Source organism: Arachis ipaensis, chromosome B1 (assembly GCF_059453495.1).
Source record: "Arachis ipaensis isolate K30076 ecotype BB chromosome B1, ASM5945349v1, whole genome shotgun sequence".
NCBI lineage: Eukaryota > Viridiplantae > Streptophyta > Magnoliopsida > Fabales > Fabaceae > Arachis > Arachis ipaensis.
This window is the reverse complement of record NC_142436.1, coordinates 67,465,871-67,537,959: the sequence shown is the minus strand read 5'-3', so window position 1 is coordinate 67,537,959 and position 72,089 is coordinate 67,465,871.

Below are 72,089 nucleotides of genomic sequence, written 5' to 3'. Positions count from 1 at the left end.
ATGGAATGAGCGGGAAAACCTGGGATTTTTAAAGAGCTCCGGTGAGCGCTGATGCGCATAAACTTGTTATGCTACGATTTAGGAAATTGCACGATCGGCAAAATTCCTTCCGGCAAGTGCACCGGTTATCGTCAAGTAAAAACTCACAATAGAGTGAGGTCGAATCCCACAAGGATTGGTTGAGTGAGCAATTCAGATTAGAAGTGTGTTCTAGTTGAGCGGAATCAAGATTTAGATGAGAATTGCGGAATGTAAAATTGGCGGGAAAAGTAAATGACAAGAAATCAAAATGGCAGAATCTTAAATGGCATGAATTAAAGAGCAGAAACTAAATTGCTGAAATTAAAAGGGGAATGGGGATGATTGCATGAATTGAGTGACAGAATGTAAAGAGAAAGTGGAAATCAGAAATGGGGAATTCATTGGGTTATAGGAGATATTGAGATCTCCGAATCAAAACATGTTTATCTCTTCCTCAACCAATGCGTTCATTGAATTTTGCTTGGCAATCTTATATGATTGGATCCCAATCCCTTGGCTCACCAATTCTCTCTAAAAACAAACAAATTCCCAATCCCTTGGTTTAAATGTTCATAAGAAGAGATGATGCTTGATAACTGATTATACCACACAGTTTCATGAACCACAATTTGGTAGGATTACATGTCACAATATCCATCCAAACCCCAATCCAATTCACTGTGAGAAAGCTTCTCTAGCATGAATCCTCCATTCCTTTCCCAAGGTTCCGAAGGATTCCAAGTATGGGTAGTTTCTTTCCCAAGACAACTACTCAATGGAATTAGATCGAGAAGCTTTCTAACAAAATTCAAGAGAAAAGATTGAAGAAGAAGATAAACTATTATTGATTCATTGAATTACAATAGAGCTCCCTAACCCAATGAAAGGGGGTTTAGTGAATCATAGCTCTGAATTCAATTACAAAGAAAAGGAAAACTAGCTAAAAGTGAAAGTAAAGTAAAAGGTCCCCATCAGGGGCTGGATTCCCCTTCAATCCCCCCGTGTGTCTCAAATGTAGAAACTAAGGCCTTTAAATAGGCTCCCTAAATTACAAAATGAAAATGAAATTCAAAGCAAATTACAATCAAATGAAAATAAACTATTCTAGATGATTCTTGTGGCCTTGATTTGGTGTTGTTGATGGGCCTTGCTTGCTTGAAGGGCAGAGTGACATAATTGATCCAAAAAGGATAATGATCCATTAAACTACACTCAAACGTTGCACCCCCCTTTCTTGAGTCGTCACTTTGTTCTCTTGTCAACCTTGCCAATTTGATGCCAAATATAGACTATTATACCTCGTTGGAAAGCTATGGATGTCAGCTTTCTAACGCAACTGGAAGCACCTCAATTGGAGTTCTACAACTCGAGTTATACTCCATGGAAGGTGAAGAGGTCAGCTGGCCTGATTGCATGTTGGTACTATGCTCTTCTATGCACATTACGGGGCTGTTTTCTCCCTCAATTTTTAGTATCCACCATGTATGCCATATATTCTTGGAAAGCTCTAGATGTCTTCTTTCCAATGCATTTTGAATCACCTCATTTGGAGTTTTGTAGCTCAAGTTATTTATGTTTGAAGAAGGCATGGTCAAGCTGTTCCATATAACACGTTTAAGCTTCAGTTTAAGGTTAAACTGAAGCTTAAACGTGGAAATGGAAAAGGTAGCCCTGGAGGTCGAACACGTTTAAGCTCCAGTTTGAGGTCAAACTGGAGCTTAAACGTGGAAATGGAGAGAGCAACCCTGGAGGAGAGTTCTTGGTCGAACACGTTTAAGCTCCAGTTTGAGGTCAAACTGGAGCTTAAACGTGGAAATGGCTCCCTGGTGCTTTTCCCATTCTGGCGTTTAACCTCCAGTTTGAGGTCAAACTGGAGGTTAAACGTGGAACTCCTTCCTGAGTGGCATTATCATTCTGGCGTTTAACCTCCAGTTTAAGGTCAAACTGGAGGTTAAACGTGGAATGCTTCTTTAGTGAGGCTTTTCATTCTGGCGTTTAACCTCCAGTTTAAGGTCAAACTGGAGGTTAAACTTCAATTCCAGCATTTCTTATCCTTCATGATTTTGGCGTTTAAGCTCCAGTTTAGGCTTAAACTGGAACTTAAACTCCACATGTGATATTCAAGCTTCCTTTATTGATTTTGTTGCTTCCTTGCTTAGCCTCTTCTTCCCTGAAATCATCCAAACAATTGCATCAAAGTCTTGCAAAAATTCATGAGAATTCTTCCATTCATAGCTTTCAAGGAATATAACTAAAAACTCATGGAATTTGCATCAAAATCTTCATGTTGAATGATTTAAGACAAGCATGACTATTTGGCCCAAAATGATTACTTAAGGCTCAAGAAAATGCATAAAACAACTAAAAATAAAAGAAAAAAGGCTAGTGAAACTAGCCTAAGATGCCTTGGCATCACAACACCAAACTTAATCCTTGCTTGTCCCCAAGCAAGTTCTGAATTATTGAGAAGAAAGAATGAAACAGAAAGTAAATTCATTAGCCATATCAGTAAGTAATTGACATTGATTAATGGCGTGTTCATGTAGAAAGTTGTTGCAGCATCACTTTATTGTTTCTTAGGTAAGAATGTCACTTTTTATGTTTCCACTAAAACACTGCTATGGCCTCTTGTTATTCACATATCCTTGGCAAGTTTCTTTTCTTTGTGTTTTCTTTTTCTTTGAGCTTATTTGCTCCTTGTTGCTCAGTGTCATGTGTTGCACAAGCCTTTGGCATTTTCTTTTTCTTATCAGTGCACTACACATATCCACTACAGGCATTTTAGTTCACATTTCTTCTTGAGACATTGGTACCCAGCACCTCTTTGTGTACTAAATGTTTTGTATTTAGGTTGCTCTTGATAATGGACTTTTGGTTGATAATCCCGGGTTAGTTAACCCAAGTTACCAAGTGTTGAAACACTCCTCAGAACCTATTCATCCAAGCATATCCTTAATACATAAACACCACAGGCATTTGTCTCAGAAGTTCAAACCATTGGTGCCTAGCTTATTTTCTCAATTTTTTTGCTTTTTGGTTGCCCTTTTTCAGTGGCTTTTTCTTCTTCTTTTTCTTTCTTTTTCATGGCCAATGATATTTATTCATCAAGATCCATAGACAGCATCCTAATTTCCACTAAAAGTGACAATTCTAACTTTATTTCTTAGTGAGCTGACTATTCAATCAAACATGCATACCACCACTTAATCTTATTTGATTTCTTACCAAATGGAATTGAGTTACTTTTGTTCAAACATTTCTTTTATTTTATGGAAACAGAACAAGCATGGCAAGCATTTGTTTAAGAAGATGAAGTTATCCAGACACTTAGACTATCACTTATTTGAAAATTAAACAAACAGACAAACAAAAACTGCAATGACTCAAACTTAAAGCAGGGGTGCATGCAAACTTCAAATATCAGCAATTCAAAGTACAAGCAATTAAGTGACAATACAACCTTTTAGCATCTTCTTTGTTGTTCATCATCCTTCCTAGCCTTGGTGTTCTCTTTGATGATGATGTATATTCCTTCCATGAGATTGATTGTCTTCCTGCAAAGCTATTAGAAGTTGCTTGTTCCCCAAGCACTTTGAGAATTGGTTAGCATGCATGGATGTTTGTAGGCCTCTGAACTTAGATTGGTGTGTGAACACGAAACTTAGTTCCTTGCCATATGCAGCAATTGGGATCATATGCAGAAAACCTCATGTGCTTTTATTAAGAAAATAACTATGAACTAGAAAAAGAAACTATGAACTAGAAATTAAACTATTGTTTAAGTAGTTTCCCTGATTGGTTGGAGCTAGTGACTAGTCATGCTGAGGTAGAAATGTGCTTTTAATGAAGTTTTTGGTGGAACACCAAACTTAGAATCTCACATTCACCCTTGAATTGTTTTGGTGTGCAACACCAAACTTAGCTCCTTGCAATACAGATAAATCTACTTAACTCTTTTATTGAAATAACTAGAAAAGAAAAGCTACCTTTGGTTGGGTTGCCTCCCAACAAGCGCTTCTTTAATGTCATTAGCTTGACATGCTGTTCCTGACTTTCTTCCTCTTCCTCCAGTTTGTTAAGAGGAATGACTTCAAGTGGATAAAGGAGCTAGTTAGTGCCCCTTGTTGTGAATGCTTCTTTCCAGCAAGCTTTCCCTTATGATAGGCTTGAGTGAACTTGCTTGTTGGCTCAGGAGTTGGATTGTTCTTCGACCTTCTCTTCTTCATGGATATGGTCCTTTGTTTCTCGGTCACAATCCTCATTTTGGTGCTTGTTTCTACTGCCTTCACATCCTTGATCTCAGAACTTGGTTGTTGTTGGACAGTTGGAGTATCCTGTTCATCAAAAGCTTCCTGAATTTGTGGTTCAATGAACCCTTCCTCTTTGCAACTCTCTGTGTCATTGGAGTGTGATCTCCCTTGATTGACTTTCTCTCTTTCTTGTTCTTCTGATTCCTCCCTTGGGTTTGCCATGGTATCACTAGAAGAATTATGGGTAGGGATTTGCTTTGATAGATATCCAATTTGTGCTTCTAGCTTTTGAATGGCAGCACCATGATTTTGTAAGTTGGATATCACTTCTTCCTTAAAGCTTTTCAAATCGGCCACATCTCTGCCCATAGTTGCAATCATTCCTTCTATCCTGTTTAATTGATGTTGAAATTGTTGGTTCGGATTGGGTTGATGAGGTTGATTATCTTGGCTGTGATATGGTGGCTGGGAGTATGTGTTTTGTGTGGTATGATAGAGTCTTTGGTTGGAGTGTTGGTAGTGGTATGACTCTTGTGTGTAGTGGAATGAGTCTTGTGGATAGTGAAATGAATTGTATGAATTTGAGAAGGAATTTTGTGCTGAGAAATGCTCAAGTGATGAAGAATTTGGATATGTAAAACTAGGAGGTGAGGTTGGATAATTCAGAGGTGATGGCTCTTGATGAATGGGGTGTGAATAAGTGAAATCTCTTTGGTTTTGATCTTCCCAGCCACAACTTGAGTAGTGATCAAATTCACCAAAACATGGACCATTTTGTGGCTCTGGGAAGTACCCCGTTTCCTGTTCCTGATACTCCCACCCACCATGAGCATAATAACATGAATCATTCTGTGGTGGTGGAGAGTTTCTCATGAATTTTGATTGACCAAAAGATGATGGATACTCCTTTCTTTTTTGCAATGTGCTCAGTCTCAAACAATACTCATCCAAAGATAGTGGAAATCCCATAGTGAGGCAATATCACAAACAGCTAGTGGTTAGTATGCTAACAAGTGATTAAGCAAAGAACACAAATTAAAATTTGCAGAAATTAGCAGTAATAAACTGAAACAAAAACTATTAACAAAAGAAAAGAAAAATTGCTCAATCTAGTTAACTTCCAATTGGAGAATTGTCAATCGAAAACCAATCCCCAGCAACGGCGCCATAAACTTGATGCGCATAAACTTGTTATGCTACGATTTAGGAAATTGCACGATCGGCAAAATTCCTTCCGGCAAGTGCACCGGTTATCGTCAAGTAAAAACTCACAATAGAGTGAGGTCGAATCCCACAAGGATTGGTTGAGTGAGCAATTCAGATTAGAAGTGTGTTCTAGTTGAGCGGAATCAAGATTTAGATGAGAATTGCGGAATGTAAAATTGGCGGGAAAAGTAAATGACAAGAAATCAAAATGGCAGAATCTTAAATGGCATGAATTAAAGAGCAGAAACTAAATTGCTGAAATTAAAAGGGGAATGGGGATGATTGCATGAATTGAGTGACAGAATGTAAAGAGAAAGTGGAAATCAGAAATGGGGAATTCATTGGGTTATAGGAGATATTGAGATCTCCGAATCAAAACATGTTTATCTCTTCCTCAACCAATGCGTTCATTGAATTTTGCTTGGCAATCTTATATGATTGGATCCCAATCCCTTGGCTCACCAATTCTCTCTAAAAACAAACAAATTCCCAATCCCTTGGTTTAAATGTTCATAAGAAGAGATGATGCTTGATAACTGATTATACCACACAGTTTCATGAACCACAATTTGGTAGGATTACATGTCACAATATCCATCCAAACCCCAATCCAATTCACTGTGAGAAAGCTTCTCTAGCATGAATCCTCCATTCCTTTCCCAAGGTTCCGAAGGATTCCAAGTATGGGTAGTTTCTTTCCCAAGACAACTACTCAATGGAATTAGATCGAGAAGCTTTCTAACAAAATTCAAGAGAAAAGATTGAAGAAGAAGATAAACTATTATTGATTCATTGAATTACAATAGAGCTCCCTAACCCAATGAAAGGGGGTTTAGTGAATCATAGCTCTGAATTCAATTACAAAGAAAAGGAAAACTAGCTAAAAGTGAAAGTAAAGTAAAAGGTCCCCATCAGGGGCTGGATTCCCCTTCAATCCCCCCATGTGTCTCAAATGTAGAAACTAAGGCCTTTAAATAGGCTCCCTAAATTACAAAATGAAAATGAAATTCAAAGCAAATTACAATCAAATGAAAATAAACTATTCTAGATGATTCTTGTGGCCTTGATTTGGTGTTGTTGATGGGCCTTGCTTGCTTGAAGGGCAGAGTGACATAATTGATCCAAAAAGGATAATGATCCATTAAACTACACTCAAACGTTGCACCCCCCTTTCTTGAGTCGTCACTTTGTTCTCTTGTCAACCTTGCCAATTTGATGCCAAATATAGACTATTATACCTCGTTGGAAAGCTATGGATGTCCGCTTTCTAACGCAACTGGAAGCACCTCAATTGGAGTTCTACAACTCGAGTTATACTCCATGGAAGGTGAAGAGGTCAGCTGGCCTGATTGCATGTTGGTACTATGCTCTTCTATGCACATTACGGGGCTGTTTTCTCCCTCAATTTTTAGTATCCACCATGCATGCCATATATGCTTGGAAAGCTCTAGATGTCTTCTTTCCAATGCATTTTGAATCACCTCATTTGGAGTTTTGTAGCTCAAGTTATTTATGTTTGAAGAAGGCATGGTCAAGCTGTTCCATATAACACGTTTAAGCTTCAGTTTAAGGTTAAACTGAAGCTTAAACGTGGAAATGGAAAAGGTAGCCCTGGAGGTCGAACACGTTTAAGCTCCAGTTTGAGGTAAAATTGGAGCTTAAACGTGGAAATGGAGAGAGCAACCCTGGAGGAGAGTTCTTGGTCGAACACGTTTAAGCTCCAGTTTGAGGTCAAACTGGAGCTTAAACGTGGAAATGGCTCCCTGGTGCTTTTCCCATTCTGGCGTTTAACCTCCAGTTTGAGGTCAAACTGGAGGTTAAACGTGGAACTCCTTCCTGAGTGGCATTATCATTCTGGCGTTTAACCTCCAGTTTAAGGTCAAACTGGAGGTTAAACGTGGAATGCTTCTTTAGTGAGGCTTTTCATTCTGGCGTTTAACCTCCAGTTTAAGGTCAAACTGGAGGTTAAACTTCAATTCCAGCATTTCTTATCCTTCATGATTTTGGCGTTTAAGCTCCAGTTTAGGCTTAAACTGGAACTTAAACTCCACATGTGATATTCAAGCTTCCTTTATTGATTTTGTTGCTTCCTTGCTTAGCCTCTTCTTCCCTGAAATCATCCAAACAATTGCATCAAAGTCTTGCAAAAATTCATGAGAATTCTTCCATTCATAGCTTTCAAGGAATATAACTAAAAACTCATGGAATTTGCATCAAAATCTTCATGTTGAATGATTTAAGACAAGCATGACTATTTGGCCCAAAATGATTACTTAAGGCTCAAGAAAATGCATAAAACAACTAAAAATAAAAGAAAAAAGGCTAGTGAAACTAGCCTAAGATGCCTTGGCATCAAGCGCCAAAGTGGAATGTCCCAAATCCATTCCTTTAGTAACCGCAAGTCCTTTCACATGGGCGGGAAGATATGCTACTTGCATCTAGAATTCAATTTTTCTAGGACCTCTGACCAATGAAGACGTCATCTCTGCACTTCTTTTGGAGGGAACATTGTAGCTACCTCGTCTACTGGGACGTTACCTTCACGACTAGCCCTTATAAAAATACAGCAATTATTTTTTTGGGTTGACAACTCTGGTGGTGGACAATTTTTTGGAGGATCTTTATGCATAAGCCAACGGGTAGGATATAGGGATTGTATTTTCATCCTAATGGAGGGAACACTATTCATTGTGGAGTACGTGTCTTTACCTCCGAAACTTCAGAATTGGGTGTTTTTGGTGGGAACATTGTGTAAGCTTTGGGTACTAGATTGCTTAATTATTATATTATAAATAAATGTAGTAGCTAGTACATTCACAACAACTGCAGCATAACTATATATATTTACATCAGTTAATTATGTAGTGAATTAATTTATCTCCTCTATTGTCCACATCTCGTGTAAGCTAAGAGCATGGAAATTCAACATTCCTAGCTTGGAGTGAAGGTACTAAAAGGTCAACTGCCAATTAATTTGTTGAAGAAATGAAAAGGAATATGCAAGGCCAGTTTGTTGTCATAAAACACACAAATCGACTTGGTCAATGGAATTCAGAAGTCAACGAGCACATAAAAGAGCTAGAGACCTTCACATGTGACCAAGGCCAAGACACGATACTCAACCTCAGCTGAGGATCTTGCAACAGTGGTTTGTTTTTTGCTTTTTTATGAGATTAGGGACTTTCCAAAGAAGAAACAAAAGCTAGAATCTAAATGCCTTGAGTTCGGGAAGCTGCCCCAATCTGAATCTATAAATGTTGAGAGAGAGAGATAAGAAGAAGGAGGAAAGAGAATAGCAATGGTTGATACTTGCTTGAGATAATGAAGGATGTACAAGGCTGTCTTAAAATGAGAATCAGTGGCACAGTCAAGATATTGACTGAGTTTACTTATAACAAAGGTAATATCTAGCCTAGTGTTGGTAAGGTAAATGAGTCTTCCAATGATTCTTCTATAGGCAAAATCTTTTAGCTTTGTACTACTGGTCCTCAAAAGCTTTACTGTATAATCAATTGGAGTTGATGCAAGTTTGACATTCTCGAGACCAAACTCCTTTAGGAGCTCCAAATTATACTTGCGTTGGTAAAGGGAAAAACCTTGGGTGCTTCAACTATCTCCATACCCAAGAAGAATCTGAGATTACCTAAGTAGTCTTTAATTTTGAACTGGTCATCAAAGATTTTCTTACATGTTGAATATCTGCCAAGTATTCCTCATTCACCACCAAAGCATCAACATATATGAGAATACAAGTGAAGCCTTGAGGAAACATCTTAGTGAATACACATGGAACAGCCTTAAACTACAAGTAACCTGAATGTGACAAAATAGAATAGAGCTTAGTGTTCCATTAATAAATTACCTATTTCAACCCATAGAGATTTATGAAGCTTGCACACCATCCTGGAGGTGTGGCCAGACTCGGTAGAGGGTTCATGAAAACCTCTTCTGGCAAATTACCATGAAGGAATGTCGTGTTTACATCCAATTGGTGTACATATCAATCTTTGGAGGCAGCAATAACAAGTAACAAATGAAACATAGTAATCTTTATCACTGGACTAAAGGTGTCAAAATAATCAAAACCAAGAGTTTGGGTGAAATCCTTAGCCACCAAGCGAGCCTTACGCCTTTCAATGAAACCATCTTGCTTTAACTTCACTTTGAATACCCATTTGTACTCAATGGTCTTCTTTTTCTTAGGCAATTTAGTCAGAATCCAAGTTTTATTTTCATTTAAAGCATCAAGTTCGGCATTAATGGCTTGTTTCCAACAATCATCAAGAATATCTTGCTCATAGCTTGTTGGTTTTATGGTGTTAGTAAATGCTACAGAAAATATTTTGTGCTTAAGTGATAATGATGCATACTACAGGTAATTAGAAATGGGGTATTTGGGTGAGTGTGTTGGAGTAGAGCTAGAATAGGAGGTTTGGAAATAATGATAATTATATAGATAAGATGGTTTGTGTCTATCCCTAATGGATCTTCTCAATGCATGCAGTACTGGTGTATTGATTATACTAGGTGCAGGTATTTGGGAGGTATTTGGGACAAAAGAATTATGAGTGGTGGTGGTGTAGTGTTGTTAGTACTGCCTAATAACGAATGAGTAGAATTTGAATGCAAATGTGAATGAATATGAGAGGTTTTGAATGAGGTGTGGTGTTGAAATCAGTATTGGAATGTGATGAAGTAGGCATTATGGCATCAGAAGTAAGGTTAGTGGGATTATCAACATCATCTGTGTAAGAACCAACTTAACCGCTTTAGTAAAATAATAATTTTTAAGTGTCCGGAGTAGATTCAAAATTTAGAAGTTTTAATTTGATAATATAAAGGTGAAATTTGATTTCAATGAATTTTTCTGAGTTGAAAAATGTATCTTTTTCGAAAAGTTTTCGTAAAAATACGTACTGGTGCTTAAGCCGGTAGTACCAGCTCTAGTCTGTCCAGTATCGTGTATTTTGAAAAACAAGATTTTGAAAATTGATTTATTGTTTTGGAAGGACAAAAAAATAATTTATAATTGAAAACCGGGCACTAATCTTAAAGGTTTTGGCCTAAAGTGGAACAAACAGATAAAAAACACTAACGGGTTGGACCGATACCAAACCGGGCCCAATGCCCATATATATATGCTCATTTAATGAGCATTTCAGCTCATTCCACTTCAATTTGAAGAAGGGGGTGCAGCTTGAGAAGAGAGGAGAGGTGAGGGTGTGCTCACTATTCACATCCACCTTTCGGGAGCCATAACTTGAGGTACGGAACTCTGATTGACAACCCGTTTACGGCCACGTGAAGCTCTCATCGAGCTTTTCACTTTTATCTAAGAAACTCTGGTAAGAACTCGAAGCTAATGCTCTAATTTCCTACCCTAATCTTGTTGGGTAAAGTTAAGGTTTCACTAAACCCTTGTGTTTAGTTATTTTTGTGAACCCTAAGCTTGATGTTGCTATGTTATATGTGTATGGCTTGATAGTTGGTGATTCTTGGAGGTGGTGTTGGTGCTTGAGGTTTGTTGATCTTGTTGGAATCAAGCTTTTGGTGTTTGCACATATTGGGAATCGGCCAAGGTATGGTTTCGGTCTTCTCTATGTAATATGTAATATCTCTGGACACTTAGGCTAGTGGACCATAGGATAGGATTAAAATTGGATGTTGATGAATATGATGTATGATGACTTTGAGTATATGTAGCATGATGGATTTTTGATGTTGTGTTGAGATAGGTGTTGGGTGATTTTTATGATAATGATGGTTCGTAAGTGATGGATCTATGTATGAGAAATTATTGATATGCAATGTTGTTGTGAAATATTTTGGGGCCTAATGATTTGATAATGAATGTTGAGAATTATTATATTTGTTTGAGAGTTGTTGGTATTATTGATGATTGATGATGAGTTGTGAAAATGTTATTGGTGAATGAGGAGAATTATGAGTCTTTATGATGATTTTAGATGTTGTTGAATAATGATTATGATGTGTGATGATATATGCTGATGATGATTTTGGGGTTTTGAACCTTGTGGATGGGGATGATATTGAATGGTGGTTGAAAAAGTTGGATGGATATTAGGTTAAATTTAGAGTCAGAATGAGGTGAGTATTTAAATGGTTTAATGACTGAGAAGGTTGTATGATTGATAAAATGGTTGAAGGAGTGTTGGTATGAATTTTGAGTTGTTTTGGTATAGTTAAGAATGGGTTTGAGTTGGTCTTGATTTGAGAGTTGTGGTAAAATTGAGCTTTTAGTATTTTTGGTAAAAACGGATTTTTGGTAAACTTTGACGGATCATAAATTGAGCCTTAGTTTTTAAAATTTGTTGAAATTTGTTTTAAATTAAAGTTCATTGAAAACTCTTTAAATGGATATAAATTTTGTAAGAAATAGATTTTTGTAGAGGAAGTTATGATCATTCAAAGTTTGGTGTCAAAATTTGAATTATGTGCATGCTGCAAAATTTGTGATTTTTGGTTTGTGTGTGCATGCACAGACCTGTGCGCACGCACACCTGATAAACCCTGATTTCGTGGTTTATCTTGTCCTTATTTTAGGGGATTTTATCACCTTTTCCCACATTTATTCAATAAAATAGCATGGTTTTGTCATTCTCCCTTGAATTGTGACTAAGTGTAAAAACATGCTTTTTAGGCCCTTAAATTGGAGATTTTGATTCACTTTAATTCCATTCGATGCCTTGATGTGTTTGTTGAGTGATTTCAGGTTCATAAGGCAAGTATTGGATGGAAGAAGTGCGGAGAAAAACATACAAAGTGGAGAATGCATGAAGAAACAAGAGTTGGGAATTCATCGATGGGCGCGCACGCGTACAAGGCGCGCACGCGCAGAAGTGATTTTTCATAGAGACGCGCATGCGTACATGTCACGTCCACGCGGATGAAGAAACAGCCAATCGACACGCACGCGCAAATGGCGCGTACGCGCCGATACTAGCACGTGACCCACTTAAAGGCAAAACGCTGGGGGTGATTTTTGAGCTGTCCAGGCCCAATTCCAACTTGTTTCTGAGTGTATTTCATGCAGAATTGAAGTCCAAGCAAAGGGGGAGCAATTAGTTAGCCAACATGAGCCTTTAGTTAGTTTTCTAGAGAGAGAAGCTCCTTCTGCTCTCTAGAATTAGGTTAAATTGTCATAGATCCATGTTTAATTCCTTGCTTTCATCTTGTTTCTTTTATAATCTCTCAGGTCTACATCTTGATTTTCTTAGTTGTAATGTTAATTTCTCATTTTACTTTCTTTTGTGATGATGAACTCATGTTGGATTTGGTTTACATTTAATGCAATTTGATGTTGATGTTTCTTTCATGTTGATCTTGCTATTATTGATTTCTCGTTTATGAAGTTATGGGTTTCTTTAATTTTAACATTTTGTAATGTTTACTTTTATTGCACATTAAGTCTTTGATATAATGCTTCCTATAGTTTTTGAGTAGTTCTCTTGACCCTTGGCCTAGGCTAAGGGGATTGAGTGATCTTGAGTCTTTGGGCTTCATTGAATTGGTAATTCTAGAACCCTTGGGGATCAATATGATAACCATTGACTCTAGCCTACTACTGAGTTAATTAGTAGCTAGGTTGGGACTTATGGATTGATGTTGATCAAGCCATTTGACGAACTCAAAGCCTAGGAGTAGACATTACGTACTTAAGGCTTTAGTGAGTAGACCTAATGAGCTCGGTTTCACATAATTATCAATATTTGAATTGTTGACCAGGATAGTGATCTCAATTACCTGAGTCTCAGCCAAGAGTCCGTTATCTTGCCCCTCTTTAATTGCCTATTTGATTTACTTTTCTTGCCATTTATTTTATTGCCCCTTTTATCAACCAAAACCCCTTTTACCCCTTGCCTTTTCATAGCCAATAATTGATCACTTCATTTCTATCCTCGTGAGATGACCCAGAGTCTAAATACTTCGGTTAATTCTTATTTGGGGTTTGTACTTGTGACAAAACCATATTCTTAATTTGATGCGAGAGTTGTTTGTTAGTTTGGAGCTATGCTTACAACGAAGTAAATCCCTTCTTTAAGAAGAAAATCTAGACTGACAACAAATTCTCAGCTAACACCACCCCTATGAGCTTTTAAATCTGTGCGCACGCACACACAGGGGAAGGCCTGCTGATGAGAGCGCTAGCAAGACCTGTTCGCACACACAACCAACAAAGTTTGGCAACCTGTGCGCACGCACACGTTGGAAGGTGCACTCTGTTGAGGGCGTTCGCATGCCTTGTACGGATGAACAGAGTTGAAATTTTTACTACCTGTGTGTACGCACACCTCTATGCGTACGCACACATTTGAAAACTTTCCTGGGTGTGTGCACACACACCCTTGTGTGTGTGCACATGCCCTGTTTTTTAACCAAAATTCTGTTTTTAACTGTTTCACCTTCCCAACAAGCTCGTAACCTTCTGTGACACCTATTTAAGACTCTTTGGCCTATTTTTCGGGTATTAAAACATGGGAAAAGGTCCTAAGAGATTTAATTTGGTTATACTTTGAAAAGCTAGAGAACGGAGGCTTAGGTTTCTGGTGTATTGAGAATGAGTTTGGTTGAGAGAGAAGGAAGAGTAGTGAACTTGGTGATGACTGGTGATGATTTGAGGTCGATGGACTTGTTGGATGTGGAAAGTGTGTCAGGCACTATATCCTTAGAATGTTGAGAATTGATAATTGAAAGTGATCTCTGAGGGTGAGATTGTGATTATGATATGGATTGTTCTCCGTCGTAGGGGCTGTGGCAGTCTTCCGCCTACGTTCGGATATGAGGCTTGAAGCTGGGCTTCTCACTCATAGTTATTGCTCAAGAGGACGGTGGTAGGGCACTCTCCCTTGGAATGTTTTCCTCTGAAAGGAGAAGGTCGTAGGGCACTCATCCCTCAGAATTGGTCCTCTTGGGTATGGGTTTCTCTCTGGTTGCAAGGTGGTAGGGCACTTACCCACGGAATCATGCGGCATCCAGAGGAAGGTGGTAGGACACTCTCCCTTGGAATGTTTCCCTCTGAAAGGAGAAGGTGGTAGGGAACTTATCCCTCGGAATTATGCCTCCTGAGTATGCGCAACAGAGAGACTAATCCGGGAGTTGCCGACCGGATTTTGAGTCAGACTTGGCACTATAACCGACATGTGATATCACAGCCAATAGGACAGACATTCATCATATGCATTATGTAACGACCCAACTCCCAGTATGCCATGGTCATACAAGAAGCTAAGTGTTACTAACTTATCCTTCCTAATTATTATTTATTATTTAATATAGGAGCCTGTTCCTTGTTAGAGTGATGCCAATTTTACGAGTAACTTTTTTTTTGTTGCGGATGTTCAGGTAGAATAAACAAGCATACATTGAGAGTAATAGAAAAGCGGCATAAAGAAACATAGAAATACAGTTGATAATATACATCATCTACACTATAACAAAACATGTAGCGTTTACACAAGATCAAGTCAGTTTACATCCTCGTCATCCTACGTAGCTAATATTTACATGACACTCCCATAGCCTGGCCCATACAAAAAGCTACTAAGCTGGCGCCCAGGCTAGCCTAACCACTATATAGCTCCTAGCTCTCGGGTGTACTAACACAAGTGAGAGACTAACTATCAGATAATGTCAGACTAGAGTGTCATCAAAAGAATTCCCCTACTGCTGTCAGACTATATCTACACGTGGTCAATCGGAAGATCGTCATGAGGCTCATCCATCTCCTCATCCTTCTCTATCTCTATCTCAGGATCCTCCTCCTCCTCATCGTCCGCAGCTGCAGCTATACCCTCAGATCTACCAGAAATACTGCTGTCACTATGTATAAACCATTCACGAGCACAGGTCCGTTCGCGTATATAGGGGCTACCCCACCGTCCGGTAGGGCCGGCTCATCGGCTGTGGAAAGTCGGGGATCGGCTCAGGGGGAAAATCCCACTCTGGTGGTATCACAGGTACGTAGTCATCAGCTAACTCAGGCTCATCAGGAATGATAGGCTCAGGTACCGCCTCATTCAAAGGTTGAGCTGGTATAGGGTGCTCAGGATCATCAGGAAAAGGATGTCCAGGTGCGTCAGGATGTAACCAGGATAAGGGAAAGTCGTAAGGAGCATCAGGGTCAAAATGCGGGCTAGACAGAGGATGTTGAAAAGCTCAATTAGGTAATGCATATCGTCTAATGCGAGGCTCCAATCCCATGATGAAGTAACTGTGATGTACCGGATCCTCGTAGACGTAAGGGTCCTCAAACTCATAGAAGATCACGCCCGTCTCCATCTGAGGGGGAGGAAGGGAGAGAAGGGGTAAGAACTGGGGAGTTCTTAGTAGGATCGGGGTTGTTAGTTACGTTCATTTATTCGTTTTCGATTAGCAGATGGATAATAGAATATAGTAATGTAGTAAACAGAAGTTAAAAATGGATAGAAAAAAAAAACAAAGAACATAACACAAGCAGAAGAATACAAGAAGATAAAGCATAGACATAGCACTCAAACAAACAAACATAAAGAAATATATCACACACAAGAAAGAATGCAACAGAGAATGATGCGCAGACAAGAATGATGCATGTCTAGCCCTAGCGCAGGCCATGAGCTCATGTGTCGGTTAGCACCTGCATTCCCGACATTTATCCAGTCACGAGTTCACGATTTCCCGGATACGATTTTCTGTTCAAATAAATGCACATACAATTATTAGCAGCTCTATTGAGACAGCCTCTGCTTTCTACTCGCAGGAAATATATACTCTTGGGAACGGAAAATTACTCTTGGGTTGCCTCAGGGAAACAGATAAATAAACAAACATCTCTTGGGTTGCATTAAGCAACAAATATATATATACATATATATATATATATATATATATATATATATATATATATATATATATAATATCTCTTGGATTGCATTAGGCAACAAATATATATATATAATATATACTATCTCTTGGGTTGCCTCAAGCAACAAATAACTTTTCAATAAGCCTTCTGCTCTTAGTCTCTTTACCCTGTTCTTATTCCTCTGTCTAACTTGTGTATTTAAAGCTTATGTAAATTTCGGTATGATTAGTTAGCCTGCCCCAGGTATAGGTTCATTAAGTCTATACTGAAACAGTTTAACTTTTCATATAATGCCTAACCCTACTCGCAATTCAAGGACTAACTAAGTTGCCCTAGTTCGTTCACTAGTCTCTGTCTATTTTTCTGTCGTTAAAACTTTACAGACTTTTTCTTCGATTTTTATCTTTTCTTCAACTTTTTATCTTTTATTTATCTTTGCCTAACTAATATGTTTTTACCACTCCCTAAGTGTTTTATGAAGGTAATTATGAGATTCTACGCTTAAAGTTGTCTTTCTAAAGCTTTTACACAAAACTTCCTTTTTCGCATTATTTTATTATTTTTATTAAAATATTATTTTTAATTAAATATTATTATTTAATATTTTATTATTTTTTATTATTTTATCATTAAATTTTCGAAAATTAACTTACTTTTACTTTTAACCTTTAAAATTTACTTTTTACCACCCGTAACTTTTAATATTTCTACTTTTACCACCCTAACTTTCAGAAATTACCAAACAACCCCTTAAACACCAAAAATTTTACTTCCTTGCCCTTTTTAAGATCTAAGGCCTATTCTTCATTGTTCTTCATCACACTCAAAGTGTTCTTCATGTTCTTCATAAATTCTTCAGATTCTTTCTCTGTTTTTACCCGTTTTTCAGTCTTTTCAACAACCGATTTTTACCATAATTCAAAATAAAATTGCAGCCACTAAAACCCCATCTTTTCTATATGATTTTAACATAAATTGAACCTCAATTTAAGCTTAGGGTTTTGTTTTTCCAGCTGCCCAAGAACATGAACTTTAAAGCTTGAATTTCATCAAAATTTCACCAAATTTTCACCAAGAATCAATCATATATGCAACAAATTTTTAGCACAGCCAAATAATACAACATTCACACAACTCAAACACAAATAATCAAGATTAATTTCGTGACACCCTACTTGGTCTTGCTGCTCCTAATTCAATCAAACTTTCAGGTGGTCCTTAAGCACTTTTTCCTCCTAAATCACATCAAGAAAACACATATTTAAACATGTTTCCTTGAAACCGAATCAAAAGAGAGATGGTGCAGCCAACTCACCTTGATCCCAGCCTTGATAAGTCATATGATCATGTAGAGAAAGAAGAGAGAATCAATTTGGTCGGATTGGAATTTTGATTTGAGTTTTAGTTTAGCAGAAATCAAGCTTTGAAGATTTGGAACTAAGAACTTTTCTCTCTTTTTCTCTCTACCTATTTTCGGCCACAAAGTGAAAATGAGACAGCCTTGGGGGTTTTGGGGGTGTAGGGTGAGTTGTGATTGGTTGGCTTGGACGTGGATTAAAATAATATTAAAATATCTCAGGTGTATAACTACTAAAACTAGATGTATCGAAACACTTGCAAAAACATCTCTAAAAATTATTTTCTGAGCTACTAGTATAAATGACACTAGTAACATATTTATTATGAGAATTAAATATGAATAATGAGGCCTTAGCATTGTTAAAGTCATCAAAGAGTGCTGGTGCTAAGCTGCACCAGTAAATTGTGAACCCGGTTAAACTGGTTTTCTGTTTTTAACTAAAACTGATCAGGTAACCTTATAATATCATTCAAGAGGCTTCTAATACTCATATAATGATAATATCATCCTATTATCTCTCTTTTCTCAGAAATCAGGTCCGGTTTGTCAAACTGAGACTATTTACGAAAAACCGAATCAAAACTCCTAACCGATACGGTTCAAAAACTAGGTTCTTCGCGACCGCATTATCGAGCGTGTCTCGGAAAAGGTTCTAACTTAAAAATGACATAATGACAATGAGGATTGAGATTCTTGATGATATATCAAAGGTTTTCCCCTTACTGATCTTCCGGAGAAATTCGTATTTTCAGAAAAGATCTTGCGTACTCGAAAATCGGGGTTGTTACATTCTACCCTCCTAACAGAAAATTTTGCCCTCAAAATTTCAGTTACCTGAGAATAAATGCCGGTAATCAGCTTTCATCTTATCTTCCAATTCCCAAGTGTGCTCTTCTTCTCCTCTTTGTCCCCAAGCTACTTTGACTAAGTGAACAGTCTTGCCTCTCAGCTGCTTATCACTTCTTTCTACGATCTGAGCTGGTGATGCTTGATATGTCAAATCATTTTGTAACTGTACTGTCTTTGGTTGTAAAATATGACTCTCGTCGGGAATATATTTCTTAAGTTGCGAGACATGAAAAACATCATGAAGGTTTGACAGATATGGAGGAAGGGCTACTTGATAAGCTACTAGACCGACTCTTTTAAGTATTTGGAAAGGTCCTATGTATCGAGGGTTAAGCTTTTTAGTCTTAAGGGCTCTACCTATTCCAGTAGTCGGGGTTACTTTAAGAAAGACATGGTCTCCCTCACTAAACTCTAAGGGTCTACGTCTATTATCGGCATAGCTCTTTTGACGGCTCTGTGCTGTCTGGATCTTCTGGTGAATCCCCTTTATCTTCTCAGTAGTTTCTTGCACTAAGTCTGGACCTAAGACAATGGTGTCTGACATCTTCTTCCATTGAGAGCTTCATATGGTGCCATCCCGATACTTTGTTGGTAACTGTTATTGTAGACGAACTCGACCAATGGCAAATACCTATCCCAACTGCCCTGGTTATCCATCACACAAGATCTTAACATGTCTTCCAATGTCTGGATTGTCCGCTCTGATTGTCCGTCTGTCTGAGGATGGTATGCTGTACTCATATGCAATTCTGTTCCCAATGCTTTCTGGAAAGCTCCCCAGAATCTGGAAGTAAACCTCGGATCTCGATCTAAAACAATTGACGAAGGTATTCCGTGCAATCGTACAATTTCTTGAATATATATCCGTGCCAGCCTTTCTAATGTATAGTCAACTCGAATCGGAAGGAAGTGCACTGATTTTGTCAACCTGTCCACAATTACCCAAATGGCATTGTGTCCAGTTAAGGTCCTTGGCAATCCCGAAATAAAATCCATAGTGATCTGCTCCCATTTCCATTATGGTATTTCTAAGGGTTGCAGGGTTCTGATAGTTTCTGTTGTTCCACCTTCACCTTCTGGCAGGTTAAACATTTTGAGACATAATCAGCTACCTCTTTCTTCAAGCCCGGCCACCAAAACATTTGTTTCAAATCCTGATACATCTTTGTTACTCCAGGATGCATAGAAAATCTACTTTGATGAGCTTCTGCAAGAATCCTTTGCCGTAAATCTCCAGAGCTAGGCACACAAATTCTGTTCTTGTATCTCTAGAGGCTGCTACGATCTAGTCTTACAGCTTCCGGTTCCTCTACTTTCATCCGTCTCAGCATCGTCATCATTTCTGAATCCTGTGCTTGTGCTTGCTGAATCCTAATCTTAAAATCTGGTGTTATATACAATTGGGCCAAACGGACTCCACTTGATGTCTCAGTCATAGCCAACTTAAGGTCCTCAAATTCCACGAGTAACTTTTCTTCCTTTATCATCATCCAAGAGATATTCAAATTCTTCCTACTCGAAGCGTTTGCCACCATGTTCGCTTTTCCTGGGTGATAACTTAACTTAAAATCATAGTCCTTTAGGAACTCCATCCACCTTTGCTGTCGCATATTAAGATCTTTCTGGTCAAAGATATACTTTAAACTTTTGTGGTCAGAGAAAACTTCTAGCTGAGCGCCATACAAATAGTGTCTCCAGATCTTCAGAGCAAACACTACTGCAGCCAACTCCAAGTCATGCGTCGGATAATTTCGTTCATGAGGTCTCAGCTGCTGGGAAGCATAAGCCACCACATTTTTGTCTTGCATCAGTACACATCCGAGTCCTTTATGAGAGGCGTCACAGTATACTTCAAAAGGTTTCTGCGGGTCGGGTAGTACTAATACAGGTGCAGTTGTTAACTTTTCCTTAAGCATCTTGAAACTTCTATCACACTCAGCCGTCCAAACGAACGGAACTTCCTTTCGTGTAAGGTAAGTCAGGGGTAAGGCTATCTGTGAAAACCCTTTAATAAACCTCCGGTAATATCCAGCAAGTCCGAGAAAACTCCGAACTTCTGTAACGGTCGTAGATGGTTCCCATTGCACTACTGCTTCAATTTTTGAAGGATCCACTGCAATTCCTCCCTGTGATATAACATGTCCCAAAAATGCCACCTTCTTTGTCCAGAACTCGCACTTTGATAGTTTAGCATATAACTTTCGAGTCCTTAGTATCTGCAATACAGTCCTTAGATGCTCTTCATGCTCTCTTTCTGTCTTCGAATAGATGAGAATATCGTCTATGAAGACTACTACGAACTGATCAAAGTATGGACGGAAAATACGATTCATGTAATCCATGAAAATCGCAGGAGCATTAGTTAGTCCAAACGACATAACCGTATACTCATAGTGACCATATCGAGTTCTAAATGCAGTCTTCGGTATATCTGATTCTTTCACTCGAATCTGGTGATAGCCCGATCGCAAATCAATCTTCGAAAACACAGTTGCACCTTTTAACTGATCCATCAAATCATCTATTCATGGAAGTGGATACTTGTTCTTGATAGTGACTTTATTTAACTGTCGGTAATCTACGCAAAGTCTCATTCCACCATCCTTCTTCTTTACTAGCAATACCGGAGCTCCCCAAGGTGATGCGCTGGGACGAATAAATTTCTTTCCAAGTAGCTCATCCAACTGCTTCTTCAACTCTGCAAGTTCCAATGGTGACATCCGATACGGTGCTATGGAAATCGGTCCGGTTCCAGGTACAAGTTCAATGCTGAATTCTATCTCTCGTTGAGGAGGAAACTCAGGTATGTCGTCCGGGAAAACATCAGGAAATTTCTTCACCACTTGGATTCGTTCTAAGCTTAGTTCACTATCATTCGAGCTAGCCGCTAACAGAACGTACCCCTCACAATCACTCCCGTCTAATGCAACTCTTACAGAATTCAAATATAAAATATGAGACAGAAATGGTTTAATATCTAAACTATCAGACGGAATAACAGCAGTTTTTTCATAGCAATCAAGGAAAACATGATACTTAGATAACCAATCTAACCCTAGAATAACTTCTAAACCACATAGAGGCAAACAGATTAGATCATGTATAAAAGTTCTGTTCCTAATAGTGAATGGTACTTGCAGGCACACTAAACTAGTCAAAGCATTTTGGGATGTAGGTGTATGGACAATCAGATCAAAGTTCAACTCAGAGAAATCTAGTCCCAACTCACGAGCAACAGTTAAAGAAATAAAGGAATGCGATGCACCCGAATCATACAGTACAGTTAGAAATCGATTCTTGACGTAACACTGACCTTGGATCAGGGCGTCTGATTGCATAGCATCATTAGCAGTCATAGCAAACACTCGACCTTGTTGCTGGGTTCACACTGGATTCCGAACAAACTTTCTTGGGTAGATCCTAGCTGTGTGTCTATATTCCTCACAAGTAAAACAAGCGTTCATTCCTTACAGCATCCAAATCTAACATAGCCATAGCCATGGAGATTATAACAGCTATGAGGATAGCTGTACCGCGCATCGATTCGTCATTTGGAGCTCGATTAAACTATACCTATTCGCAGTCATTAAGGTCCTATCCGTACCAAACAATCAACATTAAGGTGATCAGTCTTAATATTTCAAGTAAGGCACGAACATTCCCAAAATGAGTACTGATGGTGTTTTTGCGGAAAACGAATTCCAAACACACAAAACTAACCGGCAAGTGCACCGGGTCACATCAAGTAATAAAACTCACGGGAGTGAGGTCGATCCCACAGGGATTGATGGATCAAGCAACTTTAGTGGGTGATTAGTTTAGTCAAGCTATCATTGAGTGAATTGTGTGAATTTGTAACCAACAGGAAGTAAAGGACAATGAATTTAAAGTTGCAGAATGTAAATTGGCAAGTAACTTTAAGAGCAAGAAATGTAAATTGCAAGAATCTTAAATTGCAAAAAAAGTAAAATTACATTAAATGTAAAGGGGAGTGGATGCTAGAAATTAAAGAGAGCAATAGATCAAAACTTAGAGAAAATTAAACTTGCAGGAAAAGTAAATCAGATCATGAACAGAAATGTAAAATGCAGAGCACTTGCAGAAGAATTAAATTGCTTGAATGTAAATTGAATTCAGTGAGAACAGAAAGCAATGAGAACCAAAGATCAAAATCAAGCTCAATGTAAATTAAATTGTAAACTTGCAGCAAAGGAACTTGTAGTAGAGGAGAAATTAAAATTGCAGAAGAAGAAAACAGAGAGAATTCTCAAGGTGAGATTGAAACAGAATTTCTTCAATTCTCAACCCAAGATTTAAAACAAAAAGAAAAACTAAAGAGAAAGAGTTCTGTATTCCTAATGCTCCCTAGTGGAGCTCGCCCCCCTAATAAAATGAAACAGATACCTATTTATAGGCATTTTTACAAAATGAAAATGAAATTCAAAATAAATTACAATTAAAATGAAATTTCTATTCTAACTATCTCTTGTGCCTTTGAGTGGTGTCAATTGGGCCCTTGCTCTTGATGGAATTGGGTTGATAGAGGCCTTGGTTGATTACTCTTGGAGTTGGAGAGAGAACCAATGTGAACCGGGTTGTGAATCTTAAAAGCTTGAGTAAAAGTTTGAGTAAAAGATTGAGGCAAACTTTTACTCAAACTTTTTACACCAGCTGCCCCATTTGCTGCTACCAACGTTTGGGCTAAAGTTTGAGGTCAAACTTTTAGCCAAACGTTGGGCCTTCTTGCATGCATGTTGGGGTACTACTTTGTCTGCTTGTCAACGTTGCAGATTTCATGCCCACTATAGACTATTATATATGGTTAGAAAGCTCTGAATGTCAGCTTTCTAACCCAATTAGAATCACCTCAATTGGACATCTACAACTCAAGTTATGCTCATTTGAAGAGGACAAGGTCGCTGGCCTTGGTGTGCAGCGTTTGAGGTAAAGTTTGCCTCAAACGTGGTCGAAAACGCCAGTTCTGGAGGCTCAAACATATTGTCCACCCCATACTATTATATATTGTTGGAAAGCCCTGAATGTCTAATTTCCAATGCTGTTGGAAGCGCATCATTTGGAGCTCTACAGCTCGAGTTAAACTCCGTCGAAGATGCAGAGGTCAGTTGGCCTCACTGCAGGTTGCCACCATGTTCATTTATGCTCATTGCGAGGCAGTTTTCTCCCTCAATTTTAGTGTCCACCATGCAGTGCCATATATGCTTGGAAAGCTCTCGATTCCTACTTTCCATTGCTTTTTGAATCACCTCATTTGGAGCTCTGCAGCTCAAGTTATTCTTGTTGGAAGTATACCCCTTGTATGCCTTGTGGTGTGGCGCCAACGTTTGCCAAAAAGCTTGAGGCAAACGTTGGCGCAAGCTTTTTCCTCCAGGGTGTTTGTTTTGTGATGCCAACGTTTGCCAAAAAGTTTGAGGCAAACGTTGGCTCAAGCTTTTCTCCCAAAAGCTTGAGCTAAAGTTTGAGGCAAACTTTGGCTCAAGCTTTTTGTCCTCTCTTGCTCTTTGTTTTGAGCCACGCTTTTCTTCCTTTGGGCCACGCTTCTCTTCCTTGATTTGGTCATGGGCCACGCTTTTAGAAGCATGGCCTAAGCCTCCAAAGTGTGCTCCAACTTCAAAGTGTGCCCAAAATTCCTCTTTTCTTCTTTTTAGCTTATTTTGTGCTCTTTTTGCTTCTTTTTCTTCTTATTTCCTACAAAGTTTATCAAATCAAAAGATCAAAGAAATATACCATTTAAGCACCAAAGAATGCAATATTTAAGCACTAATCATAAATTTCTTGTATGAAAAAGCATAGAAAAACATGACATGATGACATGTCATCACAACACCAAACTTAAACCTTGCTTGTCCCCAACCAAGAAAAGAATCATGCAATAGAGATTGACAATCCGAGGTAAGAAGAATAGCAACTCAATGTTCATGGTAAGCTAGTTTTCTAAGCATGCTACAATCACAAAAGAAATGTAAATGATTGATGCTTCCATCTAGCTCAATTTATGAAATCTTTCTCTTATATTTCTTCCTTGAAACAAGCTTTTGATTTTTTTTATTAGCTTCTCTTTTTGGGTGCTTTGCCCCATGAGTTGATAACAAAGCTACGACTTCTAAATGCTTTGTTTTCAAGTATTACCACTTGATACATAAGCACCACAAGCATTTGATTAGAGGACTTCATTAAGCTCATTTTTTTCTTTTCTTTTCTTGACTCTCTAATCATTGATGCTCAGAGCCTTGAGCTTTGAGGGAGTGCTTTTGCACTTTGAGCCTAACCTTGACTTCTAAGTATTTTGTTTTCAAGCATTTGGCTTGATACATAAACACCACAAGTACTTAACAAATAAATTGCCATTGGTACTCAGAGCCTTCAGCTTTCTCATTCTTTCCCTTTTTCTTTTCTTGCTTTAATTGTATTTGCCTCTTCAAGGTTTTCATGATTTTCAAAAGATTTCACCAAACGTGCTAGATGAAAACTTCAATTAAATAAAATCTAATGCAATTAAGCAACAATCAAACATACTAGCTTTCCAATACTTTTATGCACATGCTAAATTCTTCTTTAATGCCTTGTTTGTTTATAATCATGATACTTTGTTGCTTTTGAATTCACAAAACTCAAGTTGGTAATCATAATGACACAGCACCATGTTGCAAATCAAGATTCAAGTCATGCTTTATTCATACACACATGTAAACAGAAAGGATGAAGACAATCATGCAATTTAAGTGCTGGAAACAAATGAGGAGAAAAGGAACTCTACAACCTTGTAGTTTATCTTCATTATTGTTGTCCTTTTTCCTCTATTCTTCCTCCTTCCCTTGCCAAATTCAGAATGCTTGCTCATCCTCAAGCAACAATTAGAACCATGGCTATGGGGCTAAGATAGATCATGAGTGTCTTACACAATGAAAAGTTAGTAGTACATGTGTTCTAAGCAAGCAAAATTAAAGATAGTAATCAAGGCACAAGAGACAGAGACATTGTGATTGCAAACTTAAGAAGGTGAGCATAATACTTTGCATAAAGAATAAGTGGCACACCAAACTTAGTGTGACACTTTCACTTAGAATTGATGCAAGTATCTTGTAAGGATTAGAACCAAATTTTGTTGCATAGCAACACCAAACTTAGAATGCAACCACATGTCAATTTATTTGAAATAAAACTAAACAAAAGAAACTGTTATATGTTAAATACAATCACCAAATGAAGAGTCTGTTATGAATAAGGATGTCTTGGTGATGTATTAACAAAAACAGTTAATGAAGGAAAGCATTAAAAACAAGTAAATAAATGAAACAAAGAGAAAACAAAAATTATCCAACTAAGAAGAAAAATAACACTGTAAAAGGTAATATGATTATGCAGACAAGTGATGTTGCTGGATTCATTGCATAGAAAATTAAGTGGCACACCAAACTTAGAATCTTAGCGTGACACTTCATGTAGAATTGATGCAATCATCCAAACGGGATTGAAAACAATTTGTTGCAAGGCAACACCAAACTTAGAATGTGATCATATGCCAATTTATTGAAATTTAAACAAAGCAAGGAGAAGAAATGTACCTACTGTCTACCTGTTCTTTACTTTCTTCCTCTTCTTCCAGTTTGTTAAGAGTAATGACCTCAAGGGAGGAGAAGATTCAGCTATTACCCCCTGTCTTGGTCTCTCCTCAGCAAGCTTTCTTTTGTTAATGGCTTGATTGAGCTTGCTTGCTGGATCAGGGGGAGGATTGCTTGGAGTTGACCTTCTTTTCTTCATGAATATTGTCTTTTGTAGCTTGGTCACAATCCTCTTCTTGGTGCTTTTGTTAATTGCCTTCACTTCCTTGAATTTACGACTTGGTTGCTGTGTGATTATTGGAGTTTTGTCTTCATCAAGAGTCTCTTGCAATGGTGGTTCTGTGGATTCTTCCTTCATGTACTTCTCTGCTTCACTTGAGTTTGGAATCCTTTGGTTGTCTTTCTCACTTTCTTGCTCTTCCACTTCCTCCCTTGCACCCAACATTTGACTTAATAGCTTTTTCATTGAGGAGGTTTGTTGATCTTCCCAACATTTCTTCATCTCCTCTTCATACCTTTCAATCATGGATTCAAGTGTTGAGGCGTTTTGGTCCAGGGAGGTTTGTGAGAGTTGTGAGTTGCCATGTGCTCTTGTCATCTCAAGTGCAGTTTCAGGTTCAACCACCTCATTCTTCATTGAAAGTTCACTTGATGCAGTGGCCTCCTTATCTTGCTCTTCCACTTTCTCCTTCATATCCATCAATTAGCCTTCATTTTTCTTGCTCAGTGGTTCTAAGCTCCTCCTTATTTTCTCTAAATCTCCATTCATATTTTTGGAGAGAGCTTCTTGCCTTTTCCAGGATATTTGTGCTTCTCTCTCATATTTTTCAAACATGATCTCAAGCTTTGAGAGGCCTTGGTTCATTGAAATTTGTATGGGTGGTGAGCTTTGGCAAGAATTTTGTGTGGAGCCAAAGTCCAGTGATGAAAAATTTTCAGATGAAAAACTGGAAGGTGAGGTTGGACAATTTTGCATAAGTGAATTGGAGGTACGTTCAAGTGAAGATGGCTCTTGATAAGTGAAATATGGGTTCTCAAATGTTTTCTAGTTTTGCTCCCCCCAGCCACCATTAGAATCATGACTTGCATCATTTTGTGATGGAGGAAAATATCCCATATAATTTTCTTTCTCATCTTGTGGTTCTGAAGCATAGCTCCATGAATTGGAGTGCCCAGAATTTGAAGTTTCTTGGTGATATTCCCAACCACCATTAGAGATTGGTGATGGTGGGTGATATCCCATAAAATTTTGTTTGACCATAAGATGAGTTGAACTCCATTTGTATTTTGTAAACATCAATGAAATTTGAAATTCATGTCATAGAGAAAGAATTTCTTAGAGAGGCAATAACTCAAACACCTTGGTTTCAACTTAGAACAGAGAACAAAAATAAAGAAAATGCTTGATCTAGACTTCTCACCCACTTAATCATTGTTGATCTAAATCAATCCCCGGCAACGGCGCCAAAAACTTGATGGTGTTTTTGCGGAAAACGAATTCCAAACACACAAAACTAACCGGCAAGTGCACCGGGTCGCATCAAGTAATAAAACTCACGAGAGTGAGGTCGATCCCACAGGGATTGATGGATCAAGCAACTTTAGTGGGTGATTAGTTTAGTCAAGCTATCATTGAGTGAATTGTGTGAATTTGTAACCAACAGGAAGTAAAGGACAATGAATTTAAAGTTGCAGAATGTAAATTGGCAAGTAACTTTAAGAGCAAGAAATGTAAATTGCAAGAATCTTAAATTGCAAGAAAAGTAAAATTGCATTAAATGTAAAGGGGAGTGGATGCTGGAAATTAAAGAGAGCAATAGATCAAAACTTAGAGAAAATTAAACTTGCAGGAAAAGTAAATCAGATCATGAACAGAAATGTAAAATGCAGAGCACTTGCAGAAGAATTAAATTGCTTGAATGTAAATTGAATTCAGTGAGAACAGAAAGCAATGAGAACCAAAGATCAAAATCAAGCTCAATGTAAATTAAATTGTAAACTTGCAGCAAAGGAACTTGTAGTAGAGGAGAAATTAAAATTGCAGAAGAAGAAAACAGAGAGAATTCTCAAGGTGAGATTGAAACAGAATTTCTTCAATTCTCAACCCAAGATTTAAAACAAAAAGAAAAACTAAAGGGAGAGAGTTCTGTATTCCTAATGCTCCCTAGTGGAGCTCGCCCCCCTAATAAAATGAAACAGATACCTATTTATAGGCATTTTTACAAAATGAAAATGAAATTCGAAACAAATTACAATTAAAATGAAATTTCTATTCTAACTATCTATTGTGCCTTTGAGTGGTGTCAATTGGGCCCTTGCTCTTGATGGAATTGGGTTGATAGAGGCCTTGGTTGATTGCTCTTGGAGTTGGAGAGTGAACCAATGTGAACCGGGTTGTGAATCTTAAAAGCTTGAGTAAAAGTTTGAGTAAAAGTTTGAGGCAAACTTTTACTCAAACTTTTTACACCAGCTGCCCCATTTGCTGCTACCAACGTTTGGGCTAAAGTTTGAGGTCAAACTTTTAGCCAAACGTTGGGCCTTCTTGCATGCATGTTGGGGTACTACTTTGTCTGCTTGTCAACGTTGCAGATTTCATGTCCAATATAGACTATTATATATGGTTAGAAAGCTCTGAATGTCAGCTTTCTAACCTAATTAGAATCACCTCAATTGGACATCTACAACTCAAGTTATGCTCATTTGAAGAGGACAAGGTCGCTGGCCTTAGTGTGCAGCGTTTGAGGTAAAGTTTGCCTCAAACGTGGTCGAAAACGCCAGTTCTGGAGGCTCAAACATATTGTCCACCCCATACTATTATACATTGTTGGAAAGCTCTGAATGTCTACTTTCCAATGCCGTTGGAAGCGCATCATTTGGAGCTCTACAGCTCGAGTTATACTCCGTCTAAAGTGCAGAGGTCAGTTGGCCTAACTGCAGGTTGCCACCATGTTCATTTATGCTCATTGCGAGGCAGTTTTCTCCCTCAATTTTAGTGTCCACCAGGCAGTGCCATATATGCTTGGAAAGCTCCCGATTCCTACTTTCCATTGCTTTTTGAATCACCTCATTTGGAGCTCTGTAGCTCAAGTTATTCTTGTTGGAAGTATACCCCTTGTATGCCTTGTGGTGTGGCGCCAACGTTTGCCAAAAAGCTTGAGGCAAACGTTGGCGCAAGCTTTTTCCTCCAGGGTGTTTGTTTTGTGATGCCAACGTTTGCCAAAAAGTTTGAGGCAAACGTTGGCTCAAGCTTTTCTCCCAAAAGTTTGAGCTAAAGTTTGAGGCAAACTTTGGCTCAAGCTTTTTGTCCTCTCTTGCTCTTTGTTTTGAGCCACGCTTTTCTTCCTTTGGGCCACGCTTCTCTTCATTGATTTGGTCATGGGCCACGCTTTTAGAAGCGTGGCCTAAGCCTCCAAAGTGTGCTCCAACTTCAAAGTGTGCCCAAAATTCCTCTTTTCTTCTTTTTAGCTTATTTTGTACTCTTTTTGCTTCTTTTTCTTCTTATTTCCTACAAAGTTTATCAAATCAAAAGATCAAAGAAATATACCATTTAAGCACCAAAGAATGCAATATTTAAGCACTAATCATAAATTTCTTGTATGAAAAAGCATAGAAAAACATGACATGATGACATGTCATCATGTACTCATAGACATTCATGCCAAATGTATCTTGAAGATACCCTAACAGCATGAGACACACAATAGAGTATGCAGTGAAGCATAGTCAGTCCATTTCCTAGGCTCTATTGGGAACGAACTGCTCTGATACCAACTTATAACGACCCAACTCTCAGTATGCCATGGTCATACAAGAAGCTAAGTGTTACTAACTTATCCTTCCTAATTATTATTTATTATTTAATATAGGAGCCTGTTCCTTGTTAGCGCGATGCCAATTTTACGAGTAACTTTTTTTTTGTTGCGGATGTTCAGGTAGAATAAACAAGCATACATTGAGAGTAATAGAAAAGCGGCATAAAGAAACATAGAAATACAGCTGATAATATACATCATGTACACTATAACAAAACATGTAGCGTTTACACAAGATCAAGTCAGTTTACATCCTCGTCATCCTACGTAGCTAATATTTACACGACACTCCCAGGGCCTGGCCCACACAAAAAGCCACTAAGCTGGCGCCTAGGCTAGCCTAAACACTATATAGCTCCTAGCTCTCGGGTGTACTAACACAAGTGAGAGACTAACTATCAGATAATGTCAGACTAGCGTGTCATCAAAAGAATTCCCCTACTGCTGTCAGACTATATCTACACGTGGTCGATCGGAAGATCGTCATGAGGCTCATCCATCTCCTCATCCTTCTCTATCTCTATCTCAGGATCCTCCTCCTCCTCATCGTCCGCAGCTGCAGCTATACCCTCAGATCTACCAGAAATACTGCTGTCACTATGTATAAACCATTCACGAGCACAGGTCCATTCGCGTATATAGGGGCTACCCCACCGTCCGGTAGGGCCGGCTCATCGGCTGTGGAAAGTCGGGGATTGGCTCAGGGGGAAAATCCCACTCTGGTGGTATCACAGGTACGTAGTCATCAGCTAACTCAGGCTCATCAGGAATGATAGGCTCAGGTACCGCCTCATTCAAAGGTTGAGCTGGTATAGGGTGCTCAGGATCATCAGGAAAAGGATGTCCAGGTGCGTCAGGATGTAACCAGGATAAGGGAAAGTCGTAAGGAGCATCAGGGTCAAAATGCGGGCTAGACAGAGGATGTTGAAAAGCTCGATTAGGTAACGCATATCGTCTAATGCGAGGCTCCAATCCCATGATGAAGTAACTGTGATGTACCGGATCCTCGTAGACGTAAGGGTCCTCGAACTCATAGAAGATCACGCCCGTCTCCATCTGAGGGGGAGGAAGGGAGAGAAGGGGTAAGAACTGGGGAGTTCTTACTAGGGTCGGGGTTGTTAGTTACATTCATTTATTCGTTCTTGATTAGCAGATGGATAATAGAATACAGTAATGTAGTAAACAGAAGTTAAAAATGGATAGAAAAAAAAAACAAAGAACAGAACACATGCAGAAGAATACAAGAAGATAAAGCATAGACATAGCACTCAAACAAACAAACATAAAGAAATAGATCACACACAAGAAAGAATGCAACAGAGAATGATGCGCAGACAAGAATGATGCATGTCTAGCCCTAGCGCAGGCCATGAGCTCATGTGTCGGTTAGCACCTGCATTCCCGACATTTATCCAGTCACGAGTTCACGATTTCCCGGATACGATTTTTCGTTCAAATAAATGCGCATACAATTATTAGCAGCTCTATTGAGACAGCCTCTGCTTTCTACTCGCAGGAAATATATACTCTTGGGAACAGAAAATTACTCTTGGGTTGCCTCAGGGCAACAGATAAATAAACAAACATCTCTTGGGTTGCATTAGGCAATATATATATATAATATATACTATCTCTTGGGTTGCCTCAAGCAACAGATAACTTTTCAATAAGCCTTCTGCTCTTAGTCTCTTTACCCTGTTCTGATTTCTCTGTCTAACTTGTGTATTTAAAGCTTATGTAAATTTCGGTATGATTAGTTAGCCTGCCCCAAGTATAGGTTCATTAAGTCTATACTGAAACAGTTTAACTTTTCATATAATGCCTAACCCTATTCGCAATTCAAGGACTAACTAAGTTGCCCTAGTTCGTTCACTAGTCTCTGTCTGTTTTTCTGTCGTTAAAACTTTACAGACTTTTTCTTCGATTTTTATCTTTTCTTCAACTTTTTATCTTTTATTTATCTTTGCCTCACTAATATGTTTTTACCACTCCCTAAGTGTTTTATGAAGGTAATTATGAGATTCTGCGCTTAAAGTTGTCTTTCTAAAGCTTTTACAGAAAACTTCCTTTTTCGCATTATTTTATTATTTTTATTAAAATATTATTTTTAATTAAATATTATTATTTAATATTTTATTATTTTTATTATTTTATCATTAAATTTTCGAAAATTAACTTACTTTTACTTTTAACCTTTAAAATTTACTTTTTACCACCCGTAACTTTTAATATTTCCACTTTTACCACCCTAACTTTCAGAAATTACCAAACAACCCCTTAAACACCAAAAATTTTACTTCCTTGCCCTTTTTAAGATCTAAGGCCTGTTCTTCATTGTTCTTCATCACACTCAAAGTGTTCTTCATGTTCTTCATAAATTCTTCAGATTCTTTCTCTGTTTTTACCCGTTTTTCAGTCCTTTCAGCAACCGATTTTTACCATAATTCAAAATAAAATTGCAGCCACTAAAACCCCATCTTTTCTACATGATTTTAACATAAATTGAACCTCAATTTAAGCTTAGGGTTTCGTTTTTCCAGCTGCCCAAGAACATGAACTTTAAAGCTTGAATTTCATCAAATTTCATCAAAATTTCACCAAATTTTCACCAATAATCAATCATATATGCAACCAATTTTTAGCACAGCCAAATAATACAACATTCACACAACTCAAAGACAAATAATCAAGATTAATTTCATGACACCCTACCTGGTCTTGCTGCTCCTAATTCAATCAAACTTTCAGGTGGTCCTTAAGCACTTTTTCCTCCTAAATCACATCAAGAAAACACATATTTAAACATGTTTCCTTGAAACCAAATCAAAAGAGAGATGGTGCAGCCAACTCACCTTGATCCCAGCCTTGATAAGTCATATGATCATGTAGAGAAAGAAGAGAGAATCATTTTGGTCGGATTAGAATTTTGATTTGAGTTTTAGTTTAGCAGAAATCAAGCTTTAAAGATTTGGAACTAAGAACTTTTCTCTCTTTTTCTCTCTACCTATTTTTGGCCACAAAGTGAAAATGAGCCAGCCTTGGGGGTTTTGGGGGTGTAGGGTGAGTTGTGATTGGTTGGCTTGGACGTGGATTAAAATAATATTAAAATATCTCAGGTGTATAACTACTAAAACTAGATGTATCGAAACACTTGCAAAAACATCTCTAAAAATTATTTTCTGAGCTACTAGCATAAATGAAACTAGTAACATATTTATTATGAGAATAAAACATGAATAATGAGGCCTTAGCATTGCTAAAGTCATCAAAGAGTGCTGGTGCTAAGCTACACCAGTAAATTGTGAACCCGGTTAAACCGGTTTTCTGTTTTTAACTAAAACTGATCAGGTAACCTTATAATATCATTCAAGAGGCTTCTAATACCCATATAATGATAATATCATCCTATTATCTCTCTTTTCTCAGAAATCGGGTCCGGTTTGTCAAACTGAGACTATTTACGAAAAACCGAATCAAAACTCCTAACCGATACGGTTCAAAAACTAGGTTCTTCGCGACCGCGTTATCGAGCTTGTCTCGGAAAAGGTTCTAACTTAAATATGACATAATTACAATGATGATTGAGATTCTTGATGATATATCAAAGGTTTTCCCCTTACTGATCTTCCGGAGAAATTCGTATTTTCATAAAAGATCTCGCATACTCGAAAATTGGGGTTGTTACACATTATCTTTATGCTTGCTTGCTTTGATTACTTGAGTTTGCCTAATTGTATAACATTCCTACTTGCTTCTTGAATTACTTGATATATATCTAAATACTACCTGTGTTTTCCTTGCTTGCATTATTTGTGTTTGTCTGGTGCTGAGGAGGTTGGGTAGGTGGTGGTGATGGGATCGCATGGTGGTTAGGTGGGCGGAGGCTGCGGGATACAGTGGTGTGACTAGTACTAGTTAGAAATCCTTTAAGTTTAGAAAACCCTATTTATTATTTACGGTTTAAGTTATTTATTTCGTTTAAGCTTGAATATCTGTTTGGTATGAATCTCTAAGATTGCCTCTGGCATCCCAGGGTCTTACATCTTACATTACTGGGTACTGTTACCATACTGAGAACCTCCGGTTCTCACTCCATACTGTGTTGTTATTTTTCAGATGCAGGTCGCAACCCACCTCGGTGAGTTGCCTGATGGTGATAGAGCGGAGGACCTTTATCATGTTTTGGAGTCTTTTGATTCATTCTTATTAGTATTCTCACTTTTGTATTTTATTTTGCCTTAGAGGTTTACTTTATGAGAGATATTCTATATAAGCTATTTTATTATCAAAACTCTGTATGTCAGTATCTAACTAGTCGACCTAAACTCCGCGAGCTGTGGCTAGTATCTTATGATTATTATACTTGTATATAACTACATATATCTTGTTATCTTATATAGTGGATCTTGCATTTTTTGCTTATGGCTTCGTGTGAACGTTCGCGCTTTGTAATTCCGTATTTGAGCTTATTTTCTTCATCGGGCTTATAAAATTATTATTCCTTCTATATATATTTATGTATAAGCCTTAGAATTGTCGTAACCTTTGATTAACATTTGCTTTACGGCTTGAAGTAAGGCTTAGGGTAATTAGGGTGTTACAATCTATGAAGTACGATGAAGGGGTATTGTTAATTGTAAAATCAACCCTTTTATTAGATGGTGTTGATAGTTTAGTGCAATGAAAAGGAAAGCAATGCTCGTAGAATTGGACATGTCTTGAGATTAAAACTTTTTTGGTTTAAATGTCCATGAGTACATAACCTTTGTTACCAGTTTTAAAACCCATAAAAATGCATTTCCGAGCCCTCTTGTCTAGTTTCTTTCGATCTGCAACCAAAGTAGAGGCATAGGCTAAGCACTCAAGAATTTTAAAATGATTAATTTCAGGCAATTTATTAAAGAATTTTTCATATGAAATACAATAATTAAGAACAGATCTAGGTACCCGATTCATAATGTGTACATCATATATAGCTGCATAATGCCAAAAATTTTTAGGTAAATTTGCATAAAAAAATAATGCTCTTGTCTTATTCAGAATTTCTTGGTGCTTACGTTCCACCACACCATTTTCTTGAGGTGTCTTAACACAAGAGGTATGGTGAATAATTCCTTCTTGAAAGAAATTAGTTAAGATAAATTCCTTGCCATTGTCTGATCTTATGCATTATATATTGCAAATTTTCAATCGAATTATGTTTTTATGAATTGAATAAATTGCTTCAAACAAGAGGATGTTTCTGATTTATTTTGCATGAAGTATAGCCAAGTAAATCTTGTTTTGTGTTCTACTATGGTGAAAAAATACTTGTGACCAATAATAGAAAGAATGATAATTGGACCCCAGATATCTACATGAATGAGTGAAAATTTTCTTTCTGATTGGGTGGTGCTAATGCTAAAGGGAATTTTTTTTGTTTGGCAAAGTGACAAGAGTCACAAGACACATTAGTATCAGGACAACTCAGAAAAGGGATATTTCTTTTTCATAGACTAAGTCTATCTAATGCTAGGTGTCCTAATCTTTGATGTCAAATGCTATTGTCTGCAGTGGAATATGTGATGTTGTTTATGTTATGTTGAGATTCATGTGTAGTGTGAATATTGTGGGTGATGACATTTGTAAAAATAGTCTCTTTATTCATGGTATATAAACCCCCTAACTGTCTAGTAGCTCCAATCATCCTCGAGGTAAGGAGTTCCTAGATCTTTCATGCATTTTTATCAAATGAGAAAACACAAAGCAAGAATTTAGTAGCATGTGAAACTAAAATAAGATTGAAAGAAAAGGAAGGAACATAAAGCACATTTATCAAATACAAATTGGTTGAAAAGAAGACTGTACCATAAATAGTTGCAACAGTCCTTGAACCATTTGGCATCTTAATTGCCACTGGATTAATATGGTGATATGATTGAAAAAGCTTTAGTGAGGAAGATACATGTGCAATAGCACCTGAGTCTAGGATCCAATCACGGTCTTTCAATTTGTGATTCGTAGTTGAGATTATTTGGAATATACCTGTAGATGGAGTAAGCATAAGTGATGCCAAGTTTCCACTATGAGTAGGTTGTTGGTCATGTTTTTGAAATAAAAAACAATTAAGGCCTCCTTTTGTTTATCTGAAAATAAACCATCAAAATTCTATTCTCACCCTTAGGAGTGGTAGTATAGTTGAGTTCTACATTTTCTTCTGTAACTGAGCTATTCACACTGACAGCATTAACTATTCTACGTTTATATTTGGGGAATATCCATGTTTGGCATAGCAGGTGTCCACCGTGTGTCCATGCTTGCCATAATGAGAACATAGTTTTAAGGCTCCTTTGCCTCTGCCATGGCCCTGAGCGACCTTTCCCTCTATATTTGAACTTGATCTCATTCCTTCATCTCTTTTCGTGTAGTCATTTGTTACTGCATTGATCAACATTCTTGGTTCAGAGTCACCATAATGCATCTGTCTTTCTTGTTGAAGAAGCAAAAAATAAATTATACTGGTATCAGAGAGAGGCTTCATCAACACTATATGAGAGTGCACAGTGGCATATTGGTCAATGAGTCCTCAGAGGAGCTTAACACCATAAGATTCAAGCATGTACTTCCTCATCACAGCAAGACCACAAGAACAATTCTCTCCACAAGGACATACTGAAATAGGTCGAAACTTGTAATGGCTCAACTCTCAGTATGTCATGATCATACTAGAAGCCGAACGTTACCAGCTTGTGTCCCTAATTTAAGTAATATTTAATAAATATAAGTATGTTTGTTGTTAACACCTTGTGAGTTTACGAGTAATTGTTTTTTAAAACATTAGTAATTTGGAGTCGCATACATATAGTATATAAGAAAACATAAGCATACACAATCATAGAATAGTAGAAGGCAATATATAAAACATCACACTATAATATATATCATGAAACAAAAGTAGTTCAGTCATTCAAGTACAGAACTGTGCTACAGTATCCCTTAGTTAGTGACTCATATAATATATACATAAGATGTCCCAGGGCTTGGCCTGTCCAAAAAGTCCCTAAGCTGGCACCCAAGCTAGCCTAACTCTATGACATGCCTATTCTCTCTGAGCATACTAGCAAAAGTGAGGAAAATACTCTAACGTACTGGAGTTAGACAAGACGTCCCAAAAAGCCTCCTCGTCTCAGGTTCAAAGTCCCTCACAGAAAACCATTAGGAAGGTAGTGATGCCCGCCCCCTAGTTCCTCATGTGGATCATCAATATCAGAAGAGATATCTGTGATCTCAGGGTCCTCCTTAGGAAGCAGCCAAGATTGTAGAATCGCCTCCAGCGAGATGGTGGGAGGTTAGGATCCCCTCTTTTGTTCCTCCTGGACATACGAGAACGTATATCCTGGGTAGATGCAAGGGTTGTAGTTTCGCCCCACTTGCTTTATGTTGGTTAGTATTGAGGCTCACCGGGTAGATGCAAGGGTGTGGTTCACCCCACTTGCTCCAGGTTATATTGATTTGAGCTTCCTGGGTAGTAGCAAGGGTTGCGGTTTGCCCTACTTGGTCTAGAATGGAAATTATAAATTAATTGCATCTCATTCCATTGACTCTGCATCGTAAGTGTGGCCGAACACTTATACCTTTCAAGATGAGCTCTCCCCCATGGATATATATAGTTGAATGATTATGATTTTTGAGCTTGGGGATGCGCGCACGCAAGGACTGACCAAGGTTAGCTACCAGACATTTTGGACTTGGCTGGATAACCGATAGATGAGACTCATCGGCCATAGGCAGACATGCATCATGTGCATTCGTAAGATTTATTTGAGTATGCATACTTGGGTTTGCCTAATTGATTAGCCACGTTTATCTACTACTTGTCCTTCTTATTGTAATTACTTCCTATCTGTGTTTTATTTACCTATCTTGTGTGTCTTTGTAACTGAGAGATCCCTCATGCTGGCAGAGGTGACGTTGAGGGTAGTTCCACTAGTGATGTGGAGGTTTAAGTTGACAGGAGGTGAAAGGTTAGATTAGAAATATAACCCCTTAGATAGAGTACCAGATTTCTGGTTTAGTATAATCTTTAAGTTTAAATCTGAGTGTCGAGGTTCTAGGAATGCCTCTGGCTTTCCTGGGATATTATATATTATCTATGTGGGCACCTTTACCATGCTGAGAATATTTTTGGTTCTCATTCCATACGTATTTGTTGTTTTTCAAATGCAGGACGTGACACAACTCGCTGAGCGTGCTAGATTTTCTTTCTTGGAAGCGAAGACTTATCTTTTGGGATTTTTATATTATGTACTTAGTTATATATGTACTTTCTCCGATTTTGTATAATAACATATTTTGTCACTCTTAGAGGTTAACTATAGAGAACTAGGATTTGTATTTGTCTTTTGGATTACTGTTGGGTTGTATATATATATAGCCAGCCTTTGCTTCGCAGGTCGAGTCTAAAGCTTGATTATGTAACTATCTTTTGGAACTCATATATATATATATATATATATATATATATATATATGTCTCTTAGTTTTCTTTTCTGTATAAGTCTTCGATCTTAACGCTTTTCGAGTGTGATGTAATTATCTGGTCTTAGTTTTTGCTTAACTTTTTCCTTCAAGGCTCGTAGTTAAACTATTCTTCACATACACACACACACACACACACACACACACACACACACACATATATATGTGTGTATGTGTGTGTGTGTGTACGTCTTTTGTTTTTAGAGGTTGAAGCACCTTACCACCTTTGACTTACGACCTAGGCGTAAAACTCTGTGTGGTAGGGTGTTACACACACGATAGTGTGCATGATCACACAAAGCAGAATTTCTGGTTTTTTGCAACATTACAGAGTTCAGTTTTTTATACCTAACTTTCGACGTTCATAACTTTCTGTACAGAACTCCAATTTCCCTCATCTTTATACCGTTTTGAAGCTCTCACAACCATCTTCAATTTGAAATAAAGTTCACTCAATTTCAAACTTCAAGAACCAAGTTATACCCTCGCAAAAGTTAGTTAAAATTTTATTTTTACCAAATTATGTCAACTCCTCTAATTTTCAAAACTCAAAAGCCAAAACACACATTTTACCATACCAAAACACCCAAAATCAATACCACACCCCTCTCAATTATTTCTCAAGCTTTCCGACCGCTAAATCATTCATTCCTCACCTTAGCAATTCATTCAACAATTCTGAATCCAACCTAATATCACATAAAAAATCCTTAATTTCCATCATTTCTCATTAACACTAATATTTATCATTCAATACTCATCATATAAATCATAAATTACCATTCATTCTATATCATCACCACAACCTCCATCATATAAACTCATTCCACATTCAATCTTCATTCAATATTCACACATCATTCATATTTGTAATTCTCAACAACAATTCAATCATTCATGCAAATTCAACCTATCTTAAGGCAACTAGCCTAAGTCTCACGCAACATTACATATTAACTAAAGAAAACCGAAACGACACCTTGGCCAATTTTTTCCAAGCTTGAAACACCAAAACTCAGCCACCAAGCTTAATCCAAATACTCCAATCCACCATATCAACTCCAATCAACAAGAATTCAAGCTAGTTTCATAGAAATTACCAAAAATTAACACTAGGGTTCACATATATGACAAACCACAAGGGTATAGAGTTTTCTTACCTTACCACTGTTGATTGGGACAAAATCCAACAATTACCAATGCTAGATAACACCTAAACAACCAAAATCACAAAATCTACTCAATCACCATAGCCTAAAATACAAAATTATATGGGAGAGAAAACTGGGCAAGAAATTGAAAGTTTCTTACCATTTTGTTCGAATGAAATTGAAGAGCTCAACGAGACAAACGCGTGATCGTAAACAGCATGCCAAACGGAACTCCGGATCAAAAGTTATGATCCAAAGAAGAAGATGATGAATAGTAGTAAGGGTCTGTGTTTCCTCTTCCACTTCTCAGCTGCTCCCTTTCCTTGTGTGTGTGAAATGGAGCTGAAACATAATCCGCAAGGCTTATATACACTTGGGTTTGGGCCCAACTTTAGGGCAAAACCTTTAGAATAAGAGCCCGATTTTTTATTTTAAATATTTATCTAAGTATTTCTGTAGTTTTTATTTTCTCACACGCAGTATCAGACAGACTTAAGCCGATACTACCTGCTAAATTATCGATACGCGTTTTTACGCAATTTTCGTAAAAAATTACATTTTTCCACTCGGAAAAAATCGTTGAATCTAAATCTCAACTTTAATTTTTTTAAATTAATATTTCTAAATTTTTTAACTTATTTTAGATAATTAAATTATTATTTTATTCTAATTAAATGGCTAATAAATTTTTTATTCTTACAAGGGCAAGGACAATGCCTGTTTTACATTCCTATGGACAATGACAATTTTAGATTACCAATATTTGATGGGAGATGAGTATATTTTATCATTAAAAAACAAAAAAGCAAAAGAAAATCATATATGAAGAGAAAAAAAAGAAAATAGAGCTGAAATAATAGTAAGGGAAATAAAAAGATAATTTTTATAATTTTGTCTGTCACCTATATATAGAAGTTCAGGAGAAAATAATTTTTTAACTAAATTCATTTGTACTTATTGTATTCAATTTTTTATTAAGAATCATCTTTTAAATAGATTAATTGATAAAAATAATTAGCATAATTGATTTGGTTTAATCAGTTAAAAGAAATAATTAGCACCCAATCAGGAAGGTAGATGAGATGGAAGATGGATAAGGGGTGAAAGATAGAGGAAGACCTAAGAAGACCATCCACAAGGTGATCAAACGAGATCTACATGTAAACGGTCTCTCTGTAGACATGATATATGATAGAGCTCAATAGTGTCGTTTGATTCATGTAATCGACCCCACCTAGTGGGACAAGGCTTTGTTATTGTTGTTATTGTTGTTACACCTCTAATATAATAATTAAACAATATCTATGTTGTAAGTTTTATTTATAACTTTATTATACACCTAATAAATTAATTAATCAATTAACTGATATAATAAATTATAATTAATTGATTGATATAAATTATAATAAATTGTATGATAGTTAAATATTTAATTAAATTAATTAGTTGATATAATTAATTCATCATAATGAATTGAATTTAATAAGTTAAAAAAAATAAATAAAAAAATACTCTAAACTTACAAACATATTATGTAATAGAGATATAAGAGTATCTCTATATATACATCATAAACCAAAATAAAATCCCAAAGCACAAAAGTCCTTCGCTTTCAGAAGCTCTAGTATGCCTCAGCGACGTGTCTCACGTCCTGCATCTAAAAACCACAAAATATGTATGGGGTATGAACCAGAGGTTCTCAGCATGGTAACGGTGACTGCATAACTAACATATAATGTCCTAGGAAAGCCAGAGGTGATCCTAGAACTTCTAATAATAGATTCAAATTTAAAACTATTCTTTACAACCATAAATAAGCCATAAACAATGTGGGGTAGCTAAGGGTTCACAATTCTAACTCAAACCTAACTTAATCTTTTAGCTTCTCACCTTTCTTTGTTCCTCCAAAACTCCATAGCACAGACAAATAAGATACAGACAAAACAAATACAAGTAGGATACAATTACAGCAAGTAGCAAATTTAGCAAGTAGGTATAATAATCACATAGGCAAGCCCAATTAATGCACAATCAAACAAAATACACATATGCATATGATGTATGCCTGCCCTAAGGCTGATGATATCATCTGTCGGTTATATAGCCAACCCGACATGTCCTAGTAGATAACCATGGACTGAAACACCCCTTGCTACTACCCGCTTAACCAAAATCCAGTAGAGTAACCCAGGAAGGTGTTTTAAGCTCAATCTGGAGCAAGTGGAATAATCCACTACTGCTACTACTATCCAAGCGTCACAAATATTGACCTGGAGCAAGCGGGACGAACCATAATTCTTGCTACTGCCCAGGTATCTCAAACATCCATTCATTCTAATCAATTATCATTATCATCACATCTCAGACATTCACCCAGAGCAAGTAGGACGAACCATATTTCTTGCTACTATCCAGGTATCTCAATCAAGAATTTATTCAATCTCAATTCAATCATCAATCATCATATCCTTATACATCATGCATTTAGCCACCACTCACAGCATATATAACATCACATTATTTCCTTATTCATCATCATCTACTTTACCTCCTTCTTCACTAACAAATTATCTTCCTTTCATAATCATATTCATACTCCACTACCCAAAAACCACCTATCAGGTTTTAAACAGAGTTTTCCATGAGTTTGAAAAAAATCAGAATAATGGTTAACAGTATAAAAATAGTGAATTTTATTCAGAATAGTAGTTTCGGAGGCTAACAGGCTTGTCGGGAAGTCACATAGTGGAAAACAGAGTTTTTGAAAAAACAGGGTAGTGTGCATATGCACCGTAGTGTGCATGCGCACACTTGCCAAAATCCCAGGATGTGCGTGTGCACATCCCTCGTGTTCACATCCCAGCATTTTCCAAAATCCTGCAACTTAACAATAATCAGTTTTCTACACCTTTTTTTTAACGTCCATAACTTTTTCTACAAAATTCTATTTTTCTCAAATTTTATACCGTTTTAAAACTACTGAAAATATCTTTAATTTGAAATAGATTTCATTCAAATAAAAAAAGCGAGAGTCAAGTTATGGACCGCCAAAATTTGTTAAAATCACGTTTTTACCAAAAGCTAAATTCTTAATTTTTCCCAAACTTTTCCAATCCAAAACCTTTTTAAGTTATCCAACCTTACTACATCAACACCAAACCAGCCAATCTATGTTTCCAACATACTAAAACACTCCACAACACTCCAAATTCACAATTATACTCAATTCACACAATAATTCATACCCAAACAACATTATACATAATTATCAACATATATCATTAATCACTCAAAAAACATTATTTTAATAACAACAACTTCATCCATATTACTTATCAACCTCATAAATACCAACAATTATCAATCTCAACAACACCAACATTTTAACCCTATATTATAATTATCTAACCTAAATTTTCACGACACATTATATTTTAGTTACGAGAAACCGAAACCATACTTTAGCTGATTCCTCGTTAATTCCGAAACAGCTCAATCATTCATCGTATTACAAGCTCCTCAACTTTGGCTCCTTACCAAGGAAACCCAGCCTCCAAAACTTGATGTCAAGCTTCCAAATTCTCAAATTAACTCCATTAAATAATTAATTTTAATATATTATCATAATTACCACTATAATCAAAATAGAGTTCACTAATTCAACATTACACAAAGGGTTTGATGGTGCTTACTTGACCCATAGCTCCAATGAGCTAAACCCGACAATACTCGCAAGCTAATTCGACCCTAAACACCGAAATTACACAAAAATTCAACATAATACCCATTGAATTTCGAAATTAGGGGAAGAGAAAATTGAAATTGTAAAATGGGTTTCTGACCAAATTATTGGGCGAGTTTTGTAGATGATTCTGAGATGAATGCGTGGCCGCTGATGGCTCGTCAATCGGAACTCTGAATCAAAAGTTATTAAGATTGAAATTTGAAAGGTGAGGGTTTGGTGTGTTCGTCACCTCTTCAGCCCCTTCAGCGTGATTCTCATCATTTTGGGAAGAAAAGGCTGAAGTGTGGCTTATATACTTGGGCTTTGGGCCGATTCGGCTCGTTTGGTCTAATCTTGGGCAAAATTCCTTAAAATTAGTATCTAAATTCACGTTTTAAATAATCACACCTCATTAAACTATAAAATTCTATTTTCTAAATTCTTGGATTTATAATTAATTTATTGTCTAATTATTTACTAATTTTGCGGGTTTTACAATTTCTAATACATGAAATTGTATTTTAAGTTAGATATGCGCATTTACTTGATATTATTTATTCAATTAATATTTTTCAAAATTGATATTTCTATTCTAGATCTAATCAAAGATACATAAACCATGAAAATGCATGGGTATTTTGTTAGTTTATCTCGAAATTTGTAAGAGTTTGAGATGACAAGATGTTACCTTGGTTGCACCGTGGCAAACATCAGCTTAGGAAATTAGATAAAAAAATAAATATCATGTTCTTATCACACTCTTGTTTCTCTATTTTTTTTTATTTTACACAATGCACACTCACTCACACACACTAGTACTGCTACTACTACTATCGATTTTATATTCTTCATTAAGGATTCAATTTTATATGTAGCTCCCAGTAAGACATGTAATGTTGTCGTTCATCCAAGATTTCAGCTGCGGTCTCTTTTCTCTACTTAAAAAAGGGAATTCCTATCAAGAGAACAAATTTTGGATTCTTATGCAAAAAAATCATATTTGCAAACAGCCCTCAACTTTGCCTAATTCTTTTATGTATATAGATCTTTTAAGGTCTTTAATATACGTTCACCATACTAGAATCATTCTTAATAACATATTAATTAAGAGAATGATTCTTACGGTATTTTTTTAGGGCTGTGTAGGTTATGTGAAATCGAATTTGTCTTCATCCAGATTCAATCCTAAATATTGAATGGGCCTAATTTTAAGATCCTTACCTAATTCTAGACCTGAAAAAATGTCATTATTTTCAGGCACAATCAAACCAAATTTAAATCAGTGAAAACCAATTCTATATGAATACTAAACTGAAAAAAATACAACTTATTACCAATAAAAATTAATATGTTGAATTGAAGATTGACACAAATTTGTCTTATACAAGTTCTAACTCATCAATATCCAAGATCAAATCTATATACCAAAAATAAGATATTTTACAAAAATTTGACTCAATAAATCAATAATAAGTTCACTCAATTAAAAACAAAGATTTTTATTTTGCTAAGTATAAAATTTACTAAGTAAACCGAATTAATAAGATTAGAAGATTATAAAAAACACAATACAAAAAGTTACAACAACTCAACAATTCTCAAATTAAATTTATATAAAAATATGAAAGGTTCAACCGGACTAGCCGGGTGACCTAAGGCTTGGCATCAACCAAATTGAATGATTTGGTTAGATCACTTAATTTAATTTAGTATTTAACCAAATCCAAATCAAATCGGATAAAATTTAGTCTAAATTTGCTGGGCTAATCCATGAACACTTCTATTTTTCTGGACATCTTTGTACCAAAAATAATGTATAATTTCTCAAATTATATTATATTTTATTATCAACATACTAGCATTATCTACTCAAAAAGAATAAAAAGTGAAGAGGTGTCTATTAATTTAATTTTTATATACAAAATTATCTCAACAATATCAAATAATGATGTCTCCATATAAAATAATAGTTAAAAAGTAAAGTATACTTTTTATCCCCGAAGTTTGACAAAAGTTTCAAAAATATCCCTAAGTTTTATTTTGTTTCAATTTTGTCCCAAAAATTTTCAATTTGCATCAAATATACCCCTGACGGCTAATTTTTCAAAAAATTTAAGATCAATTCAACAACAATTTCATAAGAACAACTCTCAACACAAGCAAATTAAGCATAATTTCATGCGTTATTGTTAGATTGGTCTTAAATTTTTTGAAAATTTAGCCGTCGAGGGTATATTTGATGCAAATCAAAAACTTTTGGAAAAAAATTGAAACAAAATAAAACTTAGGGGTATTTTTTGAAATTTTTACCAAACTTTAGGGACAAAAAGTATACTTTATCCATAGTTAAAATATGAAAAAGTTTAGGTAACTAACACTCTATCCAGCCTACATTTTAACAAACTAACTAACTTTATAATAAAATGCTAGACAAAATGAAATAACCAAAATTTTTGAAAAAAAATATAAAATTTAAAAGAAAAAAAACTAAAATCATAGAAAAAAATCCAAAACCTAACAAAAAGAAATATCCAAAATCATTGAAAAGAACCTTCAAAATCTAACAAAATGAAACATCTAAAATTATAGAAAAAAGAACATCCAAAATCTCTAAAATTTAAACATACAAAATCTAGAGGTATTGTTTGTTTTCATTTACTTTTTAATGTACATTTCCTGAAAAAATATTTGAAATCTCTAAAACTTAAACATTCAAAACTTAGGTATAAGAAACATCCGAAATGATACCTTCGTTTTTAGTAGTTTGCATTTATTTACTTTTAATTGTACCGTCTTATAAAAATATCTGAAACCTATAAAACTTAAAACATTCGAAATTTAAGTATAAGAAACATTTGAAATGTTGCATTCTTTTTCTACAGTTTGTTTTTATTTATTTTTTTCATTGTATGTAACACCCTACCACACAGAGCTTTACGTTTATGTCGTAAATCAAAGATGCTAAGGTGCTACGACCTCTAAAAATAAAATAAATACATAAACATAGAGAAATGATAATATATCTAGGAGTTTTGAAAGAAAAAGATGAACGAATTAAGACCAAAAATGCATTACCTTCGAAAAATATTAAGATAGAAGGCTTATACAATATATATATATATATATATAGAGAGAGAGAGAGAGATTTCCAATACAGATATACATAATCAAACTCTAGACTCGACCTACAAATCGAAGGCCGGCTAGAATATATACATAACCCAAAAACAAACTAAAAGATAAATTAACAATCTTGATTCTCTAAGTCAACCTCTAAGACGGATGATATAAGTTTTTAATACAACAGTGGAGAATACACATACACTCACACACATATAAATGTAGTACACAAACTGAAAACCCTAAAAGTAGATATTCGCTTCTGTAAGAGTCTCCAGCACGCTCAGCATGGTACCTCATGTCATGCATCTGAAAACAACAAACACATATAGAATGAGAACCGGAAATTCTCAGTATGGTAACAGTGCCTAATAGATAAGATACAAGGTTCTGTAAAGACAAAGGCAATCATAAACTTCTACAACCCAGATCAAAGCCTAAAGTTCTCATTAACCATAAATATGGTAATTCTACCTAAGGATTCTAATTTATCTCTTCAATTCCAGTTCTCTACATACCTCTCAATCACCAGTTTGGAACAACCCTCAGCGTTACCTCCACTAGCATGAGGGATCTCTCAGAACAAATACATACAAGGCATACAAGTAATACACAATTAAGGAAACAGATACAACATTTAAGTCACGTAGCATATAGATATAGATAAACAATTAGGCAAGACAAAACACAATATGCATACTCAAACAAATCATACAATGCACAAGATGTATGTCTGCCCTATGACCGATGAGTCTCATCTGTCTGTTATCCAGTCAAACCTGACATGTCTGGTAGCGAACCCTAGACAGTCGCTACATGCGTGCATCCCCAAGAGTCTATGCATATATATATAATCATTCATTTATCATCTCATTGGGGGAAATCCTATGGAAAGGTATAAGTGTCTGGCCTCACTTGTGACGCAGGGTCAAGGATATCTCAAATCTCAACCTGGAGTAACTGGGGGTGAGCCACTGCGTCTACCTAGGGAGATGCAGATCAAATATAAATACTAACCTGGAGCAAGTGGGAGTACCACAACCCTTACTGCTACCCAGAAAGCTCAAAATTATCTCAACCCAGAGCAAGTGGGGCGAACCACACCCTTGCATTTACCTGGAGAGCCTTAATAATCAACCCGGAGCAAGTGGGATGAACCACACCCTTGCATCTACCCAGGAGGTACATTCTCATATGTCCAGGAGAAACAAAGGAGGAAATCCTAACCTCCTACCATCTCACGAGAGGCGATTATATAATACCAGAAGGAACAAAGAACGGAATCCTCACCTTCCACCATCTCATTAGGGTTGCACTTTTGAGAAAGAGTGCTCAGATGAAATAATCATGACTGATTCATTTTCATAATCAAAACATAGTTTCATAATCAAAATATACTTCTTCAACTTATCTCCACTATACCCTGACATATTCTCTTAGATCCACTCAATTTACTTCGCAAAACACTCTAGTTAATCCACTCACAATACTCTTACAATCCTAAGTCACTGGCTCTAAATTCATAACCAAAAATACCCCCTTTTCTTTTACCCAATATACTCTCGCTCATCCCAAAGCCTAAACATTAGCTAGGGGATCCTAAATAGTAATTATGAAGGTTTGAAAAGTTAGAGAAAAGGTTGATGGCTCAAAAATTTCAATTTTAGCAACAGAGTTCATGCGTACGCGAGCCACTGGCCGCGTACGCGAGATTTTGAAGAAGACAATGCCACGTACGTGAGATCATGTCCGTGTACGCTAGATTTCCAATTTTACAGTGCTGGGTACGCGAGATTATATCTACGTACGTCGTGTGATACGTCCGCGTACGCAAAAGTCCCAATTTTTCAAAAAAGATGTTTTGCTGTAGAATTCAATATTTTACACCAAACTTCAAACGGGCATAACTTTTTCGTAAAAAATTATTTTTCGTCCGTTCTTTGAACGTTATAAACTTCACAAACTCTATTTTTATTTGAAAAAATTTTCACCAAATTTGGGGGTCTGGAGGCCAAGTTATGTCCCGCCAAAGTTAGTCAAAAATTAGTTTTTACCAAAAATTACAAATCCTCTAGTTTTCCAAAACTCACAATTCAAACCCAAACCATTGACAACCAAATCAAATCCAATTGCTCTAACCATTATGACCTACTTCTCAATCACTCCACAAACATATCAACACCTAAATTCTTCAACCTATTCCACAAATTCCAATGCCTAATTCATTCAAATTCTTTTTTTCTCAACTCATTCAACAAATTCATACCCATAACTCCACAATACCTTCAATCATCATCATAATTCATTAATTTCTATTCATTTCAGCAACTTCACCACAAACTCTATCATCATCAATCATTATCAACAACAATAAATAGCAATACAATCTACCACATCAAAAATCATCATCAATCCTTTAATCAAACAACAAATTCATGCAATTCAACCTGTTTTAAGGGGTCACTAGCCTAAGTTTTACATAACGTTATATATTAACTAAAGAAAATCAAAACTATACCTTGGCTGATTTTCTCCACATTCAAAATATAAGAACCGGGCTTAATTACCCATTTAATTAAGTAATAATATTGCCCAAATTAGATTCTAAAAAGTTAGTATGAGAATTTGAGGATTTAAATGTGATTTTTGGACTCAGTAGATTTTTCTGAGTCAGAAAATGTGTTTTCTGCAAAAAACCGTGAAAAACTACGAACCGGCAGTTGAACCGATTGAACCGGTTCACGTCTGCCCGGTGCTGTGCGAGAAAAAGTGGAAACAGTCAAAAACCTTATAAAAATATTATAAATGGAAAACCAGGCATTAATTTTAAAGGTTTGGCACGAAGTTGGGCCAAACGGACTAAAAACGCTAACGGATTGGACCGGGCCCAAGTTGGGCCCAAGCCCAACATATAAAAGGTTCATTTAATGAACCCATGCAGCAACAATACACATTAAACACAACACACATAGAAGAAGAGGAAAGAGGGAGAGAAGAAGAGATAGAACACTATTCACTTCAATCTTCTCAAGCTCATATCTTGAGCTACAGAGCTCTGATCGCCGCACTGTTTGTGGCTACGCGTTCTTTGTAAAGAGCTCTACAAAACCCATATAAGAATATGGTAAGGAAAATCTCGAATCCCTCTCATTTCCTCTCTCAAAAATTTTGGTTTTAGCACTTTGGGATTAACTAAGTTTTGTGATTTTGGATATTTAGGTTCACTCTAATCCTTGCTTAGCATTGAGTTTTGGCTTCCAAAGCTATTGGAAAAGGTAAGAGCTCTTGAACCTTTGTGAGATTATGTTTATGTTGAACCCTAGGTTGATTTATGGTGATTTATATGTATATAGCTTGATTACTGTGAGTTTGGGAGCTATTGGAACATATTAGTGCTTGTTGAAGTGGAATTGAAAGCTTGGTTTGGAGTTGAGAGCTTGCTTGTGCTCATTTTGGATTTTGGTGCATATAGAGAATCAGCCATGGTATGGTTTCGATTTCCTCTATGTAGTATATAATATTCATGGACACTTAAGCTAGTGACCCATAGGATAGGTTTGAAATAAAATGATTGTTGGTGTGTTGAATGTTGATGAATGATAGTTTATGATGAGTTGATGAATGTTGGGATTCAATTATGATGATTGATAATGATATGATGATGTTGAATGATTGTATGAATTAGAAAGTTGGTTTATTATGATAGATGTGATGTTGTGGTTGATGAAATGGTAAATTTGAATGTGGTTTGATGATAAGTGTTATATAATTGATGTTGAGGTTGAGAATAGTGAAATGTGAAGGAAAATATGGTAAGGTTGACATATTATAACATAAAAGGTTAATTTTAATGAAAAATAGAGTTTTGAATGGCTTGGTATGGTTTGGAATGTGTATGGTAAGAAATGGGGGGAATTGTGAACTTGGGTAAAAGTTGGTTTTTAGTGAACTTTGTTTGATCATAACTTTTGTCTCGATTTTCAAAATTGATTGGAATTTTTTTGAAATTAAAGATTATTGAAAACCCTTCAATTTGATATAAATTTTGTAAAATTTGGGATTTTGTAGAGGAAGTTATGATCATTCAAAGTTGGTGTTGAAAATTTGAAATTCTGCTAAGTTACAGAATTTTGAGATTTCTGGTATGTGCGTATGTACAACCCTGCGAAAATCTTAATCTGTGCAGACGTACAGACCTGTGCACATGCACAGGTAGGGAAATGCGATATGTTTTCAACGCTAGCACAGCTATCACTAGCATAGCTTGTGCGCGCACATATCTAAGGAAGAATTGCAAACTGTGCGTACGCATAGCCCTGTGTGCACGCACACGTTGGGAAGGCCAGTCTGTTGGTGGCGCTGGCATAGGTTGTGCGAGTGAATGGACATTGAAAATTTTGACATCTGTGCGTACGTACACCTCTATGCGTACGCACACTTTTAAAATCTTCCTGGGCGTGCGCACGTACATCTCTATATGGCCGCACATGCCATGTTTCTCAAATTTTACTTGTTTTCAACTATTTTACCTTCCCAACAAGGTTGAATGCTTCTCTAACACCATTTTAGGACTCTTGGGCCTAGTTTTGGACTTTTAAAATATTGGGAAAGAATTTAATGGCTTTAGATGATATTATTTGAAAAACTTAGAAAATGGAGGCCTAGGTTTCTGGTGTGCTGAGGATGGTTTGATGTTATGTGATGAATGGTTGATGCCTGAGATGAAAATTAATGAACTGTTGAGTTTGGAATTGATATGTGAATTTACAGTGGTTGAGATGAGTCAAGGACTCTGAATGAGATGATGGATCCATGTATACTAAAAATGTTTTCTTAAAACCACTGAAGTACTGAGTTGCACTGAGATTCTGAGACGATGCGCCTGGCAGGGACGGTGGTTAATCCCGCCTGTCGAGGTAGCGGCGGCGGTGTAAGGACGGCGGTTAATCCCACTTACGTTGAGATGTGAGATCGGAGGTAAAAGTATCCCGCTCGCATCCATTCGGATCTATAGAGCGTGCAGGCACAAAATCCTAGACAGTGATCCGAGCACTATATCTCGGGGGTTTCCATTGATGATTCCGAAGGGCGACATCCCCATGGAGATGTGTCGGGTTGGCAGTTGAACCGACAATGTGATATCACAGCCAATAGGGCAGGCATCCATCATGTGCATTTTCTATCTGTTTGTATGCTTTGACTACTTGAAATGGCTTGCCTAATTATATAACATGCCTAATTGCTATTTGAATTATTTGCCTTATATGCTTCTACTTGTGGTTTACTTGCATTGTAAGTAATTGTGTTTTCTACTGGGATTGAGGAGGTTTGGAAGGTGGTGGCAATGGGATCGCATGGAGGATAGGTTGGTGAAGGCTGTGGGACAGCGGTGTTTGATTAGATTAGAAAATTTCCTAAGATATAGTACCCTGTTTAGTTATGTTAAGATTTTATATAATTATGCTTACCTATTTTAGTATGCCTTAAGTTTGAATCTTGTGATGGATATGGAGCTTAGGATTGCCTTTGGCGTCCCGGGGTCTTATATCCTACATCACTAGACACTGTTACCATACTGAGAACCTCCGGTTCTCATACCATATTTTTGTTGTATTTTTCAGATGCGGGTCACAGCCCACCTCGGTGAGTTGTCTGGTTGGTGACAGAAGCGGAGGATCCAGATATCTTTTTGAGTCTTTTTGGCTTATTTTGTATATGTCTCTCACTTTTGTATTTTGTTTTGCCTAGAGGCTTGTATTTGAGAGAACAAAATTGTATAAGCTATTTTTACTGTTAGGTTTCTGTTTGTCTGTATATATGACTAGCCGGCTTAAACTCTGCGAGTTGTGGCTAGATTCTTATGATATTATACTATTATATTTTGATATATCTTATCTGTATCTTGTGCTTTAAGTTAGTAGCTTCGTTAGTACGTTTTGCGCTTTTGAAATCCTGTCTTCGAGCTATATCCTTCATCAGGCTTCTAGATTATATTATTCTTTATATATATATATATATATATATATATATATATATATATATATATATATATATATATATATATATATATATATATATATATATATATATATATATATTATGTATGATCTTAGAATTGTCATAATCTCTGATTAACCTTTGCTTTACGACGTGAGGTAAAGTTTAGGCTAATTAATTTATTAGTTTATTATTTATTAATTTACTGGGTTTTATATCTGTTCATACCCTGGGTCGAGCTGTTCGACCCGGGATGTTTGACGACAAGTCGATCAACCTCTTTAGGTCAGGACTACCTGACCTCTTCTCAAAGAGCTCAGCCAAATCACTCGAAAAGCCCAATAAGGGCCCAAACATAGGAACACGACCCAAATCCAAAGGCAGCACAAGCCTATAGAGATAAGGGCGGTTCCCTTGAAGATAAGATGACTTCACTCAAAGATAAGATAAGATAAGATAACTATCTTATCTCCAGAAAGGTCATTCCTCACCATTATAAATACACTGGAGCACCCAAGTATAACTCATACTCTGATTCTACTAAAAACCTGCTTAATACCCTTGCTAACTTAAGCATCGGAGTCCCTTGCAGGTACCACCACCCTCCGGTGACAAAGGATCAGCAGCATTGTCAGTCCAACAAGTCGGGCACGACAGCTCCGACCACCACTTCTCCTAATCACAACCAGAACCACCACTTCTCCTAATCTTTTACTTGCCTCAAAATTGTTTAATTCCTCAATCCTTCTTTTCAAAGAACTATCATGTGGTGCCCCTTTTTTTTTTTTTTGAAATCTTGAGTGCACGCAAGTTTGAAAAGTGTAGTGTTGTGAATAATCAAGCATCTTAATTATTGAATTACAGAAAAACTATACTATGCAGACAGGCGGGGGTATTATATCACTTTCAATCATAGCAGTATTTGATATAAAATAATCCTGAACAATACAACCTTTTGGAATTTACTTGCTGTCCTCTTCCTCATCATCATCATTGCTGGTCTTCACATTCCTCTTTCATCTCTTTGATTGATAATGCTTAATCTTTCCAAAAGTTTGTATGGTGCTCTGCAGTGATATTGAAAGTTGCTTGTTCCCCAAGCACTTAAAAAAAATGGTTAGCATGCATGATTTATTTGTGGGCCTTTGAACTTACTTTGGTGTGGAAATACCAAACTTAGTACCTTGCTAATGGTTCTCATGCATCAGATTAACCATGTGTGAAACTCTTTTTCTTTTTCAAAAGCAATAAAACTGAAAACTTAGGAAACAGCAGAATAGTTAACTAGTTTATCTAAATGCTTGAAGCTAGCATTATGCAGAAAGTGAGAATGCGTTTTATGATGAAATTTTGGTGGAACACTAAAATTAGAATCCTTCGTTCTCCCTTACATTGTTTTGGTGTGCAACACCAAACTTAGCTTCTTGCAGTATAGACAAAACTAATTGACCCTTTTTTATTAAACTCGCTATGAGAAGATAACTACCTCACGTTGGGTTGCCTCCCAACAAGCGCTCTTTTATTGTCATTAGCTTGACATCCTTCATCCTCTGATCATGGAAGCTGAGGCTTCTGTTGCCTTTGGTTTCCTCCTCTTACTGTGGGCTTTTCCTTGATGATTGCTTCTTTTCCCGTAGCCCTCTTCTCACTTGCCTCTATGATCGCTTTCCATTTCTCACACCTGGCAACTTTCTCATTGTCTTTCAGGTTGTCTTCAGTGGCTCTGGGGGACGTAATTGCCTTTTCCTTAGCCATTTCTGCAAGGTGCTTAGCCAGTTGTGCCATTTGCCCATCAAGTCCTCTGATTAAGGCTTCTTGCTCTTTACTTACTTCCTCTTGGTGTTTCATCATTCTCTCTATTAAGATCTCTAAGTTGGTGATTCTCTGAGAGTCTTGTGAGATTGGGTGGTCGTGGGGTGTCTGAGGTTGAAATGGCGAGTGTTGTGGTGGTGATGTATAGTGGTTAATATTGGTATGGTGGTGTCTTTGTTGGTTTGGGAAATTGGGGTTGTTATGGTTGAAGTCCCTTGGTCCTTGATTTTGGTGCTCACTCCTCCTCCAGTTGTAATGAGTTCTCCAGGGCGGGTTGTACACATCACCTTGAGACTTGTGTTGGAACATACTTGCGGTATTGTTTGGATAGTGTAATCGCTCATAACTTTGTTGCTCATGGTCAATTGTTCCAAAACCTTTTTCAGGTTGATTCCACCCATGTGAGTTTTGAGTTAGGTTGTATGCATTTACTACAGCAGTTCACAACTCATTGATTTTTTTGACCATTATCTCTAGTTGTTGCAGAGTATGCTGATGCATCTGCTTGTTTTGGTTCATGACTGCACGGACACCTTCAATTTCCTTCTCTTGTGTGAATGGTTGTACTTCTGCCTTTGGTTTAACAATTCCCTGAGGTGGTTTTAACTTGACTAGGAGTTCATCATTAGTTCTTCCCATCTGATGATGCTTCCTTGTGGGAAAGCTTCAAACCATTGAGCAACATCGTTCATGGTGATGAGTGGGTGCTCCAAATTGTGGGTTGCATTATCATCTAAGGTGGGGATATTACTCCCCTGCTTACTGGAATTCATTGAGTTCCCCTCCATGATCTGCACAATCACAAACTGTCTAAATGAAGATTGAATATATTCATGCCCAAGATGTGATCAGAAAATTAGCTGACACAATGTATCAAACAGTTGATAGGCTTGAAAGATTAATAAAAGAAAATTGCTTCTCTCGTATATTCAACAAGCAAAAGCATAAAAATCACACAAAGCCAGAGAAACCAGGAAAACTTCAATCTATTGCAAGAATGAAGTTTTAGTTAGCTTAAGCAAAAATTCAAACAGTTAGTGTGTTAGTCAAAAGTTAAAGAAACAGAAAAGAAAAGAAAAAGTGCTTGATCTAGACCTCCACTTCACTTAATCATTGTCAATCTATTTCAATCCCCGACAACGGCGCCAAAAACTTGATGTGTAAAATTTGGAAAATGAATTCCAAACACACAAATCTAACCGGCAAGTGTACCGGGTCGCATCAAGTAATAATAACTCACGTGAGTGAGGTCGATCCCACAGGGATTGAAGAATTGAGCAATTTTAGTTTAGTGGTTGATTTAGTCAAGTGAACAAGAGTTGAGTTGAGTGATTTGTATCCAACAGAAGCTAAATTGCATGAAATTTAAAGGGAGAGGGATAATTGACAAGAATTTAAAGTGTAGAGAAATTAAAGAGGCTGAATCTTAAAGTGCAAGAAATATAAATTGCAGAAACTTAAATTGTAAGAAATGTAAATGACTGAATCTTAAAGTGCAAGAAATGTAAATTACTTGAATTATAAAAGGAATTGGGAATTGGATTTGCAGAAATTAAACAAGGAAAAGTAAATTGCAACAAGCAGGGAAGTAAAAGATGAATTTAATTGCAGTAGATCTCAAACAGAAAATGTAAATTGGCTTGAAGAAGCATTCAACAGAAAAATTAAAAGGAAATTTCAGATCTCAGGGGTCAGGAGACTAGAAAACTAAGTCTAGATCTCACTACCTTCCTTGATCCAAATCAGAAATCAATTGCAACAAATTAAAGATCAAAACAGTAAGAAAACTTGAATTCAAATCTCAATTCTCCAATGGTGCAGTGAAAGAAACAGAAAGAGATCTCAAGTGGAGATTGAGATAGAATTTCCTCAATTCTCAACACCTAAGACTCAGTAAAACTTTACAGAAAAGAAAACAAGAAACTGAAGAGGAAGAGAATTCAATTCTCCTCCCAGATCCAAGTTACAGTAAGTAAAATCCTCCAAAAGGTGTAAATTCAAAAGTAAAAGTTGACGTCTCTCCTAAATCAAACTAACTTCTATTTATACACTTTCTTCTAATGGTCTTAGAGCCTTGAGTTTGGGCCTTGGCCTTGATGGAATTGGATTGAAGATAGCCTCTGTTGATTGCTCTTGGTGTTGGGAAGAAATCCACTTGTGAACCGGACCATGAACCATTCACGTTTGAGTCAACGTTTGAGGCAAACGTTGACTCAAACGTCTTCGTGTGTGACATTATGCAGCTCGGCCAAGTTGCTGTCATCCACGTTTGAGCCAGCGTTTGAGGTCAAACGTGAGCTCAAACGTGGCCCTTCCCAAGCAGCTCTTCTAGCCAACGTTTGGCCTAACGTTTGAGGCAAACGTTGGCGCAAACGTGGCTCAATTAAACCATCAAAAAGGGGTGCTCTTCCATGCTAAAAGGTGGCCAACGTTTGACCTCACGTTTGAGGCAAACGTTGGCGCAAACGTTGCCATGCTTCAGGGTGATCTTTCTTGCTCTTATGGCGCCAACGTTTGACCTCACGTTTGAGGCAAACGTTGGCGCAAACGTTGCCAAGTTCCAGGGGTGCATTTGCTTGTTCTTGTGGCGCCAACGTTTGACCCCACATTTGAGGCAAATGTTGGCGCAAACTTGGTGTGCCTCCAGGGTGTGGTTGCTCTCTTCCTCACGTTTGAGTCCAAGTTTAAGGCAAACTTGAGCTCAAACATGAGTGTCTCCTCTTGCCCCTTGCTATCCCCTTTTCTTCAACCTTCTTCCAAGCTTTATTCCACCTATCATCAATCAACAATTGCATCAAAGCTATGCTATAATCATGAGAGTTCTTCTTCTTCTTGAAATTCAAGCAATTATGGCACAAAACTCATGAAAATGCATCAATTCATCCATGGTTGATTGAATCTAAGGAAACATGAAATTCCACCCAAATGGCTTACTTATTGCTCAAGAAAGTGCATAAAACCTATTGAAAATAAAGGAAAAAGGCTAGTGAAACTAGGCTAAGATGACCTGTCATCAGGCACAGCAGATCCCAGCCATCATCTCAGTAATTTCAGAAGTAGAATGTTCTTTACCGACGCCTCAGATGCAGTCCGCTGCAAAGCCTTCCCGACCACTTTAACAAAGACAGCAATTAAATGGTTCGACAATCTACCCCCTAGGTCCATCTCAAGCTTCGACGACTTAGCCAAGAAGTTTCTGGCCATATTATCCATCTAAAAAGACAAAACTAAGCACGCCCCAAGTCTATTAGGAATCACGCAAGGAGATCGGAAAAGTCTCCGCAACTACATGGAAAGATTCAACAAAGCATGTCTGGACATACAAAGTCTACCAACAGAGGCCGCCATTATGGGTCTCATCAATGGATTGCGAGAGGGACCTTTTAGCCACTCTATATCGAAAAAAAATCCCACATCTCTGAACGAAGTGCAAGAACAAGCAGAGAAGTACATCAACATGGAGGAAAACTCTCGACTAGGAGAGACCTCAAAATCTAGATTCTCCTACTCCTCCCAAGATAAGGATAAAGAGTCCAAGAAAAAGAAGATCAGCCTGGAGAAAAGATCAAGAAATACCACAATTACACCCCTCTTCGGGTATCTCTTATAGATGTCTACTAAGAAGTATGCCAGACTGAAAAGATACCCCCAACTCAACCACTCAAAAGCAAAAAAAGGAGGAGGAAATCGGGCTGAATATTGTGAATACCATCGAATCTATGGACATTCCACCAACGAATGTTTTGACTTAAAAAATGTCATAGAAAAACTAGTAAGAGAGGGAAAGTTAGATCGGTACTTAGCCAGCCGAGCAGACGAACCAAGAAAAAGAAGAAGGGACGAAGATGTCGGACGGACTGAACGACCACCTCGTACACCTGAGAGACATGTCCACATGATAACGGAGGATTTGCGGGAGGAGGGATCCCCAAATCATCTCGGAAAAGACATCTTAAAGATGTATATCATGTCGAGGGAAGAGAGGAAGCACCCGACATCCCCAAAATCACTTTTACTAAAGAGGACACAGCCGGCATCATCTCGGGACATGACGATCCCATGGTTATCACTATCATATTGGCCAACACAAATCTCCACTGCACACTGGTAGACCAAGGAAGCTCGGTCGACATCTTGTTCAAAACTGCCTTTGACAAACTCGGCCTGGAAGAAAAAGAACTCAGAGCATATCCAAACAGCCTGTTCGGGCTGGGAGACACCCCAATCCAACCACTTGGGTACATCTCACTACACATGACCTTTGGAAAGGGAAACCGGTCAAGGACACTCAATATAGACTACATCGTGGTCGACGTGAGTTCAGCCTACAATGCCCTAATAGGCCGGACAACGTTAAATCAGCTCGGCACTGATGGTATTTTTGTGGAAAAACGAATTTTCCAAACACCTATAACTCACCGGCAAGTGTACCGGGTCACATCAAGTAGTAAAACTCACTTAGAGTGAGGTCGATCCCACAGGGATTGATGGATCAAGCAACTTTAGTGGGTGATTAGTTTAGTCAAGCTAACATTGAGTGAATTGTGTGAATTGTAGCCAATAGAAAGTAAAGTGCAGGAATCTTAAAGATGCAGAAAGTAAAATTGCAAGTAACTTAAAGAACAAGAAAGTAAAATAGCTGAAAATTAAATTACAAGAGAAGTAAATTGCATGAACTATAAAGAGGATAGGGTGCAGGGAATTTAAAGGAAGTAGTAAGCAGAACTTAGAACAATCGTAGAAGAATTAACTTGTATGAAAAGTAAAATGGAAGCAATAATTCAAGCAACTGGAAATCTAAATTGCAGGAAGAATAAAAGGACTGGGTGCTGGGAGCAATGTAAACAGAGAAACAAAATTTCAGTGAATAAGAACTTAGGGCAATTGCAAGAATTGTAAATTGCAGGAAACGTAAATTGGAAGCAATGCAACAGAAAGTAAAAATTGCAGAGAAGGAAATTGTAGCAGAAAAGTAAATAAGCAAGAAGACTCAATTCAATTGTGAAATATAAAAAAGACAAGTGAAGATCTCAGGGGATCAATGAGACTAGAAAACAAGTCTAGATCTCAACCCCTTCCTTGATCCAGCAGAAAACAATATTGCAGAAGAAAAAGAAGATGAAAGCAATAAAGGAAACTTAGATTTTATGCAAAAGAGGAACAAAGAGATTTCAGATCAAGTGAAACAAAATTCCTTCAATTCTTGATCCAAAATTTAAAACAGAAATGAAAACTAAGAGAGAGCTCTCAAATTCTAATGCTCCTCAGTGGAGCCAGCCTCCTCCTTTCTCTAATGAAGCTCTCCTAGTGAATTCAAGCAGATGCCTTTTTATAGGCTTTTCACAAAATGAAAATAAAAATGAAAAATGAATTTCTAAACAAATTACAATTAAAAATAAATTCCTAAGCTAACTTGTTCTTGTGCCTTTGAGTTAATGGGCCTTGCTTGCTTTTTATTTGAAGAGTAGTGGATCCGGATGTTGGCTCTTTAATTTGGTGAAGAATTGAATTAATTTGATTTTTGGACCATGGGTCACACTCCCAGGGCAAAGCTCTCCCCAAGAGCTTTAAAGCTCTCCGTAAGAGCTCTATTAGAAGCACTCCTTTGTTTTGGAGAGAAACTCCAAGTTTGAACCATGATGGAAGCATTTTGTGAGCCTTTTTCTTATATTTTCATGAGGAGACCCACGATAAAGCTCTCAAGGAGAGCGCTACTTCCTTGCTTCCCTTGGTCTCCCTCTTCGAATCCTAGTGGAAGCACTTTGATTAATTTTCGCTTGTTTTTGGCCCTTAAAGATGCCTTTCACTCGTGCCTCAATTCTATGCCAAATATGGATTGTCATATATCGTTGCAAAGCTCTGAATGTCAGCTTTCCAATGCAACTAGAAGCACATCAATCGGATATCTGTAGCTCAAGTTATAGCCCTTTAAAGGAGGCATGGTCATGCTGTGAGCGCCCAAGTTTAACTTAGCCAAAATTTTTGCTTCCAAGCTCATTTTCCTTGATTTTTCCTTGAAGAAGCCCGAAAAAGCTCTTGGGCAAGAGCTTTTAAGCTCTTGGCAAGAGCTTGGCTTTTGATTATTTGAAGTAAAGCTCTCTACAAGAGCTCTAAAGCTCTCGGCAAGAGCTTTGTGCTCTTGCTCCTTGTTTTGAGCTACGTTTCTCTTCCTTTGGGCCACACTTCTCTTCCTTGATTTGGTCATGGGCCACGCTTTTAAAAGCGTGGCCTAAGCCTCCAAAGTGTGCTCCAACTTCAAAGCGTGCCCCAAAGCTCTTTTTTCTCCTTTTTAACTTATTTTGTGCTTCTTTGCTTCTTTTTCTTCTTATTTCCTACAAGATTTATAAAATTAAAAGATCAAAGAAATATACCATTTAAGCACCAAAGAATGCAATATTTAAGTACTAATCATAAATTTCTTGTATGAAAAAGCATAGAAAAATATGACATGGTGACATGTCATCACAACACCAAACTTAAACCTTGCTTGTCCCAAAGCAAGAAAAGAATCATGCAATTAAGATTGACAATCCAAGGTAAGAAGAATAGCAACTCAATGTTCATGGTTAGCTAGTTTTCTAAGCATGCTACAATCACAAAAGAGATGTAAATGATTGATGCTTCTATCTAGCTCAATTTATGAAATATTTTCCTTATTTTTCTTCCTTGAAACAAGCTTTTGATTTTCTTATTAGCTTCTCCTTTTGGGTGCTTTTCCCCATGAGTTAATAACAAAGCTACGATTCTAAATGCTTTATTTTCAAGTATTACCACTTGATACATAAGCACCACAAGCATTTGAATTAGAGGACTTCATTAAGCTCATTTTTCTTTTCTTTTCTTGACTCTCTAATCATTGATGCTCAGAACCTTGAGCTTTGAGGGAGTGCTTTTGCACTTGAGCCTAGCCTTGACTTCTAAGTGTTTTGTTTTCAAGCATTTGGCTTGATACATAAACACCACAAGTACTTAACAAATAAATTGCCATTGGTACTCAGAGCCTTTAGCTTTCTCATTCTTTCCCTTTTTCTTTTCTTGCCCTTTTTTGCTTTTTTTCAAGGTTTTCATGATTTCAAAAGATTTCACAAAATGTCCTAGATGAAAACTTCAATTAAATAAAATCCAATGCAATTGAGCAACAATTAATCATACTAGCTTTCCAATACTTGTATGCACATGCTAAGTTCTTCTTTAATGCCTTGTTTGTTTATGATCATGATGCTTTACTGCTTTAAGCTTTACAAAACGCAAGTTGGTAGTCATAATGGCATGGCAACATGTTACAAATCAATATTCAAGCTATGCTTATTCATACCACACATGCATACAGAGAATATAAAGACAATCATGCATTTTAAGTGTTGGAAACAAATGAGGAGAAAAGGAACTCTACAACCTTGTAGTTCATCTTCATTATTGTTGTCCTTTTTCCTCTATTCTTCCTCCTTCCCTTGCCAAACTCAGAATGCTTGCTCATCCTCAAGCAACAATTAGAACAATGGCTATGGGGATAAGATGGATCATGAATGTCTTACGTATACACAATGAAAAGTTAGTAGTACATGTGTTCTAAGCAAGCAAAATTAAAGATAATAATCAAGTCACAAGAGACAGAGACATTGTGATTGCAAACTTAAGAAGGTGAGCATAATACTTTGCATAAAGAATAAGTGGCACACCAAACTTAGTGTGACACTTTCACTTGGAATTGATGCAAGTATCTTGTAAGGATTAGAACCAAATTTTGTTGCATAGCAACACCAAACTTAGAATGCAACCACATGTCAATTTATTTGAAATAAAACTAAACGAAAGAAACTGTTATATGTTAAATACAATCACCAAGCCAAGAATCTATCATGAATAAAGCTCTCTTGGTAGTGTATTAACAAACAAAGTAAATAAAAGAAAGCATCTAAAACAAGGGAATGACTAAAAACAAAGAGAAGACTAAAATTGTCTCACTAAAAGAAAGATAACAGTGCAAAGAACATTATGATTATGCAAACAAGTGGTGTTGTTGAATGATTTGCATAGAAAAATAAGTGGCACACCAAACTTAGAATCTTGGTGTGTCACTTTCATTTTTTTTATTTGATTCAATCATCCAAAAAGATTGAAAACAATTTGTTACAAGGTAACACCAAACTTAGAATGTAACCATATGCCATTTTATTGAATTTAAACAAAGTAAAGAAAGAGAACAAAGCATAGAAGAGAAACGTTACCTACTGTTGGCATGTTGTTCTTTACTTTCTTCCTCTTCTTCCAGTTTGTTAAGAGGAATGACCTTAAGGGAGGAGAAGATTCAGCTATTGCCCCCTGTCTTGGTCTCTCCTCAGCAAGCTTTCTTTTGTTAATGGCTTGATTGAGCTTGCTTGCTGGATCAGGGGGAGGATTGCTTGTAGTTGACCTTCTTTTCTTCATGAATATTGTCCTTTGTAGCTTGGTCACAATCCTCTTCTCGGTGCTTTTGTTAATTGCCTTCACTTTCTTGAATCCAAGTCTTGGTGGTTGTGTGATTGTTGGAGTTTTATCTTCATCCAGAGCCTTTTGAATTGGTTGCTCAATGAGCTCTTCCTTCATGTACTTCTCTGCCCCACTTGAGTGTGAATTTTCTTGAATGACTTCCTCACTTTTTTGTTCCTCCACTCCTTTCTTTGCACTCAACATTTGACTTAATAGTTCTTTTATGGAGGAGGTTTGTTGTTCTTCCCAAGATTTCTTCATCTCCTCTTCATATTTTTCGATCACAGATTCAAGGGAAGTTTGTGAGGGTTGTGAATTCTCATGTTCCTTTGTCACCTCAAGTGCAGTTTCATTTTCAACTGCCTCATTCTTCATTGAAAGTTCACTTGATTCAGTAGCCTCCTCATCTTGCTCTTCCACTCTCTCCCTTGCACTTAACATTTGGTTTACCATCACTTCTATGTTTTTGAATGAATTTTCTTGCTCGTTCCAGGATATCTGTGCCTCCCTCTCATATTTTTCAAACATGGTTTCAAGTTTTGAGAGGCTTTGGTTCATGGAAGTTTGTGTGGGTGGTGAGTTTTGGCAAGGATTTTGTGTGGAGACAAAGTCCAGTGATGAAAAATTTTCAGATGAAAAACTGGAAGGTGAGGTTGGACAATTTTGCATAAGTGAATTGAAGGCACGTTCAAGTGAAGATGGCTCTTGATAAGTGAAATATGGGCTCTCAAATGTTTTCTGGTTTTGCTCCCCCCAGCCACCATTAGAATAGCAACTTGCATCATTTTGTGGTGGAGGAAGATATCCCATATGATTCTCTTGCTCATCTTGTGTTTCTGAAACAAATCTCCATGGATTGGAGTGCTCAGACTTTGTATTTTCTTGGTGATATTCCCAGCCACCATTAGAGATTGGTGATGGTGGGCAATATCCCATAAAATTTGTTTGATCAAAAGATGAGTTGAACTCCATTTGAATTTTGGAAAACACAAAACCAAGGAAAATTGAAATTACTCATATCAGATATGAGAATTTCTTAGTGAGGCAAAACCTTAAACACCTTGGTTTCAATTTAAAACAGAAAACAAAAATAAAGAAAATGCTTGATCTAGACTTCTCACCCACTAAATCATTGTTGATCTAAATCAATCCCCGGCAACGGCGCCAAAAACTTGATGGTATTTTTGTGGAAAAACGAATTTTCCAAACACCTATAACTCACCGGCAAGTGTACCGGGTCACATCAAGTAGTAAAACTCACTTAGAGTGAGGTCGATCCCACAGGGATTGATGGATCAAGCAACTTTAGTGGGTGATTAGTTTAGTCAAGCTAACATTGAGTGAATTGTGTGAATTGTAGCCAATAGAAAGTAAAGTGCAGGAATCTTAAAAATGCAGAAAGTAAAATTGCAAGTAACTTAAAGAACAAGAAAGTAAAATAGCTGAAAATTAAATTACAAGAGAAGTAAATTGCATGAACTATAAAGAGGATAGGGTGCAGGGAATTTAAAGGAAGTAGTAAGCAGAACTTAGAACAATCGTAGAAGAATTAACTTGTATGAAAAGTAAAATGGAAGCAATAATTCAAGCAACTGGAAATCTAAATTGCAGGAAGAATAAAAGGACTGGGTGCTGGGAGCAATGTAAACAGAGAAACAAAATTTCAGTGAATAAGAACTTAGGGCAATTGCAAGAATTGTAAATTGCAGGAAACGTAAATTGGAAGCAATGCAACAGAAAGTAAAAATTGCAGAGAAGGAAATTGTAGCAGAAAAGTAAATAAGCAAGAAGACTCAATTCAATTGTGAAATATAAAAAAGACAAGTGAAGATCTCAGGGGATCAATGAGACTAGAAAACAAGTCTAGATCTCAACCCCTTCCTTGATCCAGCAGAAAACAATATTGCAGAAGAAAAAGAAGATGAAAGCAATAAAGGAAACTCAGATTTTATGCAAAAGAGGAACAAAGAGATTTCAGATCAAGTGAAACAGAATTCCTTCAATTCTTGATCCAAAATTGAAAACAGAAATGAAAACTAAGAGAGAGCTCTCAAATTCTAATGCTCCTCAGTGGAGCCAGCCTCCTCCTTTCTCTAATGGAGCTCTCCTAGTGAATTGAAGCAGATGCCTTTTTATAGGCTTTTCACAAAATGAAAATAAAAATGAAAAATGAATTTATAAACAAATTACAATTAAAAATAAATTCCTAAGCTAACTTGTTCTTGTGCCTTTGAGTTATTGGGCCTTGCTTGCTTTTTATTTGAAGAGTAGTGGATCCGGATGTTGGCTCTTTAATTTGGTGAAGAATTGAATTAATTTGATTTTTGGACCATGGGTCACACTCCCAGGGCAAAGCTCTCCCCAAGAGCTTTAAAGCTCTCCGTAAGAGCTCTATTAGAAGCACTCCTTTGTTTTGGAGAGAAACTCCAAGTTTGAACCATGATGGAAGCATTTTGTGAGCCTTTTTCTTATATTTTCATGAGGAGACCCACGATAAAGCTCTCAAGGAGAGCGCTACTTCCTTGCTTCCCTTGGTCTCCCTCTTCGAATCCTGGTGGAAGCACTTTGATTCATTTTCGCTTGTTTTTGGCCCTTAAAGATGCCTCTCACTCGTGCCTCAATTCTTTGCCAAATATGAATTGCCATATATCGTTGGAAAGCTCTGAATGTCAGCTTTCCAATGCAACTAGAAGCACATCAATCGGATATTTGTAGCTCAAGTTATAGCCCTTTGAAGGAGGCATGGTCATGCTGTGAGCGCCCAAGTTTAACTTAGCCAAAATTTTTGCTTCCAAGCTCATTTTCCTTGATTTTTCCGTGAAGAAGCTCGAAAAAGCTCTTGGGCAAGAGCTTTTAAGCTCTTGGCAAGAGCTTGGCTTTTGATTATTTGAAGTAAAGCTCTCTACAAGAGCTCTAAAGCTCTCGGCAAGAGCTTTGTGCTCTTGCTCCTTGTTTTGAGCTACGCTTTTCTTCCTTTGGGCCACGCTTCTCTTCCTTGATTTGGTCATGGGCCACGCTTTTAAAAGCGTGGCCTAAGCCTCCAAAGTGTGCTCCAACTTCAAAGCGTGCCCCAAAGCTCTTTTTTCTCCTTTTTAACTTATTTTGTGCTTCTTTGCTTCTTTTTCTTCTTATTTCCTACAAGATTTATAAAATTAAAAGATCAAAGAAATATACCATTTAAGCACCAAAGAATGCAATATTTAAGCACTAATCATAAATTTCTTGTATGAAAAAACATAGAAAAACATGACATGGTGACATGTCATCAGGCACAATAGTCTCGACTCCACACCTGTGCATGAAGTTTCCAACCACATAAGGAATAGCTACAATAAAAGCAGACCAGAAGACCGCGCGCCGCTGTTATAACGAAAGTATAAACCTCAGAGGCAGAGGAGAAGAATTCCATGTAACATCCCACATTTTTGAAAATCGAAATATGAATAGATTATGACTTTATTTTATTAGAAATAATTAAATAGATTCGGAGATAATTTCATTTCAAATCAAATAAGATTCTTAAGTAATTTTATATAATTGAATATTTTGTATAATTTTAGTAATTGAAAAATAAGAAAGAATTGTATAATTTAATTTAAGTAACTTTTAGTATGAATAAATTATGATTTATTTTATTAGTTTAAAGCTCTTAGAGATTAATTTATTAGAAATGATTAAATAGATTTTTGTAAATACTCTAAGTTTATGTCAATTAATATTTATGTACAACTTTTATTTTAATTAGTTATTTTATATAAATTAAAATTAAAGTCTCAATGATAGAAAAATAATGAAAGATTATGATTTAATTTAGATAATTAATATTTCGAGTTTAACTGTATTTTATAAAATGTGATTAGTATACTTATTTTATAATTTAAATTAGAAATAATTATTTGGGCTCGTTAATGGATTGATAGAATAAAATCTTATGCGTTTTAAAAGTAATATTTATAGCATTGTATTTGAATTCTAAATTGTTATCCTATATCATAAATGTTTTGTAAAATTGTTAAATTACTCGTATATATTTTTTCTAGTCTTATGTTTCTTATTTTATACGTACTGTTATTATCTAATACGTATACTCCCTAACCAATTACACTAACACACGCACACTGCCACTCATCCTTTTCCTAATGATCCACGTTCCTTTATTCTTTACCACTTGCTCCCAAAACAAACGTATACCACATCCTCTGAAATTAAACAGAGAGGGAGAAAAGGGAACGGCCAGAGGAGGGAAGGACGAAGGGGAAGAAGAGGAGAGGAGAAAGAAGGGAAGCACTCGGTGGTGGTCTGCTCTCCGCCAGCGCCGCCGCCGTTATTGCCGCACAGGAAGGGGAAGAACGACGAATGTGAGAGGAGAGAGCGATTGTGGTAGAGAAGCACCGTGTGAAAGGAGAGGGAGGTTCCATCGCTGCTGCTGCCTTTGATGAAAGTCGCCACCGTAGCTGGGACAGACTGAATGGTGGAGAGGAGGTCTCGTTGATGTTGTCGCAGAGGAGAAGGGCGAGACGTGTGAGAGAGTGACGCACAGAGGAGGGACCTTTCCTCTGCCGCCGCCGCCGGAATCTTTAGTCGTTGCCATCATTAGTGGTTCAGTTAAGCCCTAGCCATGAGAACCACTATCTCTTAACCCTTGTCACTCTGTAAATACTTTGTATCTGCCTCTGATGTTCTTGGCTATATTGTGTTTGTTGGAGCTTGTCTCAATGGAGCCACTGGCAGGGTGTTGCTGCTGCCGAAACCACCGCGGGGTGTTGTTAGGAATCGCTGCTGCCCTGCTTCCGTTATAATTAGGTTCAACATCCATTGGCCTGGGTTAGCCTTTTTCCTTATTTCTGCTCCAATTGCACGCCTTATTCTGCCAATTCCTTATTAAACTGCTTGTTCTTGTTTTAATTCAAATTTGGCCTGTGCTCTGTTTTAAATTTCCAGAGCTGCTTCTGCTTTCGATTCTATTGAATTTGAAATCTTCGTTTTGTTGCAACCATGATCACTGTTGTGGGAGCTAACACCGCTGCTATCTTGATTGAAACTGTTGCATAGCTAGTATTGGTCCAGCCAGCTGCCTTGTTTTAATCCCGCCTCCGGGTTCTTTTAATCACGACATCGAGGTAGGGGGTTTAATCAAACGGTTTTAATTTAAGAATGTCCACAAGGTTTATTGAGTAAATTGCAAATAGGTTTAATTGTTGTGAGTGATTAATTGATGATATGGATGTTGAATTGTGCATATGAAGTGTGACTAGAATTATTGATTAGTGATATTGATTGATTATGTGGATTGTGAACTGTTTGACGGAATGCTGAATCCTGATGGATTATGTTGGATTTGTTGCTATTGAGTTGGTTATATTATTATTTTATTGGTGATGGATTTAGTTGATGATTGATTGGAATTGGGTTTAGAGAATGTTTAAAAGATTGAATTTGAGATGTTGAATTGCTTGCTGCAAAGTTTGAGTTTTGAAATTAAATGGCAACTTTGAAAGTGAACCCTCAACTTAATAGAAATTGGAAAATTATGGGATTAAAATCTAATCGAACTACAACAAGTATAGTTAATAATATTCAATTTTGAAGGTTTCGTATCAACTAGAGAATTAGTTATGATTTTTCAAAGTTGAATTCTAAAATCTGATTTTCTGCATAATTTCTAAACTAAGTCAGCAACTTTGAAAAGCTATAACTGATTATGTAATGATCGAAATTGTATGAGACCAAGTCTAGGTTAAACTTTGGAATATAAGAAACTAAACTGGAAAATTTGGGACATTCTTGTTGAATATACAATTTATGAAATATTTTTAAAGTTGGGTTGTTAAATCTGTCCTGCAGCAGAAAAGGTTAAACAGGGCAGCAACTTGTTTGTCTTTCTGCGACTTCTACGAGTTGATTTTTGGAGTGAAACTAATTTTTTTATAAAATTTGATTAACTTGCTTTATTTCTCTAAAACTTCAGAATTTTAGGAGTTTAGGATTGGGAGTTGTGAATTTTTGAATATTGGTGGTCAAAGCTGAAAAGAAACAGATTTTAGCAAGCTATGCACCAACTTCCAATGCTTGTAACTCTTAAAATTGAATAGCAATTGGGTTGTAACTAAGACACACTTATTTCTGGATGAGCTAAGAATTCTCAAACCAAAATTTAGCTTAATTGGAGTTTTGTAATAAAAGACATTCAAATTGAAAGGTACTAAGCTTATTGGTTTCTAAAACAGATTTTGACTCATTTTTCCTTAAGTTCCAGGTTATGTAACTTCTTCATTAAAAATGGTATTAACTCAGAACTAATTGAGAAAGAAACCTAGAAGAATGAAGTTGAACTACATTCATTTTTAAAGTCAATGGATTTAACTTAGATTTTATATTGAATTTTGAATATCACATAGTGCTGCTATTTTTCTAGGTTTACGCACTGCAGAGCAGTCACAGTTTCTCCTCTATTCCTAAGGCTAGAAAAACCAAAAAATTATAAACTTTGGTGTGTTAGAAAGCTTATTTCAAGATGAACGCCTGGACATAAAGTTTGCGCAATTCCGAGTTTATTTGCTATATGAAAAACAGAAAAGAAGATAGAGTATTGAGAATGTCTGAGTGAGAGTTATGAGTTCATAAAATTAAGGTTGAACCTTAGCGTTATATGGCTGATTCAATGTTGGAATTTGTTTGATTCTGAACTGATTTGATATTGGAAAGGTTGAAAAGAGTTTGGTAAATTGGTTGGTTGGGACCCGTAAGGGTGGCTAAGTCCTATTTTTAAAGAAGATTATGTCCAAATTTTTATAAAAGTATAAGGATTTAATCAAAATCAATATTTAAGGCTTATTTAATGATAAAAACTTCAATGATTCTTTTAAGAAGAGATTATTTGGTATACGAGATTGTTGGCAAGGGCATGGGTCTTGTCCCGCTTGCGTATTTACAATTATGAAAGAAAAAGGAAAGATGTAAAGTTTGTATAGTATGATTGAACAAAGAAAGAAAGTGGTACTGCATAAGAACATGAAAGTGATGATGAATAATGAGAATGATAATGAATGATGGTAATGAGAATGATTATGTGATGATTTGCTACATTGAGGCAGTCAGATAGATAGTGGTGTGACCACTGAGAACGCTTTCCTGCGGTACAGATCCATATTTTAATTCTGTAAGGCAGAGGGGTTATTTCCTGCTACAGAAGTACCGTGACCACCTGTTCTATTTCTGTAGTGGCAGAGGGGTTATTTCCTGTATACAGAAGGTGTGTCGGCATACATCCTTGCAGTGGCAGATGTGTTATTTCTTGCGTGCAGTGGACCCCTGTGGTGGCAGTGGGGTTATTTCCTGTACACAGGGGTATAGCCAACAGGAAAGCCATATCTGGCTAGTAATGTTGGGTTACGTCGGGAGCGGGTAGAAATCGACAGATGAGCTCATTACCTGCACTAGGACTAGACATTCATCATATGCATCTATGTGACATTGTTTGGGTGTGTATATTGTAATTGGTTTGCCTAAGTGAATAATTCTGTTAACTGCTAATTGCTATACTTGATATAATTGCTCTTGATTGTGTTTGAACCTCATTACTTGTGTTTGTAACTAATTGGTTAGGTTGTGGTGAATTGGGTGTTGGTTGAATTGCTTGGGCCTGAGGCCATGATTGAGTTGTGTTTGAGGTTTAGTAAGTATGAAAAATTGAGCTGGTTCAGCATAAACTTAATGAACCTATGCTTGGAACAGATTAGTCATTCATACAGTCTAGGAAAGCTTTTCAAGATTTTTATAAAGGAAAATATGGGTTTAGAATTTTGGATAATTAACTGATGCTTTATAAGATTTTGGATTTTTGAATGTTATGCCGTTGGTTTTCAAAATAAAAGGTTTATAAGGCGAGTAAAGATCACTGCAAATGAAAACAGTTTTCTTTTAAATATTTCTAAATGAAATTAACTATTTGCGTTTTATTCTTTACTTTCACGGCCTTCTCTACCTCTACTGAGAACATGTGGTTTGGTTCTCACCCCCAAATTTTCCACCCTTTCAATGACACAGGTTTGAAGACACAATTTGAAGCTGCGAGCGATTAGTAGGTTTTCTTTATGGTTTTACTTGCTTTCATAGAGTCCCCCCACTGTTATCCCTTGAGATTTTATTTTACATAGAGGGGTAGGTTTAGTATATTGAATTTGAATTTCATTTGTTTTTTTTTTTGTATAAGAATTATTATGAATAATATTTATGTGATTATTATTTGTTGGAAATCTTTGAAACATGACTTTAATGAATTAAAACAAAATTTTCTGAACTTTTCTTAAAACTGAAAAGCAAACTCGATACAAAGGCTCGATAATTAAGTAGTTAATACTAGAGAAGGTTACGTAATGTTCCTTCTAGTAGAAATACCCTGACTTAAGCAAGGTATTTTGCTGGACGGGACGTTACATTCCACACCATCGAACTTGGTGGAGTTCGAGGGCCGGAAGAACTCCATCCACAACCCAAAGGCAAAGTAGAAAAAGTCCAGATCAGAGATGCCTTAGACAAAATAACCAATATCGGCACAATCCTAAAAGGAGACATAAAAGAGTCGCTCATACAGTTCTTAAGAGACAATGTCGACCTCTTTGCAAGGAAAGCCGCAGACATGCCGGGCATAGACCCTAAGTTGATGTGCCACAAGCTGGCAGTTTATCCAGGATCTCGGCCAGTACAGCAGAGACGTAGAAAGCTTGGACCAGAACGATCCCAAGCTGTGGAAGAACAGGTACAAGCTCTACTGGAGGTAGGATTCATAAGAGAAGTCAAGTACCCGCTATGGCCAGCTAACGTCGTCTTGGTGAAAAAATTAAATGGGAAGTGGCGGATGTGCACCGACTACACTGATCTCAACAAAGCCTACCCAAAGGATCCTTATCCACTCCCAAGTATCGACGCTCTGGTGGATGCCTCCTCTGGATACAAATACCTCTCGTTTATGGACGCCTATTCGGGATACAATCAAATCCCGATGTACCCACCCGATCAAGAGAAAACTTCATTTTTAACCCCACAAGCAAACTACTGCTACATCGTCATGCCTTTCAGACTCAAAAACGTAGGAGCTACTTATCAAAGATTAATGAATAAGGTCTTTGCATACCACATCGGAAAAATCATGGAAGTCTACGTGGACGACATGTTAATAAAGACACAAAGTGAAGAGACGTTCCTGTCCGACCTCACCCAAGTATTCAACACTATAAGAAGGCATGGCATGCGACTTAACCTACAAAATGCACCTTCGCAGTAGAAGCTGGAAAATTCTTGGGTTTTATGCTCACACAAAGAGGAATCGAGGTGAATCCAGATGAATGCCGGGCCATAC